At 51.0% G+C, this 55,073-nt stretch overlaps 3 protein-coding genes across 3 annotated transcripts; all 3 read left to right on the plus strand.

The window, feature by feature from the left end:
* Nucleotides 1–2,308: 2,308 nt before the first annotated feature.
* Nucleotides 2,309–11,465, plus strand: LOC147416002 (uncharacterized). The gene is made up of 4 exons (XM_086460420.1): nt 2,309–2,384; nt 3,761–6,951; nt 7,623–9,551; nt 11,352–11,465. The coding sequence occupies exons 1-4, from the start codon at nt 2,309–2,311 to the stop codon at nt 11,463–11,465; spliced, it is 5,310 nt and encodes a 1,769-aa protein (XP_086316546.1).
* Nucleotides 11,466–20,657: 9,192 nt separating this feature from the next.
* LOC147416003 (uncharacterized) lies at nt 20,658–29,814 on the plus strand. Its single transcript, XM_086460421.1, has 4 exons — nt 20,658–20,733; nt 22,110–25,300; nt 25,972–27,900; nt 29,701–29,814. The coding sequence occupies exons 1-4, from the start codon at nt 20,658–20,660 to the stop codon at nt 29,812–29,814; spliced, it is 5,310 nt and encodes a 1,769-aa protein (XP_086316547.1).
* Nucleotides 29,815–39,006: 9,192 nt separating this feature from the next.
* LOC147416004 (uncharacterized) lies at nt 39,007–48,163 on the plus strand. The gene is made up of 4 exons (XM_086460422.1): nt 39,007–39,082; nt 40,459–43,649; nt 44,321–46,249; nt 48,050–48,163. Exons 1-4 carry the CDS (start codon nt 39,007–39,009, stop codon nt 48,161–48,163), a joined length of 5,310 nt encoding a protein of 1,769 aa, XP_086316548.1.
* The last annotated feature ends 6,910 nt before the right edge of the window (nt 48,164–55,073 follow it).

Below are 55,073 nucleotides of genomic sequence, written 5' to 3' on the forward strand. Positions count from 1 at the left end.
CACTGCATCGCTCTGGGCTTTGCGTCATTTTGTGTGAGAATGCAGCCACATATACCAATATGACTACCGGTAAAGAATTAGGGAAAGAAACCCTCGTTTCGAATAGGAAACCAGGGATGATGTCCTTACAGGAGGAGCGTGAAGCCGTAGGAACCCTAATCCTAAACCTACAGCCTGGTTGTGAGCTGAGCCGTGTCCCACACCCCCAGCCCTGGCACAAGGTGCAAAACTGTTTGGGAGGGCAGAGGGGGGCTCCTCAGTCACATTTAGATGAGCTGTTCTGGGCTGGGGCTTTTCTGCATCAAAGCTGCAGTCTAGGAGAGCGCTGGGGTCGTGGCCTTCTGGACAGGGCAGCGTGGCTGGCTGCAGCGTAAGCCTTTGGCACAAACGGCCCTGTCAGCTGGAGAGGCAGTGCCATTCCTGGACCTAACCGCCTCTTCAGCGGGTGCTTGCCTCGCTCTAGTTATACCCTGGAGTCTCTCGTGGGTTTCTGAGTAGCTGGGGCAGCTCGCCTGTCTAATCTTAGTACATCGCTTCCTGCAGGAGGATACCAAGAAACGCAGCCTCTTGGTCCCACCAAACGCTGAAGAAGGATCTTGCCACTCAGCCAGTCACTCAGCTGGCACTTCTGGAAAAGCGCCGGCTTCACTTCAGTCAGAGCAATGCAACGCTACCCAGGAGACAGCTTAAGGCCCGCAGTGTTACTGTGCTGCAGACGACCTCTCTCCCTTCTGCTCAGTGGCACAGACACCCGTGCTAAGGGCCACCGGTATCGTACCTCTATTTCTCGGTTCTCAGAGCCATGTTTAATCGCATTCCTTGACAGCCCTAGGAAAGAAGCACGCTCGTGTCCCACGTAAGAGTCAGCACTGTGGTGTGGCACCGCAAGTTACCCTCCCCCTCTACTCTGCTCTGGTGAGGCCACAGCTGGAGTCCTGGGTCCGGTTGTGGGCCCCTCAGTTGAAGAAAAACTGGCAACTGCTGGAGAAAGTCCAGCGGAGGGCTACAGAGATGATGAGGGGACCGGAGCATCTCTCCTGCGAGGCAAGGCTGAGCAACCTGGGGCTGTTTAGCCCGGAGAAGAGAAGGCCGAGAGGGGGCCGCGTCAACGCTTCCAGACATCTCAAGGGCAGGTGTCAAGAGGATGGGGCCAGGCTCTTTTCAGCGGTGCCCAGCGACAGGACAAGGGGCAAGGGGCACAACTTCGGCAGGGGGTTGGACTCGGTGACCTCCGCAGGTCCCTTCCAGCCCCTGCCATGCTGCCAAGCCGTGTCCCCGTCTCGGCTCCCCACGCCAGCCGCGGCTTTCGGCGGGACAAGCCCACGCCGCTCCGCAGGCCCCGGCGCCGGGGGACACGTCCCTGCCCTCCCACGGGCTGGCGCACGGGCAGCGGCGGGAAAGCCGCCCGAGGGGGGACGGCGCCAACGGCCGCCCGCCGCCGGCGGCAACGTCACAACAACACAACAACAGCTCGCGCGTTGTCCCGGAGACGCCGGGCTGCCGCGGGCCAGACCCGCCCGACCCCCGCAGGCGGCGGCAGCCCCCGTCGGTCCCGGCGAGCCGTGAGTGCCGCTGCCCGCCGCCCTCGCCCCTGCCGGAGCCCAAAGGCTGCCAAGCGCCCGCTGGGAGCGACCCTTTCCCCTCCCGTCCCGCAAGCGCTGCTGCTGGGCGGCAGGCCCTGCCCCGCCGGGCGGGCGGCCCTCCCCGCTTTGCAGGCTTCGCCCCGTCGCAGGGCGCTCGGGAAGGGCCGGCTCCTGCCGGGACGGGAGGCTCCCGCCGGCGGTCGAACGCCAGCACAGAGGCTGTGGCCGGCGTCGCTGTTCGGGGCTGCCCGACAGCCTGCGCTCGTCCTCCTCCGGGGCTGCACCTCGGGGGCTGACCAGCCGCGCCGCCGCGGAATCCACCCCGTTCGGCGTCGGCTCCTTCTGAGGGGAAGCGCTCCTGGTCAGCCCCGAGCGGCAGCTATTGAAAGGTACCTCTTTTCTTCTCCAGCTCCGCCGCCGGCTGCTCTTTAGTCGTGTTTCAGCCTCCCCCAGACCGCCTGGTCTGGGCGCTTCTGGAGGCGGAGTTCTTCCCAAAGGGGGCGCGGGCAAGCAGCATCGAGGGAGCGTCTGGGCAGGAGGGGGCCTCTGGCGCAGCCCCCGGGCCAAGCAGGGCCCGCTGCAGAGTTAGAGCCAACGGAAAGCTGGATCTTTAAACAAAAAGTAAATCGCTCTGGGGAATTCAGTGATGCCTGTACGATGGAAAGCTGTCCCCTGCATGCCTTTGGGCATTGAAGCAGCACCTGTAAACTTCCAAGAAAGGGGCCATGCCTTCTCCCGGGAGGTTGCTGTTTGACACTGGTTATTATTTCTTGTGTTTTGTCATCTTAGCGTTCCAACAAGGTTGGTCAGAGAGAAGAGTGCCTTGCACCTCAGGGCCTTGCACTTTCACCTGTTGCACTAAATCAAGGCTCAAGGATAATGTTACATTGAAATCCGGGCAGTATCCAAGCCCAGGAGTCTTTTGGGGTCTCGAATGCGCCATGGATTTTTGTCTTCACGTGTTGTCCTGTTCATCATCACGCATGTTCACCGCACAGTTATGCCTACAATTCTCGTTATAGGCAAGGGCAGTTTTACCTGCTCGCTTTTTGTGTTTCAATGGCAGAACTTAAAGGCTCGGTGTCCTTGTTCCTCTGTGCTTTTTCCCTCCCAAGCCACTTACTTGGGGCACGGGGAGCTGGCAATTTTGTGCTCTAAGCTGGACATGTGCTGGCTTCTTAAGTGCTGCATTTCAGGGGCTTTAATGTATAGGTCAGTCTGTGAACTTAGGCAGCTCACGGCCAGAGGGAGCAATCCTACTGAAATTGTCCCAGCAAGACGGAGAGGGTGGTTGCTGGTGTCCTGAAGGGAAAACTCAAGCGGTGCTCAAGAAAGAGATAACGCAGACACAGACCTGTGAGCGATGGAGGGCAGCATTTCACCTGCTTGCCTAGTAACAAGGTGTTTCGTTTTAAGCCATGTGGAATTGCTGCAGATGAGGATTCTGTCTGGCCATAGTGGTGATGTGATGGATGGGAGAATCCCGAGATTCATGATCTTTAAAACAAGTACGCTGTAATGTCAGTGCTTTGGGGGTTACCGGTTTTCAGAAACGCGGGAAATTTCCCGTGGGCATTTTCACATCTTCCTGTTCTCTTGGGACAGAGCTGTAACGTCAGCTTTTCTTTCTCAGTCATCCTTTTGGGTCAGCACAGGATTTTGGGGTTTGGGTTTATTTGGTGGTTTGTTCCCCCCCGCTCCACCCCCTCAGAGGCCCCTCTCTGCATGGAAAGGATACTGAGCTTTGCTTCAGGAAGAATTGGAGATATTGTTCTGTATATTCTTTGAGTAAAAATGGGATAGAAATAATATTTGTTTTCTCATATAAGTTTCCCTTAAAGGAAGAGAAAACAAAAGACCAAAAAACCCCTGCAAAAGAAGGAAGGAGAATGAGAGAGTATAAGCTTGAAAGGTGCCTTTGCAAATAAACTTTAGAAAGACCCGTACAACGATATGAGGAAGGAAAGGAATTATAGTAATCTTAGACCAAGAACTAGTCCTTCCAAAAAATTCATATTAGCACCTACAAGAGGCACACAGATAACAGAAAAAGTTATGTTCAGGAAAGTTTGATAAAAACGAAAAAAAAAACCACTTGCATCTATTTATATAAAGGTATAACACAACATTACATTGAGACAGAAAGTAACTGGGGGTTTTTGTCGTTATTTACACAGCTGGACAAAGAGACCATTCCAGTGTACCTTTGAAGGAAGACACCGGAACTATGGAGACAAGTTCCTCTGACTCGAGCACCAAGGACACTGCAGGTGCTGAGAAAGAGGATGCTCGTGCAGCTACAGAGTCGCCGTCTTTGGAAGAAGACGCAGAAGACCACGTGTCTGAGCCACCGTCTCATGATCTGGGGTTTAAAAAGTTTTTTAAATTTGTTGGGTTCAGATTCACAGTGAAGAAGGAAAAGACGGGGAAGTCGGAACCCGTTCAGCTGCTTACTGTAAAAAAGGAAACACAAGTCCCTGAAGGAGCTGCCGATCAAAAGGAAGGCAGCTCAGAAGAAACGGCGATGCCTGAGGATGGACTCTCTGCAGCAGACCCCACCAAAGACCCAGTGAACAATGAAAAAACAGAAGACGAACCTCCTAAAAGACCCGAAGCACATGAGATTTGTTCTCAGTCAGCTGCCTTAGCCACTGACACTGCATCGCCGTTAAGGAAATTTTTCACTCAGGGATGGACAGGATTTAGAAAAAAGAAGAGCTTTAGGAAGCCTAAAGAAGAGGAACTGCAGTCTCCTACGAAAGAAGAGGAGCAAGAAAAGGAGGGGGCAACATTTGCCACTGAAACTGGTGAAAGGGAGGAACAATCCGAGTTGGAGAAGCAAGAGGGGGAGAGGAACGTGACAACAGTAACTATTGAAGCGTATGAGAAGGAGCAAAGTGAAGGTGAAAAGCAGGAGTCAAAAAAGGCTGTGGCAGCCATGGGCGTTGAAGCAAGTGAGAAGGAAGAGCTAATCAAGCATGATGAGCAGGGAGAAGAAGAGGATGTGGCAGCAGCAGTTGTTAAAGGAAGTGCGAAGGAGAAAAAAGCTGAAGAAGGCGATCGAGAAAGGGAACTGGTGGACGTCTCAGAAGATCTTGGCAAAAAGGAAGAAAAATCTGAAGGAGAGAAAGCAAGTGAGGTGACAGAGAAACCTCTATCCCCAAGGTCAGTGGCGCTTGTTGTTGGAGTCAAAACACTCTCTGGAAAGAAGCATAAAGGCAAAAGAGAAGAATCTAAGTTAGGGGGACCGGGTGACCCAATTCAGCACTTACCAGGTTCCCCAGACAGCCCAGAGGAACAAAAGGGGGAGAGTTCTGCTTCTTCTCCTGAGGAGACGATTGAAATTCCTTCTTTGGAACAGCCTGTGGATGGCGTGCAGGTCAGTGAAAATGAAGATGCTGCATTTTCAGATGTGGAGCGAAAAAGAGACAGTGTTAAGCCCTGGGCATTGTTTAAAAAGATGGTGACTCCCAAGAAACGTGCCAGAAGAGCTTCTGAAAGTGCTAAGACAAAGAGCGTTGCAGTGTCTGCAACGGAAAACGCTGTGGTTGATGAAAATCGGGGAGAAATGAAAGAAAATGGGATGGAGCAGAAACCAGAGAAAGCCACAGCCGTGCCCAAAGGAAAGGTTGACAGCTCTGTGCCCTGGCGAGCTTTTCTCTGCGTAGGTTCTTCAAAGAAAAGAGCCAGGAAAGCAGCAGCAGCAGCAGCATCTGATGAAGACATTGGCCGTGAGCTTGGTCAGGAAAGCCCCAATGCAGAAGAGCCTGGACAGAGCAAAGAAACGGCCACAGATGCAATTCTTAGCAGTTCTCCAGAGAGCAATGAAGGACAAGGGAATTCTTCCCCAGAACAAGCTGGAAGCCCATCCAAAGGTGAAAGTCTTTCAATGTGGAAATCATTTAAAAGGTTAGTTACTCCAAGAAGGAGGTCCCAAACCAGAATGGAAGAGAGAAATGGCGACTCTGGTGTGGGCTCTAGCCTGGAGCATTCCTCCTCAGATGATGAGCCTGGAGAAGGTGACTTGTGCATTCCATTTTGGAAACGTCTGCCTGGGCGTAGGAAGAAGAAGTCAGATGGAAAGCCAGAACCAACTGCTCCTAAAGAAGCAAGAGAAGGCCTGGCAGAAACGACTGAAGAAGATTCAGATATTCCAGCTGTTGTTCCTTTCTCTGAATACGAAGCAGCAGAGCAGGAGAAGATGGAAGCCCCACAAGCAGAAGCTGCTGAGGCGATGAGAGAACGAGCCTCAGAGCAACAGGGAGCAGAAAAATTAGAGGAGATCCAAGGAACGGAACAAGGCCAGGAAGGGCTGGTCCATGCAGTTCCTGTGACTGTTGTGGAAGGGGAAAGGGCAGTTACCAGTATTGAAGAAATGTCACCATCTTGGATATCTGCTGCTCTGACAGAGTGCATTGAGCAGGCAGAAGAAGAGGCAGAGAAGGAAACTGAGAAAACACTGGAATCCGATGATACTGTGGAAGAAGCAGAGTCAGCTGCAAAGGCAATGCCAGAGGCGAGAAAGGAGGTCAGCGATGACAGCACAGCCAGTGAGCTAGAGCTGACCTCAGAGGCAGTGACAGCTCTGGAGGAGACAGCAGAAGCTTCCTGCGCTGAAGAACCAGTGGAGGTGTCCCTTGCTGAGGAGACGACTGAGATGGTTTCTGCTGTTTCCCAGCTGTTAGAAACCCCAGATACTACAGAGGAAGTGACACCTGTCCAAGAAGTAGAGGCCACTGAACAAAATTTGAAAGAATTAGACAAACAGACGCAAAAGGTTCTTCACGAAGTTGCTGAGAGAGTAAAGTCAGCAGAGGTAGAAGAGCTGGTTAGTGAAAGGACCATGAGTGCAACTCTATTTGCAAGAGTACAAGGAATTGAGTCAGAAGTGAAAGATGATGCTAAAGATGGGAGTGTTGTAGGCCAGGAAAGTGTTTTGCTGGAACAGTGCTTGGAAAAAGGAGCACACCAAGAGGATGGCCTCCAGCCCCAGGGAGGTGCAGGGAGCATTCAGAGCGAAATCGGAGCTGAAGAGAGTGTTCTCCAGGAAGGTTCAGGGAGAAGTGACCTGCCTGCTGCAATGAAAGGAAGCACAGAAGGATGTGAAAACGTAGAGGTATTGAGAGATGAAAGGCAGTGGCCGGCACGTGAAGAAGCAGCTGTAGAAGACCATGAAGAAAGCTGTGAAGGGCAGAGGACAGCAGAGGAACCTTCCTCACAGGCCAGAGACTTTCACAGCACCCAAGCAGTTACACCCAAGGAAGAGCCGTCTGCAAAACAGGAGCCTGCGGAAGAAGAGAAGCTGCCCGCAACAGAGCTGACAGCAGATGAGACGAGGGAGGAGTGTGTTCCAGAAGCAGAGACTGCAGTAAGTATTACACATAAGACAAAGGCTGATTTGCTAAAGGAAGAATCAGCAAGCGTTAGCTATTATGCCAAATTTAGAAGCAGCTTGTGGCAGTATTGCTGTCAAGGGTGTTCCTTGTGCAGCCTGACGTGACCAAAGTTTGTGTCCAGTGAGACACACACACACACATGGATGTCCAGAAGCAGCAGCCACCGAGGCTTGCATGCAGAGCGAGGTGGATGGGATCCCTAGAGTGATGGAGTGGGAGATGGTGTGCGTGGATCCAAAGATGCCGGAACAGCTGCCAGTAGGGCTCCCGCACAGCGCAAGGTGACTGTAGGTGCTCTGTGAACACCTGAGGTGCCGATGGGATCCATATGGTAGCAGACATAGCGGATGGTCCCTTCAGTTGTCGGCAGAGCTACGGTTGTAGCTGAGGTACCTCTGCAAAGGGAGGAAATGAAGTGGCCCCGCTGTCTCCAGCTTTAAATGCGCAGGCGGGTTGGATGGGGCTTTGAGCAACCTGTTCTAATGGAAGATGTCCCTGCCCACAGCAGGGGTTTGGAACTAGGTGATCTTTAAGGTCCCTTCCAACCCAAATCATTCCGTCTTTCTAAGATTTTTCACCCAGGACATTCCTGGTCACTCCGTGCTCGTACCCTTTTTGACAGGTCTGTTGCAATTCTCTGCAGGTGCAGGACAAGAGAGGGGATGAAACCACTTCCTTGGGGCTTACAGCTGAAGAGCCTGTGCAGCTTGAAGGAGAAGGCAAAACCCTCCCTGTGGGACCAGAGGGCACAGAAGCAGTTGTCACTGGGGTCCCCGTTCAATCTGAAAGACAAGGTGAAATTCCTGACTTTGACGAACAAGCTTGCACTAAAGGAGTTCCTAGCAGCACACCTGCCCAGAGAGAGGAAGAGGAAGACGATGCTGTGCTCGTTGGAGTGAAGAGCACAGAAGCCCCTGTTACTGAGGTTCCACTGCAGAATGAGGAAGAAGCTTCTGCCCTTCCATCAGAAAGAGTTGGCTCAGAAGCAGCTGCAGATGCCGAGCAGAGTGTGAGGGATGGGGCTGGCAGGCACATTCCAGCAAAAGATTCTGTGTCCATCCTAGAGGCACAATGCAGAGCAAAACCAACGGAAACTGCTTCCCAGAGGGATGAAAGCGAAGGTGGCAAAACGGAAGGTGGTCTGCTCGAAGCTGGAACACACTTGGAGAGTGATCCCGCCGTCACTGAGCCTCCCGCAGAGACTGGAGTGGAGACTGTATCTAGTTTAGCATCAGCATGCTCGGATATCACTGGAAATGGAAGCACTGTCCTCACTGACATTAGTGGTACGACATGTGATGCAGGAAACAACTTCTTTGAACAAGAGACTGTGGAAAAAGAACAAGAACTTGTAGAATCTTCAAATTGTCAAGGCTTTCAGAAAGACGAGAACAAAAATGAGCAATCGACGGACAGAGCCAAAGAAGCGTTTGAATCTGGAAAACGGGAAGCTATGAGAGGTGAAGAACGTTCAACTGCTGTCCAGCAAGAGGTTTTAGCTGTGCAAGAGGAAGGCTCTGACTCAGCCTTCCAACAAGCGGAAAGCTTGGAGGCTCTGCAAGTGCCTGTGCCTGTAGCGGCTGCAGGCATTGAAGAGCATGTCATGGCAGAAACTGTAATGCCTGCAGACACGCCAGTCAAAACTGTAGAGCCCTTGGCAACCCCACCAGGGCAAATGGCTTCTGGTGAGGTCCTGGTTACTACTGTTGCCTGTTCAGGCTGTGGGACTGCAGAGCTTGGCAGTGCAGAAGCACCTGAGCCTCAAGTAACTCCTGCTTCTGTGAATGGAATATCGGAGGGGCAAGAGAGGCCCCAGAGCACAGGGCAACCCGAAGAAAATGGTATTCCTCCAAGTGACAGTCTGTCTCTCACCTACACAGAATTTGAGAAGGATGTTGTTCAGTCTTTGACAATAGAGTCCCAGAGTACAAAAATTGTATTGAGCGCCATCCAGACGGCTGTTCACAAACTTGCAGAAACAGAAGAGTCAGCTGCCTTGGAGTCAGAGCAGCGCCTTGAGTCCATAGAGAAAAGCCCGTCAGATACAAATATAGCTGAACTTCTGGGAAGTGCGCAGGTGGATCTTCAGCTTCCAGTGAAAGAGGAAGAGGTACGGAGTAAAGAACAAGAGCTCCAGCAATCAGGAACAGTGAAAACTTCTACCTTAGCAGAGTCTGCAGAAATTCATGCCGCTGTAGAAAAAACCAAAGACGTGCTGTTGACCTCAGAGATACTGAAAGATGGACCAAGTCAGAATTCTTTAACAATTGTGACTAGCCCTGAAGATGTTTCGAGGGCGAGTGCGAGGCTTCAGAAATCAACACTAGAACTGAGTACTTCAGAAGATTCAACCAAAGACCCCCTAGACATCTACCCACCAAAATTAAGGGGAAAAGAGGTTGGGCCGATGATGGAAATCCCAGACCAACATACAGGTCAGCAAACACGCAGGGAAAGTGAGGAAGAACGTGACCCACCCATGGAAGATGGGAAAACACAGACATGGGAGGATGATAGTTGCCAAGAAGGGAGTCCACAAAGTCGGAACTCAGTGGCTCCTGAGGCCTTGAATGTGAGTAGCATTTTCACTCAGCAATGTCTTTCTTTTTCCAAAACAGTTTTGGAGTCTCTCAAACTGTTGTGTCTGTAATTTTTTCTTATTCTGAGGAAAGGCAGCTGCTCCCCAGGTTAACCAACAGGCCACAGATATTTTTTGATGTTGTGGGATTGGGTTTTTTTTTGTCTTCTTGTTTTACTGCCTCTCTCTCTGGCTACTGAACACCTTGTTTCTTTTCTGTACAGCTACCCTCACTTTAATGGCTTTGACTTGGCTTGTAGTTTAGTGTGATACTTCTGGGAGGCAGAAAACGTAGTTTCTAGTTTTCCTAGATACGCGCTCATCCGATACCTGTTTAATGTATTTGATTTAATCCACAAAAAACGCTTCCTCTCTAAGGAAGCTCTTTTTAATATCCTAAAGGATGTGAGTGTTGCCTTCCATGGTAAAAGTGGAGTGCCTCATGTACCAAAGCTCTTTGCATTTCATGGAAATCTGACTCAGGAAGGTACAGTCTCTCCTTAAGATATTTACTGTATTGCTTGACTAAGGCACGAGGCCTTTCTGTCTGTCCTTGAGAACTGCTTGGGAAAAGAAGATATTCTTGAGAGAGTAAGTTGTCATTAATAAAGCTTTTTTATTTACTGTGGTCTTTTCTTTCAGATGTGCTAAGCATCCATGGGGCATTTGAGAGATGCCAGTCCTAGAGAACAGCTGACAATCCTGCAAGAGAACCAGGAGCTTTATTCACTACCCTTTGTTCTTGGATGTTAACATCTGCTCTTCTGAAGACCTCACCTTTTTTGTCATTTTTATTAAAAAAACAATGCCTTTAATGTTGGCTATATCCACCCATGTGTTCCATTCAAAGGTCATTTGCCTCTGCCCAAAATAGACCATTTAGACTGGAGATGCCCGACGGAGTGAATGGACAGACCACTGAAATTTTGTGCCACGGTTATTACCGTCCCGTCACTGAATGCGTGTCCTGTCTGTCCCATCTCCTTGAATGCCTTCACTCATCGCTGAATCTCCCTCCCTTCTTTCTGCAGTCTCCCTTACCCCCCTCCCATCTTCCGTAGCTGCCTTGATTTGACCTACGAGTGGCTGTAGATGCCGCTCGTCTTGTGTGTCAGGGGGAAGAGGAGGGCTGACTGACGAGAACGCACGAGACTTCTGGCCAAGTAGCAGACGTGCCGTTAGCAAACTGCAGGAACTGGATCACGCACAAATCCTTGAGCAAGATGCTCAAGATTGCTGCATTTCGGTCCCATTCAGGTATCTCTATCCATCCTTCCGTTGGTTTTGTGTGGGCCTGATTTAGTCAGAAATTCCTTCCAGAGTGTAGCTTGAAAGGAGATTGAGAATACCCTTCTTTTGTTGTTCCAGACTTCAGGTCTCAGGACTGGACTGTTATGTGTTGAATATTTATATGTATGTCTTAAACCCAGTTCTGATTTTAATATAAAGCTATGATACTTCTGTACTATTTAGGCGTACCCTGAAATGAGTTTGTAGAGTAGCCTGGAGAGGAAATGGATAGCATTGGAGCGGAAGTTGATAATGTGTAGTTTCCTATTTATTGTTCCAGGATTTTCCCCTTGTAAAAGCTCTCAAAAACTTGGCTGTCTTGCTTTGAATATTTATGTGTATATCCTAACCCCCACTCTGATTTTAATGTGGAACTATGATAATGCTAAGGACAAAAGGAGAGCCCTGACCTGTGTCAGGTCTGCCAGTCACTTCCACTCGCAGGCCTGCCCGGTTCCTGAGAACCCTCCACACTGACGCTTCCCCGTTGTCTTGCTCCTGTAGGAACGCCAGTGGTACCGCAACCCTCAGCTCGCCCCGCTCTCATTCCAGAGTCTGCTCCTTTCTGGTCCCTGCCCCACCCGACCCCCAGCCTTTCCCCACACCTACGCCATCTAACACCCTTCCCGCGCACAAGCTTCCTCCTTTCCCAGCCCCTGCCTGAGCCTCTTTCCACCCCAGCATTTCTTTCCTGGCATCCTCCCCGCTCCTATCAATTGCCTCTCTTCACTGAAGGGGGAGTAGGAAGGAGGGTGAGGGCTTGGTGGTGAATTCTACCTTGGATTGCAATAAGCTGATGAGACCTTAGGGGTGCTGAGCTCCTCAAAACCTTCACGTAAGGTGGGTTGGACTGACAACAGCTGTAGACCAGAATGAGCAGGGGGATGGAGAGATGGAAAGAAGTCCCAAGAGCGAGAGCCCTGGGATGTCTGTCCCCAACAGGAGTTGGTCCTCTCTCTTCTCGTTTACATTAAAATCAAACACGGGGTACCAGTCCGTACTTTCAGCTCTGATTTCTGAAGTGAAGGTTCCAGATGGCACTTTGTGAAACCGATGCCCATCGAGTTGAAGAACAGCTTGCTATCCTACCTGTATAGTAATTTATTTTGAAACCAACTCCTAGCGTACAAATGCTCTTGTTATGGCAGGTGCTTGCCTCTCCTGGAGGCTGCACCTCCAGCAAGCAGTGTGACTGATTGCACTGGTGTGATCGCACCACCTGGTGCTGCCTTGCGTGGAAGCATCCAAAGATTTTTCCTTACCTCAGAGCGAATTCTACAAATATTTAAAGCCGAGCAGCGTGGTGTCAAACAATCCAGTCTATCTCTGTCCACCGTCAGCCGCAGCCTTCCCCCCGAGCTTTGGGCAATTCCAACAACCTCGGTTGGTTTCCACAGGTTTAAGTTGGCTTGCAAGTTAATAGTGCTCTTAGTAACACCTCACAAGTGCAAACTTGGCCGAATTTGTACAAATGTACATTAAGCCATATTGCAGTAACTGCAGCAGGTAAAACGAAATAACAACAGCATGACCTGTGTAATCCTGATTCTTATGTTAGTAGCTCCGAAGCTGTTAATAATACGTAAAGTTAATTCTTGTCTGAACCTCATTTAAATAAAGCTAGCTTGACCACAATGTAAATTGTCTGTTGGTAGTAAGTGGACAGGCGAGTGCTTTAGCTTGCCTGTTTTCTCCATTAATCCAGGGCCTAGGTAAGCGATGCAACAAACTCAACTATAAAACAAATACAAAAGCTTCTTGTCACTGACAGCTAAGAAACCCGAAACCACGCTAGTAACTGACAGTGCACCCGAAACCACGCTAGTGGTGCAAGGAGCATGCCTCCGCCTGAAGATACCACTTTGTTCCAGCATATTGCTTTGGCCTCTGAAACTCTCACTTGAGACTGTGACTTCTGGCTTGCGCTTCAAAGCTTGAAGCTTTCTCTAATCCAATGTACTGGGTTACCAAATCTGATCTTGTGTTTTTAAGGTAGATTTTAATTGATTAAATAAAATGCGACTACACATTTGTTCTAACGTGTACGGGGTGTTATTTTCTGACGGTTGTTTTATCTTCAGAAGTTAGATTTGCTCCTGACAATTCCTTGGTGGTTGACTGACATTCAGCTTTTGATGTGAATTAAAGGAACAAATTACAGAATTAAACTGCAATTAGGATGGACATTTCTAGGAAATATGCATATTTCAGAAGAAGTAATAAAAATAAGGTGCTTCAGAAGACTGGGAAGAAAAAAACTCTCCATTAAATTCAAGCTAGATAACAGTATGGAGTGAGCCAGAATGAAAAATGAGTGAATCGTATGCCTTGCCAGTGTAACTGAAGTATAAAAACCCCCAAGAAGGCAACAACATCCATGTCCACAAAAAATCTGGCAGAGAGTAGTAGATTGAGGACCTTAGGTGCATCCCTGGTTATCTTCTAGGATCCCCCACTTCTGCTTAGCTGGGGTTTATTCCTCATGGCTCCAAAAATCCGGAGCTGCTTGTGGTTTATGTTCACAGAGCGAGGACTTCAGACATTACTTTTTTCCAGCCATCTTGTGTTCTCTGGCTAAGCGTGTTTAGCAGCATTTGTATCTCAAAAGACTTGCGTAGGCGCACACGTGAACTCATTTTGTAGAGCTACACGTTTGCCTTCCTATCCCAGGTAAGTTGCTACATCCGGTATCTGCAAATACTTCCCTGCACTGGTCACAGCAAATGCAGGGATGTCGAAGCACTGCACGATGCCTTTCCCTCTTCTTGCTTTCAGAGCGTGTCAGAGTGAAATGAGTTGAAAAAAAGGGAGTGCTTTTATGGAACATTAACTTGTGACCAGTTTGTGGCAACATGAGAAAGTCAAACGGCTCGCCCAGAGCAGCCAGGGGAAGCAGGACGGCAAGCAAAGAGTGAGAGCTTCCTGGGGGCTGCAGATCCCGCTCTGCACAGACGAGTGGGAAACAGAAGAGGAAAGGTGGGAACTTGTTTCTTCTCTCCCTTGTGTCCTGTCGCCAGAAATACACTGCACTGGCGATGGAGCTTACCTTGTAGGTACTGGGCTTTCATTCTCTCTGTCCTCAAGCCAGCTGCATTTTAACCCAATATGCTGTTCCGTGCTGTGACCACGGGCTGCTCCTCCAGGCCGAAAAGTTCTGAACCACTCACTGCAAACCCCCATCGTTAAAAAAACACACCCAGCTCCCCAAAACCCCACACAAAACCAAACCAAACCAAACCAAACCCAACAACAACCCCAAATGAAGTGAGTTCCCTCTGTACATCGTGGAGAGAAAACTAGCTGCATAACAAAGAGAGGCCACTGATAAATACTTGCCTGCAGCAGGTAAAGGCTTTATAGGCTCAATGCATCTCTATGATGTAGTCCTTTTTAATGAAAATGTTCATAGATCCATAGGAACACTTGAAGCCAGAGTATCTTCACTTCAGACATAAGTTCGTCTCTTCAAAGGAAGACTTAGCAATGAACCAAAGATGCTGTGAAGCCAGTGCTTTCCCTTTCTGCAAGAGGAAAGGGGGGTAAGAGTTTATAAATCTGGCTAAAAGCAAGAAATAGGAAAGTCTCTGGACAACTGATTATCATCTGGGAAGTGTGAAGTTGACTGTAGCTTTGTTTTCCCCCTCATTACCTGCTTTCTTGAGTAACAGAGAGGGAGACACCAAAACCATCTAACCGGCTCCTGTTCTAGACACAGGACACAGGCCAAAGTTTAGAAGGCTGTGTTTGCAGTTTAAATGAGCTGGACCAAAATATTAGTGATTCTTCAGGGCAGAAGAGCTTAAAACAGACTGGTGACTGAGCAGTGCTGTGGTCATCCTGTCGAAATATTCGAACGAAAAATCTACACCTCTTTTTGATTCTGTCGTGAACTCAAAATGTAACCAAACCATGGGAACAGAGTTTCCCTACAGGGAGAAGATGCTCTGGTTTTTAGGCAGAGAAGATTAAATAGGGGGAGTAGTAGTGCTGATGCTTGGAGAACTGACGTCGCTCAGCTCTTCCTTGGAAGGCGGCGCTCCAGGCTGGAGGAGCAGCTGGACAGCTGTGTGCTCTCTCTGTGTGTGCGCGCATATGTTCATGTCCCATTGGCAGGACATGCTCAGGCTCCCTCTGCTCCCTGGGCCTGGGGAAAAGGGCCTGGGGACAGGGACCTGCAGGTGCCGCACTGAAGCCCAAGCACTCAGCTGCCCTTGGCCATGCCCTTGCCTGGCGTACCCGCGACACAGGGAAGTGCCGGGGTTTCTGCCCCGCTGAAGTTTCTCTGCCACCTGCGCGCCAGCTCACGGCTCTCTCCTGGCAGCAGCGCATGGAGGACACAAAAGACCCCCTCGAGGCTCGTTTCCCCTTCCCGTCCTGTTCTCCTCACTCAGGGCCAGGCGGACCTGTCATGCCTGGGCATCCGAGGGGCTGCCCACTGAGGACCCTCTTCTTCTTTGTTGCTCTCCAACACCACCTTCTGCCTCCAACGTCTCTTCCTGCACGAACTGGATGCTCAGAGCCAGAGCAAGGCTGCCCTTTCTCCACAGTGGCAGAAGCTTCAAGAGCAGTGATGCATTCTGGAGTTTAGGAAGCTGTCTGGCTCTCTCTCACCCTTCGGAACACCTATTCCCTTCTACATTCCTATCCCTCTCTCTCTCTGTCTACCTGTCTATCTATAACTACCCGACAGTGCCCACAGTGGGAAAGACAGCTACTCATCCAAGGCCCTCCCACAGCACAGAGTGTCCTCGCTCAGATGCTGAGGACAAGGGCAGGCCAGTGGCAGTGAAAGTGTCATCTCCTGCCTTCTGAACGGTCGAGTGACACCAAGGCCCCAACCTGGTCCTGGCCAGCCCTGCGTGGCAGGTGCGACAGCGTAAGGAGATTTTTTTCTCATCAGGGAAGACGCAGAAAGGTCCCCCCTTGTGTCCCTGCCGCTGCAAGCGTCGCGACTTTGTGCTTTGGAGTGCTCTGCAGCCCAGCGTGCCCAGGGCTCTGCTCCCTGGGGCAAGCCTGCTGCAAGGCAGGGGCTGCGCGAGTCCTTTCTGCCCCCTTTGGCCGTCCTGGGCAGCCCCTGGGGAGAGGAATGCTGTGACAGAAACGCTCTTTGCGGGGTGCAGCGCCTGCCCCTGTGAAGGGCTGCCGCCCGGCCAGCCAGGACACCTGGGTGGCTGCACTGGTGGAACTGCACCATCTAGTGCTGTCTTCTGCAAGCTCACTGCTTGCCCTGCAGCCAAAAGGAGGCTCAACTGCTTTCTCACCAGTCCGCAGGGAGAGGTGGAAAGGTGTAGACCAGACTTCCGAGCTGGAGGGCAGCAATATGCCAGCTTATCCCAAAAAGCCTTGGGCAGCAAGTCTGGCAGCAGCCGGGCAGCTGAGGCTCTCCTGCTTCCTGGGGGGATAGAGGGGACACCCGCAGTGTGACGGAAAGGAAGCAGAGGGAGCACCGGAACCGTTAGCCTTAGCCGGGCTGAAGTGGTAATACCTTCCAAGAGGTCCTCCAGCGTATGTTAGCAGATACACCAGTCTCTCCCAGAAATGATCCAAACCAGAGGAGAACCGTGGCTAAAGTAAACGTAATGGAAAAGAGCTAGTCTGTCTCTATGCAAAAAGAAGAAAGCAAAACGGGGAAACAGAGGAGCACCCGCAGCCACCGCTGAGCACAAGTGGTTATGGAAAAGGTGTTTAGATAAAGAGCAATCCCGTTGTCAGTTAAATGCGCCGACAACACCTGCTGACTCTTTGGGATAGTCCCCTGGGATCCGTACCCAGGGATGGTGGTGACACAGTCCGACTTAAGCAAGTAATGACTAAGGCAGAGGATTTTAGTGGTTTCAGCTCTGGGATATCCACATCTATCAGCACTGACCCCAGACCATGAATACCACAGAATCACAGAATCATTAGGTTGGAAGGGACCTCTCAGATCACCTAGTCCAACCGTTGACTTAACACCACCATGCCCACTGAACCATGTCGCCAAGAGCCGTATCGACACCTTTTTTGAACACCTCCACCTCCACACACGGTGACTCCAGCACCTCCCTGGGCAGCCTCTTGCAATGTTTGGTATGCTGAAAACCGAGGTGGGGGCTTGATCCTGTGGCAGCCCAAGCGGATTCAAGTCCCGAGCTGATGGTGGCAGTTAATGACCCCATCGACAGAGGAGCCCAAATGCAGATGGTGGATAAGGGCACTTACCAAGGGCAGCCTCCACTTAGCAAACAAGTACTTTCAACTGTAGGCATCCACGGGCAAGTCTCTGCCCACCCCCTGGCCCGGGCTACATTAATTCTGTCTAACGGCCCAGCAGTCCCCCCGACCTTACCTTAGGTCCTCCCGACCTAAGGTGCCTTTTAGGTACGGATTTACTGACGCGTCAGTTGTGGCTGCACCCAGGGGGAAAACAGGAAACGAGGACGCCCCCCCCCCCCCCCCCCCCCCGTCTTTACCACACACTTTGCCTCATATTGATGCACCCCTGTTAGCCTGTTACAAAGAGATCCCGCCTTGGCGCACAGCAAGCTCCTCAGCTCTCCACATTGCAAGTTCCTGCCTGACGCCACCCATCCTCTTACCGAATGGACGAAACAGGCAAAAGGACAAGGAAACATCGGCAAGTCTCATCCCCTACAAGTCTCCTGTATGGCCCCAAAAGAAGCCTAATGGCAAGTGGCAACTAACAGCAGATTGCGGCGGCCTGACCGCTGCTGCCAAACCGCTCACTGCGGCTGGGCCCGCTATAGCTGATACAGTCAAGCCTCTTAGTGCTGCATGGCAGCTGTCGCGGTGAAAGAGGTGGTTTTGCTGACCCCAGCCCCGGAGGCAGATCGGATGAGGTTTGCATTCATCTGGCAGGGCCTCCAGCAGACAGCTACTGCCCTATCGCAAGGCCTACACCATGGTCCCACCGTCCGTGGAGCTCATGCTACGCCAGCTAAAGACCTGCAAATGGTAAAATTTCCACAAGAGGTCACTGTGAGGCAGCGCATCCCTCATGTCTGAAGAGGTGGCCCCTTCGCAGAACCTGGAGACCGGCTACAGACACTGGCTACAACGCACCACCCGTCAGCAGGGCCAGAGACACCAGAGGCACACAAACAAGGGCCCAGTCACGAATTCATCTTTTGGGGAGTCAGGTGGGTAGGCAGGAGGAAAACAGCCCCAGACGAGGGGCTACCAGAAATCCAATGGTTCCCCCTGTCCCGGAATAAGAAAGGAGTTGTGTGCCGGGCTAGGCTCTTTAGGATCTTGGAGGGCACATATGCCAGGATTTAGTAGAATAGCCTGACCACTCCATGACTTACTGAAGAAAAACGCAATCTGGGAATGGGCCCCACAACATAACAAGGCCCCCAGAGCCCTTAAAGAAAACCGTCAATGTGTCTCAGTCACCGGGACTCATCCACTGTGCGTGGCCCCTCTCACTGCACATCCGAGGTGGGAGACAAGGGATATGGGTGGAGACTAGAGCAAAAGGGGCTGCCTGGAGATCCATGCGACACTGCATCGCTCTGGGCTTTGCGTCATTTTGTGTGAGAATGCAGCCACATATACCAATATGACTACCGGTAAAGAATTAGGGAAAGAAACCCTCGTTTCGAATAGGAAACCAGGGATGATGTCCTTACAGGAGGAGCGTGAAGCCGTAGGAACCCTAATCCTAAACCTACAGCCTGGTTGTGAGCTGAGCCGTGTCCCACACCCCCAGCCCTGGCACAAGGTGCAAAACTGTTTGGGAGGGCAGAGGGGGGCTCCTCAGTCACATTTAGATGAGCTGTTCTGGGCTGGGGCTTTTCTGCATCAAAGCTGCAGTCTAGGAGAGCGCTGGGGTCGTGGCCTTCTGGACAGGGCAGCGTGGCTGGCTGCAGCGTAAGCCTTTGGCACAAACGGCCCTGTCAGCTGGAGAGGCAGTGCCATTCCTGGACCTAACCGCCTCTTCAGCGGGTGCTTGCCTCGCTCTAGTTATACCCTGGAGTCTCTCGTGGGTTTCTGAGTAGCTGGGGCAGCTCGCCTGTCTAATCTTAGTACATCGCTTCCTGCAGGAGGATACCAAGAAACGCAGCCTCTTGGTCCCACCAAACGCTGAAGAAGGATCTTGCCACTCAGCCAGTCACTCAGCTGGCACTTCTGGAAAAGCGCCGGCTTCACTTCAGTCAGAGCAATGCAACGCTACCCAGGAGACAGCTTAAGGCCCGCAGTGTTACTGTGCTGCAGACGACCTCTCTCCCTTCTGCTCAGTGGCACAGACACCCGTGCTAAGGGCCACCGGTATCGTACCTCTATTTCTCGGTTCTCAGAGCCATGTTTAATCGCATTCCTTGACAGCCCTAGGAAAGAAGCACGCTCGTGTCCCACGTAAGAGTCAGCACTGTGGTGTGGCACCGCAAGTTACCCTCCCCCTCTACTCTGCTCTGGTGAGGCCACAGCTGGAGTCCTGGGTGCGGTTGTGGGCCCCTCAGTTGAAGAAAAACTGGCAACTGCTGGAGAAAGTCCAGCGGAGGGCTACAGAGATGATGAGGGGACCGGAGCATCTCTCCTGCGAGGCAAGGCTGAGCAACCTGGGGCTGTTTAGCCCGGAGAAGAGAAGGCCGAGAGGGGGCCGCGTCAACGCTTCCAGACATCTCAAGGGCAGGTGTCAAGAGGATGGGGCCAGGCTCTTTTCAGCGGTGCCCAGCGACAGGACAAGGGGCAAGGGGCACAACTTCGGCAGGGGGTTGGACTCGGTGACCTCCGCAGGTCCCTTCCAGTCCCTGCCATGCTGCCAAGCCGTGTCCCCGTCTCGGCTCCCCACGCCAGCCGCGGCTTTCGGCGGGACAAGCCCACGCCGCTCCGCAGGCCCCGGCGCCGGGGGACACGTCCCTGCCCTCCCACGGGCTGGCGCACGGGCAGCGGCGGGAAAGCCGCCCGAGGGGGGACGGCGCCAACGGCCGCCCGCCGCCGGCGGCAACGTCACAACAACACAACAACAGCTCGCGCGTTGTCCCGGAGACGCCGGGCTGCCGCGGGCCAGACCCGCCCGACCCCCGCAGGCGGCGGCAGCCCCCGTCGGTCCCGGCGAGCCGTGAGTGCCGCTGCCCGCCGCCCTCGCCCCTGCCGGAGCCCAAAGGCTGCCAAGCGCCCGCTGGGAGCGACCCTTTCCCCTCCCGTCCCGCAAGCGCTGCTGCTGGGCGGCAGGCCCTGCCCCGCCGGGCGGGCGGCCCTCCCCGCTTTGCAGGCTTCGCCCCGTCGCAGGGCGCTCGGGAAGGGCCGGCTCCTGCCGGGACGGGAGGCTCCCGCCGGCGGTCGAACGCCAGCACAGAGGCTGTGGCCGGCGTCGCTGTTCGGGGCTGCCCGACAGCCTGCGCTCGTCCTCCTCCGGGGCTGCACCTCGGGGGCTGACCAGCCGCGCCGCCGCGGAATCCACCCCGTTCGGCGTCGGCTCCTTCTGAGGGGAAGCGCTCCTGGTCAGCCCCGAGCGGCAGCTATTGAAAGGTACCTCTTTTCTTCTCCAGCTCCGCCGCCGGCTGCTCTTTAGTCGTGTTTCAGCCTCCCCCAGACCGCCTGGTCTGGGCGCTTCTGGAGGCGGAGTTCTTCCCAAAGGGGGCGCGGGCAAGCAGCATCGAGGGAGCGTCTGGGCAGGAGGGGGCCTCTGGCGCAGCCCCCGGGCCAAGCAGGGCCCGCTGCAGAGTTAGAGCCAACGGAAAGCTGGATCTTTAAACAAAAAGTAAATCGCTCTGGGGAATTCAGTGATGCCTGTACGATGGAAAGCTGTCCCCTGCATGCCTTTGGGCATTGAAGCAGCACCTGTAAACTTCCAAGAAAGGGGCCATGCCTTCTCCCGGGAGGTTGCTGTTTGACACTGGTTATTATTTCTTGTGTTTTGTCATCTTAGCGTTCCAACAAGGTTGGTCAGAGAGAAGAGTGCCTTGCACCTCAGGGCCTTGCACTTTCACCTGTTGCACTAAATCAAGGCTCAAGGATAATGTTACATTGAAATCCGGGCAGTATCCAAGCCCAGGAGTCTTTTGGGGTCTCGAATGCGCCATGGATTTTTGTCTTCACGTGTTGTCCTGTTCATCATCACGCATGTTCACCGCACAGTTATGCCTACAATTCTCGTTATAGGCAAGGGCAGTTTTACCTGCTCGCTTTTTGTGTTTCAATGGCAGAACTTAAAGGCTCGGTGTCCTTGTTCCTCTGTGCTTTTTCCCTCCCAAGCCACTTACTTGGGGCACGGGGAGCTGGCAATTTTGTGCTCTAAGCTGGACATGTGCTGGCTTCTTAAGTGCTGCATTTCAGGGGCTTTAATGTATAGGTCAGTCTGTGAACTTAGGCAGCTCACGGCCAGAGGGAGCAATCCTACTGAAATTGTCCCAGCAAGACGGAGAGGGTGGTTGCTGGTGTCCTGAAGGGAAAACTCAAGCGGTGCTCAAGAAAGAGATAACGCAGACACAGACCTGTGAGCGATGGAGGGCAGCATTTCACCTGCTTGCCTAGTAACAAGGTGTTTCGTTTTAAGCCATGTGGAATTGCTGCAGATGAGGATTCTGTCTGGCCATAGTGGTGATGTGATGGATGGGAGAATCCCGAGATTCATGATCTTTAAAACAAGTACGCTGTAATGTCAGTGCTTTGGGAGTTACCGGTTTTCAGAAACGCGGGAAATTTCCCGTGGGCATTTTCACATCTTCCTGTTCTCTTGGGACAGAGCTGTAACGTCAGCTTTTCTTTCTCAGTCATCCTTTTGGGTCAGCACAGGATTTTGGGGTTTGGGTTTATTTGGTGGTTTGTTCCCCCCCGCTCCACCCCCTCAGAGGCCCCTCTCTGCATGGAAAGGATACTGAGCTTTGCTTCAGGAAGAATTGGAGATATTGTTCTGTATATTCTTTGAGTAAAAATGGGATAGAAATAATATTTGTTTTCTCATATAAGTTTCCCTTAAAGGAAGAGAAAACAAAAGACCAAAAAACCCCTGCAAAAGAAGGAAGGAGAATGAGAGAGTATAAGCTTGAAAGGTGCCTTTGCAAATAAACTTTAGAAAGACCCGTACAACGATATGAGGAAGGAAAGGAATTATAGTAATCTTAGACCAAGAACTAGTCCTTCCAAAAAATTCATATTAGCACCTACAAGAGGCACACAGATAACAGAAAAAGTTATGTTCAGGAAAGTTTGATAAAAACGAAAAAAAAAACCACTTGCATCTATTTATATAAAGGTATAACACAACATTACATTGAGACAGAAAGTAACTGGGGGTTTTTGTCGTTATTTACACAGCTGGACAAAGAGACCATTCCAGTGTACCTTTGAAGGAAGACACCGGAACTATGGAGACAAGTTCCTCTGACTCGAGCACCAAGGACACTGCAGGTGCTGAGAAAGAGGATGCTCGTGCAGCTACAGAGTCGCCGTCTTTGGAAGAAGACGCAGAAGACCACGTGTCTGAGCCACCGTCTCATGATCTGGGGTTTAAAAAGTTTTTTAAATTTGTTGGGTTCAGATTCACAGTGAAGAAGGAAAAGACGGGGAAGTCGGAACCCGTTCAGCTGCTTACTGTAAAAAAGGAAACACAAGTCCCTGAAGGAGCTGCCGATCAAAAGGAAGGCAGCTCAGAAGAAACGGCGATGCCTGAGGATGGACTCTCTGCAGCAGACCCCACCAAAGACCCAGTGAACAATGAAAAAACAGAAGACGAACCTCCTAAAAGACCCGAAGCACATGAGATTTGTTCTCAGTCAGCTGCCTTAGCCACTGACACTGCATCGCCGTTAAGGAAATTTTTCACTCAGGGATGGACAGGATTTAGAAAAAAGAAGAGCTTTAGGAAGCCTAAAGAAGAGGAACTGCAGTCTCCTACGAAAGAAGAGGAGCAAGAAAAGGAGGGGGCAACATTTGCCACTGAAACTGGTGAAAGGGAGGAACAATCCGAGTTGGAGAAGCAAGAGGGGGAGAGGAACGTGACAACAGTAACTATTGAAGCGTATGAGAAGGAGCAAAGTGAAGGTGAAAAGCAGGAGTCAAAAAAGGCTGTGGCAGCCATGGGCGTTGAAGCAAGTGAGAAGGAAGAGCTAATCAAGCATGATGAGCAGGGAGAAGAAGAGGATGTGGCAGCAGCAGTTGTTAAAGGAAGTGCGAAGGAGAAAAAAGCTGAAGAAGGCGATCGAGAAAGGGAACTGGTGGACGTCTCAGAAGATCTTGGCAAAAAGGAAGAAAAATCTGAAGGAGAGAAAGCAAGTGAGGTGACAGAGAAACCTCTATCCCCAAGGTCAGTGGCGCTTGTTGTTGGAGTCAAAACACTCTCTGGAAAGAAGCATAAAGGCAAAAGAGAAGAATCTAAGTTAGGGGGACCGGGTGACCCAATTCAGCACTTACCAGGTTCCCCAGACAGCCCAGAGGAACAAAAGGGGGAGAGTTCTGCTTCTTCTCCTGAGGAGACGATTGAAATTCCTTCTTTGGAACAGCCTGTGGATGGCGTGCAGGTCAGTGAAAATGAAGATGCTGCATTTTCAGATGTGGAGCGAAAAAGAGACAGTGTTAAGCCCTGGGCATTGTTTAAAAAGATGGTGACTCCCAAGAAACGTGCCAGAAGAGCTTCTGAAAGTGCTAAGACAAAGAGCGTTGCAGTGTCTGCAACGGAAAACGCTGTGGTTGATGAAAATCGGGGAGAAATGAAAGAAAATGGGATGGAGCAGAAACCAGAGAAAGCCACAGCCGTGCCCAAAGGAAAGGTTGACAGCTCTGTGCCCTGGCGAGCTTTTCTCTGCGTAGGTTCTTCAAAGAAAAGAGCCAGGAAAGCAGCAGCAGCAGCAGCATCTGATGAAGACATTGGCCGTGAGCTTGGTCAGGAAAGCCCCAATGCAGAAGAGCCTGGACAGAGCAAAGAAACGGCCACAGATGCAATTCTTAGCAGTTCTCCAGAGAGCAATGAAGGACAAGGGAATTCTTCCCCAGAACAAGCTGGAAGCCCATCCAAAGGTGAAAGTCTTTCAATGTGGAAATCATTTAAAAGGTTAGTTACTCCAAGAAGGAGGTCCCAAACCAGAATGGAAGAGAGAAATGGCGACTCTGGTGTGGGCTCTAGCCTGGAGCATTCCTCCTCAGATGATGAGCCTGGAGAAGGTGACTTGTGCATTCCATTTTGGAAACGTCTGCCTGGGCGTAGGAAGAAGAAGTCAGATGGAAAGCCAGAACCAACTGCTCCTAAAGAAGCAAGAGAAGGCCTGGCAGAAACGACTGAAGAAGATTCAGATATTCCAGCTGTTGTTCCTTTCTCTGAATACGAAGCAGCAGAGCAGGAGAAGATGGAAGCCCCACAAGCAGAAGCTGCTGAGGCGATGAGAGAACGAGCCTCAGAGCAACAGGGAGCAGAAAAATTAGAGGAGATCCAAGGAACGGAACAAGGCCAGGAAGGGCTGGTCCATGCAGTTCCTGTGACTGTTGTGGAAGGGGAAAGGGCAGTTACCAGTATTGAAGAAATGTCACCATCTTGGATATCTGCTGCTCTGACAGAGTGCATTGAGCAGGCAGAAGAAGAGGCAGAGAAGGAAACTGAGAAAACACTGGAATCCGATGATACTGTGGAAGAAGCAGAGTCAGCTGCAAAGGCAATGCCAGAGGCGAGAAAGGAGGTCAGCGATGACAGCACAGCCAGTGAGCTAGAGCTGACCTCAGAGGCAGTGACAGCTCTGGAGGAGACAGCAGAAGCTTCCTGCGCTGAAGAACCAGTGGAGGTGTCCCTTGCTGAGGAGACGACTGAGATGGTTTCTGCTGTTTCCCAGCTGTTAGAAACCCCAGATACTACAGAGGAAGTGACACCTGTCCAAGAAGTAGAGGCCACTGAACAAAATTTGAAAGAATTAGACAAACAGACGCAAAAGGTTCTTCACGAAGTTGCTGAGAGAGTAAAGTCAGCAGAGGTAGAAGAGCTGGTTAGTGAAAGGACCATGAGTGCAACTCTATTTGCAAGAGTACAAGGAATTGAGTCAGAAGTGAAAGATGATGCTAAAGATGGGAGTGTTGTAGGCCAGGAAAGTGTTTTGCTGGAACAGTGCTTGGAAAAAGGAGCACACCAAGAGGATGGCCTCCAGCCCCAGGGAGGTGCAGGGAGCATTCAGAGCGAAATCGGAGCTGAAGAGAGTGTTCTCCAGGAAGGTTCAGGGAGAAGTGACCTGCCTGCTGCAATGAAAGGAAGCACAGAAGGATGTGAAAACGTAGAGGTATTGAGAGATGAAAGGCAGTGGCCGGCACGTGAAGAAGCAGCTGTAGAAGACCATGAAGAAAGCTGTGAAGGGCAGAGGACAGCAGAGGAACCTTCCTCACAGGCCAGAGACTTTCACAGCACCCAAGCAGTTACACCCAAGGAAGAGCCGTCTGCAAAACAGGAGCCTGCGGAAGAAGAGAAGCTGCCCGCAACAGAGCTGACAGCAGATGAGACGAGGGAGGAGTGTGTTCCAGAAGCAGAGACTGCAGTAAGTATTACACATAAGACAAAGGCTGATTTGCTAAAGGAAGAATCAGCAAGCGTTAGCTATTATGCCAAATTTAGAAGCAGCTTGTGGCAGTATTGCTGTCAAGGGTGTTCCTTGTGCAGCCTGACGTGACCAAAGTTTGTGTCCAGTGAGACACACACACACACATGGATGTCCAGAAGCAGCAGCCACCGAGGCTTGCATGCAGAGCGAGGTGGATGGGATCCCTAGAGTGATGGAGTGGGAGATGGTGTGCGTGGATCCAAAGATGCCGGAACAGCTGCCAGTAGGGCTCCCGCACAGCGCAAGGTGACTGTAGGTGCTCTGTGAACACCTGAGGTGCCGATGGGATCCATATGGTAGCAGACATAGCGGATGGTCCCTTCAGTTGTCGGCAGAGCTACGGTTGTAGCTGAGGTACCTCTGCAAAGGGAGGAAATGAAGTGGCCCCGCTGTCTCCAGCTTTAAATGCGCAGGCAGGTTGGATGGGGCTTTGAGCAACCTGTTCTAATGGAAGATGTCCCTGCCCACAGCAGGGGTTTGGAACTAGGTGATCTTTAAGGTCCCTTCCAACCCAAATCATTCCGTCTTTCTAAGATTTTTCACCCAGGACATTCCTGGTCACTCCGTGCTCGTACCCTTTTTGACAGGTCTGTTGCAATTCTCTGCAGGTGCAGGACAAGAGAGGGGATGAAACCACTTCCTTGGGGCTTACAGCTGAAGAGCCTGTGCAGCTTGAAGGAGAAGGCAAAACCCTCCCTGTGGGACCAGAGGGCACAGAAGCAGTTGTCACTGGGGTCCCCGTTCAATCTGAAAGACAAGGTGAAATTCCTGACTTTGACGAACAAGCTTGCACTAAAGGAGTTCCTAGCAGCACACCTGCCCAGAGAGAGGAAGAGGAAGACGATGCTGTGCTCGTTGGAGTGAAGAGCACAGAAGCCCCTGTTACTGAGGTTCCACTGCAGAATGAGGAAGAAGCTTCTGCCCTTCCATCAGAAAGAGTTGGCTCAGAAGCAGCTGCAGATGCCGAGCAGAGTGTGAGGGATGGGGCTGGCAGGCACATTCCAGCAAAAGATTCTGTGTCCATCCTAGAGGCACAATGCAGAGCAAAACCAACGGAAACTGCTTCCCAGAGGGATGAAAGCGAAGGTGGCAAAACGGAAGGTGGTCTGCTCGAAGCTGGAACACACTTGGAGAGTGATCCCGCCGTCACTGAGCCTCCCGCAGAGACTGGAGTGGAGACTGTATCTAGTTTAGCATCAGCATGCTCGGATATCACTGGAAATGGAAGCACTGTCCTCACTGACATTAGTGGTACGACATGTGATGCAGGAAACAACTTCTTTGAACAAGAGACTGTGGAAAAAGAACAAGAACTTGTAGAATCTTCAAATTGTCAAGGCTTTCAGAAAGACGAGAACAAAAATGAGCAATCGACGGACAGAGCCAAAGAAGCGTTTGAATCTGGAAAACGGGAAGCTATGAGAGGTGAAGAACGTTCAACTGCTGTCCAGCAAGAGGTTTTAGCTGTGCAAGAGGAAGGCTCTGACTCAGCCTTCCAACAAGCGGAAAGCTTGGAGGCTCTGCAAGTGCCTGTGCCTGTAGCGGCTGCAGGCATTGAAGAGCATGTCATGGCAGAAACTGTAATGCCTGCAGACACGCCAGTCGAAACTGTAGAGCCCTTGGCAACCCCACCAGGGCAAATGGCTTCTGGTGAGGTCCTGGTTACTACTGTTGCCTGTTCAGGCTGTGGGACTGCAGAGCTTGGCAGTGCAGAAGCACCTGAGCCTCAAGTAACTCCTGCTTCTGTGAATGGAATATCGGAGGGGCAAGAGAGGCCCCAGAGCACAGGGCAACCCGAAGAAAATGGTATTCCTCCAAGTGACAGTCTGTCTCTCACCTACACAGAATTTGAGAAGGATGTTGTTCAGTCTTTGACAATAGAGTCCCAGAGTACAAAAATTGTATTGAGCGCCATCCAGACGGCTGTTCACAAACTTGCAGAAACAGAAGAGTCAGCTGCCTTGGAGTCAGAGCAGCGCCTTGAGTCCATAGAGAAAAGCCCGTCAGATACAAATATAGCTGAACTTCTGGGAAGTGCGCAGGTGGATCTTCAGCTTCCAGTGAAAGAGGAAGAGGTACGGAGTAAAGAACAAGAGCTCCAGCAATCAGGAACAGTGAAAACTTCTACCTTAGCAGAGTCTGCAGAAATTCATGCCGCTGTAGAAAAAACCAAAGACGTGCTGTTGACCTCAGAGATACTGAAAGATGGACCAAGTCAGAATTCTTTAACAATTGTGACTAGCCCTGAAGATGTTTCGAGGGCGAGTGCGAGGCTTCAGAAATCAACACTAGAACTGAGTACTTCAGAAGATTCAACCAAAGACCCCCTAGACATCTACCCACCAAAATTAAGGGGAAAAGAGGTTGGGCCGATGATGGAAATCCCAGACCAACATACAGGTCAGCAAACACGCAGGGAAAGTGAGGAAGAACGTGACCCACCCATGGAAGATGGGAAAACACAGACATGGGAGGATGATAGTTGCCAAGAAGGGAGTCCACAAAGTCGGAACTCAGTGGCTCCTGAGGCCTTGAATGTGAGTAGCATTTTCACTCAGCAATGTCTTTCTTTTTCCAAAACAGTTTTGGAGTCTCTCAAACTGTTGTGTCTGTAATTTTTTCTTATTCTGAGGAAAGGCAGCTGCTCCCCAGGTTAACCAACAGGCCACAGATATTTTTTGATGTTGTGGGATTGGTTTTTTTTTTGTCTTCTTGTTTTACTGCCTCTCTCTCTGGCTACTGAACACCTTGTTTCTTTTCTGTACAGCTACCCTCACTTTAATGGCTTTGACTTGGCTTGTAGTTTAGTGTGATACTTCTGGGAGGCAGAAAACGTAGTTTCTAGTTTTCCTAGATACGCGCTCATCCGATACCTGTTTAATGTATTTGATTTAATCCACAAAAAACGCTTCCTCTCTAAGGAAGCTCTTTTTAATATCCTAAAGGATGTGAGTGTTGCCTTCCATGGTAAAAGTGGAGTGCCTCATGTACCAAAGCTCTTTGCATTTCATGGAAATCTGACTCAGGAAGGTACAGTCTCTCCTTAAGATATTTACTGTATTGCTTGACTAAGGCACGAGGCCTTTCTGTCTGTCCTTGAGAACTGCTTGGGAAAAGAAGATATTCTTGAGAGAGTAAGTTGTCATTAATAAAGCTTTTTTATTTACTGTGGTCTTTTCTTTCAGATGTGCTAAGCATCCATGGGGCATTTGAGAGATGCCAGTCCTAGAGAACAGCTGACAATCCTGCAAGAGAACCAGGAGCTTTATTCACTACCCTTTGTTCTTGGATGTTAACATCTGCTCTTCTGAAGACCTCACCTTTTTTGTCATTTTTATTAAAAAAACAATGCCTTTAATGTTGGCTATATCCACCCATGTGTTCCATTCAAAGGTCATTTGCCTCCGCCCAAAATAGACCATTTAGACTGGAGATGCCCGACGGAGTGAATGGACAGACCACTGAAATTTTGTGCCACGGTTATTACCGTCCCGTCACTGAATGCGTGTCCTGTCTGTCCCATCTCCTTGAATGCCTTCACTCATCGCTGAATCTCCCTCCCTTCTTTCTGCAGTCTCCCTTACCCCCCTCCCATCTTCCGTAGCTGCCTTGATTTGACCTACGAGTGGCTGTAGATGCCGCTCGTCTTGTGTGTCAGGGGGAAGAGGAGGGCTGACTGACGAGAACGCACGAGACTTCTGGCCAAGTAGCAGACGTGCCGTTAGCAAACTGCAGGAACTGGATCACGCACAAATCCTTGAGCAAGATGCTCAAGATTGCTGCATTTCGGTCCCATTCAGGTATCTCTATCCATCCTTCCGTTGGTTTTGTGCGGGCCTGATTTAGTCAGAAATTCCTTCCAGAGTGTAGCTTGAAAGGAGATTGAGAATACCCTTCTTTTGTTGTTCCAGACTTCAGGTCTCAGGACTGGACTGTTATGTGTTGAATATTTATATGTATGTCTTAAACCCAGTTCTGATTTTAATATAAAGCTATGATACTTCTGTACTATTTAGGCGTACCCTGAAAGGAGTTTGTAGAGTAGCCTGGAGAGGAAATGGATAGCATTGGAGCGGAAGTTGATAATGTGTAGTTTCCTATTTATTGTTCCAGGATTTTCCCCTTGTAAAAGCTCTCAAAAACTTGGCTGTCTTGCTTTGAATATTTATGTGTATATCCTAACCCCCACTCTGATTTTAATGTGGAACTATGATAATGCTAAGGACAAAAGGAGAGCCCTGACCTGTGTCAGGTCTGCCAGTCACTTCCACTCGCAGGCCTGCCCGGTTCCTGAGAACCCTCCACACTGACGCTTCCCCGTTGTCTTGCTCCTGTAGGAACGCCAGTGGTACCGCAACCCTCAGCTCGCCCCGCTCTCATTCCAGAGTCTGCTCCTTTCTGGTCCCTGCCCCACCCGACCCCCAGCCTTTCCCCACACCTACGCCATCTAACACCCTTCCCGCGCACAAGCTTCCTCCTTTCCCAGCCCCTGCCTGAGCCTCTTTCCACCCCAGCATTTCTTTCCTGGCATCCTCCCCGCTCCTATCAATTGCCTCTCTTCACTGAAGGGGGAGTAGGAAGGAGGGTGAGGGCTTGGTGGTGAATTCTACCTTGGATTGCAATAAGCTGATGAGACCTTAGGGGTGCTGAGCTCCTCAAAACCTTCACGTAAGGTGGGTTGGACTGACAACAGCTGTAGACCAGAATGAGCAGGGGGATGGAGAGATGGAAAGAAGTCCCAAGAGCGAGAGCCCTGGGATGTCTGTCCCCAACAGGAGTTGGTCCTCTCTCTTCTCGTTTACATTAAAATCAAACACGGGGTACCAGTCCGTACTTTCAGCTCTGATTTCTGAAGTGAAGGTTCCAGATGGCACTTTGTGAAACCGATGCCCATCGAGTTGAAGAACAGCTTGCTATCCTACCTGTATAGTAATTTATTTTGAAACCAACTCCTAGCGTACAAATGCTCTTGTTATGGCAGGTGCTTGCCTCTCCTGGAGGCTGCACCTCCAGCAAGCAGTGTGACTGATTGCACTGGTGTGATCGCACCACCTGGTGCTGCCTTGCGTGGAAGCATCCAAAGATTTTTCCTTACCTCAGAGCGAATTCTACAAATATTTAAAGCCGAGCAGCGTGGTGTCAAACAATCCAGTCTATCTCTGTCCACCGTCAGCCGCAGCCTTCCCCCCGAGCTTTGGGCAATTCCAACAACCTCGGTTGGTTTCCACAGGTTTAAGTTGGCTTGCAAGTTAATAGTGCTCTTAGTAACACCTCACAAGTGCAAACTTGGCCGAATTTGTACAAATGTACATTAAGCCATATTGCAGTAACTGCAGCAGGTAAAACGAAATAACAACAGCATGACCTGTGTAATCCTGATTCTTATGTTAGTAGCTCCGAAGCTGTTAATAATACGTAAAGTTAATTCTTGTCTGAACCTCATTTAAATAAAGCTAGCTTGACCACAATGTAAATTGTCTGTTGGTAGTAAGTGGACAGGCGAGTGCTTTAGCTTGCCTGTTTTCTCCATTAATCCAGGGCCTAGGTAAGCGATGCAACAAACTCAACTATAAAACAAATACAAAAGCTTCTTGTCACTGACAGCTAAGAAACCCGAAACCACGCTAGTAACTGACAGTGCACCCGAAACCACGCTAGTGGTGCAAGGAGCATGCCTCCGCCTGAAGATACCACTTTGTTCCAGCATATTGCTTTGGCCTCTGAAACTCTCACTTGAGACTGTGACTTCTGGCTTGCGCTTCAGAGCTTGAAGCTTTCTCTAATCCAATGTACTGGGTTACCAAATCTGATCTTGTGTTTTTAAGGTAGATTTTAATTGATTAAATAAAATGCGACTACACATTTGTTCTAACGTGTACGGGGTGTTATTTTCTGACGGTTGTTTTATCTTCAGAAGTTAGATTTGCTCCTGACAATTCCTTGGTGGTTGACTGACATTCAGCTTTTGATGTGAATTAAAGGAACAAATTACAGAATTAAACTGCAATTAGGATGGACATTTCTAGGAAATATGCATATTTCAGAAGAAGTAATAAAAATAAGGTGCTTCAGAAGACTGGGAAGAAAAAAACTCTCCATTAAATTCAAGCTAGATAACAGTATGGAGTGAGCCAGAATGAAAAATGAGTGAATCGTATGCCTTGCCAGTGTAACTGAAGTATAAAAACCCCCAAGAAGGCAACAACATCCATGTCCACAAAAAATCTGGCAGAGAGTAGTAGATTGAGGACCTTAGGTGCATCCCTGGTTATCTTCTAGGATCCCCCACTTCTGCTTAGCTGGGGTTTATTCCTCATGGCTCCAAAAATCCGGAGCTGCTTGTGGTTTATGTTCACAGAGCGAGGACTTCAGACATTACTTTTTTCCAGCCATCTTGTGTTCTCTGGCTAAGCGTGTTTAGCAGCATTTGTATCTCAAAAGACTTGCGTAGGCGCACACGTGAACTCATTTTGTAGAGCTACACGTTTGCCTTCCTATCCCAGGTAAGTTGCTACATCCGGTATCTGCAAATACTTCCCTGCACTGGTCACAGCAAATGCAGGGATGTCGAAGCACTGCACGATGCCTTTCCCTCTTCTTGCTTTCAGAGCGTGTCAGAGTGAAATGAGTTGAAAAAAAGGGAGTGCTTTTATGGAACATTAACTTGTGACCAGTTTGTGGCAACATGAGAAAGTCAAACGGCTCGCCCAGAGCAGCCAGGGGAAGCAGGACGGCAAGCAAAGAGTGAGAGCTTCCTGGGGGCTGCAGATCCCGCTCTGCACAGACGAGTGGGAAACAGAAGAGGAAAGGTGGGAACTTGTTTCTTCTCTCCCTTGTGTCCTGTCGCCAGAAATACACTGCACTGGCGATGGAGCTTACCTTGTAGGTACTGGGCTTTCATTCTCTCTGTCCTCAAGCCAGCTGCATTTTAACCCAATATGCTGTTCCGTGCTGTGACCACGGGCTGCTCCTCCAGGCCGAAAAGTTCTGAACCACTCACTGCAAACCCCCATCGTTAAAAAAACACACCCAGCTCCCCAAAACCCCACACAAAACCAAACCAAACCAAACCAAACCCAACAACAACCCCAAATGAAGTGAGTTCCCTCTGTACATCGTGGAGAGAAAACTAGCTGCATAACAAAGAGAGGCCACTGATAAATACTTGCCTGCAGCAGGTAAAGGCTTTATAGGCTCAATGCATCTCTATGATGTAGTCCTTTTTAATGAAAATGTTCATAGATCCATAGGAACACTTGAAGCCAGAGTATCTTCACTTCAGACATAAGTTCGTCTCTTCAAAGGAAGACTTAGCAATGAACCAAAGATGCTGTGAAGCCAGTGCTTTCCCTTTCTGCAAGAGGAAAGGGGGGTAAGAGTTTATAAATCTGGCTAAAAGCAAGAAATAGGAAAGTCTCTGGACAACTGATTATCATCTGGGAAGTGTGAAGTTGACTGTAGCTTTGTTTTCCCCCTCATTACCTGCTTTCTTGAGTAACAGAGAGGGAGACACCAAAACCATCTAACCGGCTCCTGTTCTAGACACAGGACACAGGCCAAAGTTTAGAAGGCTGTGTTTGCAGTTTAAATGAGCTGGACCAAAATATTAGTGATTCTTCAGGGCAGAAGAGCTTAAAACAGACTGGTGACTGAGCAGTGCTGTGGTCATCCTGTCGAAATATTCGAACGAAAAATCTACACCTCTTTTTGATTCTGTCGTGAACTCAAAATGTAACCAAACCATGGGAACAGAGTTTCCCTACAGGGAGAAGATGCTCTGGTTTTTAGGCAGAGAAGATTAAATAGGGGGAGTAGTAGTGCTGATGCTTGGAGAACTGACGTCGCTCAGCTCTTCCTTGGAAGGCGGCGCTCCAGGCTGGAGGAGCAGCTGGACAGCTGTGTGCTCTCTCTGTGTGTGCGCGCATATGTTCATGTCCCATTGGCAGGACATGCTCAGGCTCCCTCTGCTCCCTGGGCCTGGGGAAAAGGGCCTGGGGACAGGGACCTGCAGGTGCCGCACTGAAGCCCAAGCACTCAGCTGCCCTTGGCCATGCCCTTGCCTGGCGTACCCGCGACACAGGGAAGTGCCGGGGTTTCTGCCCCGCTGAAGTTTCTCTGCCACCTGCGCGCCAGCTCACGGCTCTCTCCTGGCAGCAGCGCATGGAGGACACAAAAGACCCCCTCGAGGCTCGTTTCCCCTTCCCGTCCTGTTCTCCTCACTCAGGGCCAGGCGGACCTGTCATGCCTGGGCATCCGAGGGGCTGCCCACTGAGGACCCTCTTCTTCTTTGTTGCTCTCCAACACCACCTTCTGCCTCCAACGTCTCTTCCTGCACGAACTGGATGCTCAGAGCCAGAGCAAGGCTGCCCTTTCTCCACAGTGGCAGAAGCTTCAAGAGCAGTGATGCATTCTGGAGTTTAGGAAGCTGTCTGGCTCTCTCTCACCCTTCGGAACACCTATTCCCATCTACATTCCTATCCCTCTCTCTCTCTGTCTACCTGTCTATCTATAACTACCCGACAGTGCCCACAGTGGGAAAGACAGCTACTCATCCAAGGCCCTCCCACAGCACAGAGTGTCCTCGCTCAGATGCTGAGGACAAGGGCAGGCCAGTGGCAGTGAAAGTGTCATCTCCTGCCTTCTGAACGGTCGAGTGACACCAAGGCCCCAACCTGGTCCTGGCCAGCCCTGCGTGGCAGGTGCGACAGCGTAAGGAGATTTTTTTCTCATCAGGGAAGACGCAGAAAGGTCCCCCCTTGTGTCCCTGCCGCTGCAAGCGTCGCGACTTTGTGCTTTGGAGTGCTCTGCAGCCCAGCGTGCCCAGGGCTCTGCTCCCTGGGGCAAGCCTGCTGCAAGGCAGGGGCTGCGCGAGTCCTTTCTGCCCCCTTTGGCCGTCCTGGGCAGCCCCTGGGGAGAGGAATGCTGTGACAGAAACGCTCTTTGCGGGGTGCAGCGCCTGCCCCTGTGAAGGGCTGCCGCCCGGCCAGCCAGGACACCTGGGTGGCTGCACTGGTGGAACTGCACCATCTAGTGCTGTCTTCTGCAAGCTCACTGCTTGCCCTGCAGCCAAAAGGAGGCTCAACTGCTTTCTCACCAGTCCGCAGGGAGAGGTGGAAAGGTGTAGACCAGACTTCCGAGCTGGAGGGCAGCAATATGCCAGCTTATCCCAAAAAGCCTTGGGCAGCAAGTCTGGCAGCAGCCGGGCAGCTGAGGCTCTCCTGCTTCCTGGGGGGATAGAGGGGACACCCGCAGTGTGACGGAAAGGAAGCAGAGGGAGCACCGGAACCGTTAGCCTTAGCCGGGCTGAAGTGGTAATACCTTCCAAGAGGTCCTCCAGCGTATGTTAGCAGATACACCAGTCTCTCCCAGAAATGATCCAAACCAGAGGAGAACCGTGGCTAAAGTAAACGTAATGGAAAAGAGCTAGTCTGTCTCTATGCAAAAAGAAGAAAGCAAAACGGGGAAACAGAGGAGCACCCGCAGCCACCGCTGAGCACAAGTGGTTATGGAAAAGGTGTTTAGATAAAGAGCAATCCCGTTGTCAGTTAAATGCGCCGACAACACCTGCTGACTCTTTGGGATAGTCCCCTGGGATCCGTACCCAGGGATGGTGGTGACACAGTCCGACTTAAGCAAGTAATGACTAAGGCAGAGGATTTTAGTGGTTTCAGCTCTGGGATATCCACATCTATCAGCACTGACCCCAGACCATGAATACCACAGAATCACAGAATCATTAGGTTGGAAGGGACCTCTCAGATCACCTAGTCCAACCGTTGACTTAACACCACCATGCCCACTGAACCATGTCGCCAAGAGCCGTATCGACACCTTTTTTGAACACCTCCACCTCCACACACGGTGACTCCAGCACCTCCCTGGGCAGCCTCTTGCAATGTTTGGTATGCTGAAAACCGAGGTGGGGGCTTGATCCTGTGGCAGCCCAAGCGGATTCAAGTCCCGAGCTGATGGTGGCAGTTAATGACCCCATCGACAGAGGAGCCCAAATGCAGATGGTGGATAAGGGCACTTACCAAGGGCAGCCTCCACTTAGCAAACAAGTACTTTCAACTGTAGGCATCCACGGGCAAGTCTCTGCCCACCCCCTGGCCCGGGCTACATTAATTCTGTCTAACGGCCCAGCAGTCCCCCCGACCTTACCTTAGGTCCTCCCGACCTAAGGTGCCTTTTAGGTACGGATTTACTGACGCGTCAGTTGTGGCTGCACCCAGGGGGAAAACAGGAAACGAGGACGCCCCCCCCCCCCCCCCCCCCCCGTCTTTACCACACACTTTGCCTCATATTGATGCACCCCTGTTAGCCTGTTACAAAGAGATCCCGCCTTGGCGCACAGCAAGCTCCTCAGCTCTCCACATTGCAAGTTCCTGCCTGACGCCACCCATCCTCTTACCGAATGGACGAAACAGGCAAAAGGACAAGGAAACATCGGCAAGTCTCATCCCCTACAAGTCTCCTGTATGGCCCCAAAAGAAGCCTAATGGCAAGTGGCAACTAACAGCAGATTGCGGCGGCCTGACCGCTGCTGCCAAACCGCTCACTGCGGCTGGGCCCGCTATAGCTGATACAGTCAAGCCTCTTAGTGCTGCATGGCAGCTGTCGCGGTGAAAGAGGTGGTTTTGCTGACCCCAGCCCCGGAGGCAGATCGGATGAGGTTTGCATTCATCTGGCAGGGCCTCCAGCAGACAGCTACTGCCCTATCGCAAGGCCTACACCATGGTCCCACCGTCCGTGGAGCTCATGCTACGCCAGCTAAAGACCTGCAAATGGTAAAATTTCCACAAGAGGTCACTGTGAGGCAGCGCATCCCTCATGTCTGAAGAGGTGGCCCCTTCGCAGAACCTGGAGACCGGCTACAGACACTGGCTACAACGCACCACCCGTCAGCAGGGCCAGAGACACCAGAGGCACACAAACAAGGGCCCAGTCACGAATTCATCTTTTGGGGAGTCAGGTGGGTAGGCAGGAGAAAAACAGCCCCAGACGAGGGGCTACCAGAAATCCAATGGTTCCCCCTGTCCCGGAATAAGAAAGGAGTTGTGTGCCGGGCTAGGCTCTTTAGGATCTTGGAGGGCACATATGCCAGGATTTAGTAGAATAGCCTGACCACTCCATGACTTACTGAAGAAAAACGCAATCTGGGAATGGGCCCCACAACATAACAAGGCCCCCAGAGCCCTTAAAGAAAACCGTCAATGTGTCTCAGTCACCGGGACTCATCCACTGTGCGTGGCCCCTCTCACTGCACATCCGAGGTGGGAGACAAGGGATATGGGTGGAGACTAGAGCAAAAGGGGCTGCCTGGAGATCCATGCGACACTGCATCGCTCTGGGCTTTGCGTCATTTTGTGTGAGAATGCAGCCACATATACCAATATGACTACCGGTAAAGAATTAGGGAAAGAAACCCTCGTTTCGAATAGGAAACCAGGGATGATGTCCTTACAGGAGGAGCGTGAAGCCGTAGGAACCCTAATCCTAAACCTACAGCCTGGTTGTGAGCTGAGCCGTGTCCCACACCCCCAGCCCTGGCACAAGGTGCAAAACTGTTTGGGAGGGCAGAGGGGGGCTCCTCAGTCACATTTAGATGAGCTGTTCTGGGCTGGGGCTTTTCTGCATCAAAGCTGCAGTCTAGGAGAGCGCTGGGGTCGTGGCCTTCTGGACAGGGCAGCGTGGCTGGCTGCAGCGTAAGCCTTTGGCACAAACGGCCCTGTCAGCTGGAGAGGCAGTGCCATTCCTGGACCTAACCGCCTCTTCAGCGGGTGCTTGCCTCGCTCTAGTTATACCCTGGAGTCTCTCGTGGGTTTCTGAGTAGCTGGGGCAGCTCGCCTGTCTAATCTTAGTACATCGCTTGCTGCAGGAGGATACCAAGAAACGCAGCCTCTTGGTCCCACCAAACGCTGAAGAAGGATCTTGCCACTCAGCCAGTCACTCAGCTGGCACTTCTGGAAAAGCGCCGGCTTCACTTCAGTCAGAGCAATGCAACGCTACCCAGGAGACAGCTTAAGGCCCGCAGTGTTACTGTGCTGCAGACGACCTCTCTCCCTTCTGCTCAGTGGCACAGACACCCGTGCTAAGGGCCACCGGTATCGTACCTCTATTTCTCGGTTCTCAGAGCCATGTTTAATCGCATTCCTTGACAGCCCTAGGAAAGAAGCACGCTCGTGTCCCACGTAAGAGTCAGCACTGTGGTGTGGCACCGCAAGTTACCCTCCCCCTCTACTCTGCTCTGGTGAGGCCACAGCTGGAGTCCTGGGTCCGGTTGTGGGCCCCTCAGTTGAAGAAAAACTGGCAACTGCTGGAGAAAGTCCAGCGGAGGGCTACAGAGATGATGAGGGGACCGGAGCATCTCTCCTGCGAGGCAAGGCTGAGCAACCTGGGGCTGTTTAGCCCGGAGAAGAGAAGGCCGAGAGGGGGCCGCGTCAACGCTTCCAGACATCTCAAGGGCAGGTGTCAAGAGGATGGGGCCAGGCTCTTTTCAGCGGTGCCCAGCGACAGGACAAGGGGCAAGGGGCACAACTTCGGCAGGGGGTTGGACTCGGTGACCTCCGCAGGTCCCTTCCAGTCCCTGCCATGCTGCCAAGCCGTGTCCCCGTCTCGGCTCCCCACGCCAGCCGCGGCTTTCGGCGGGACAAGCCCACGCCGCTCCGCAGGCCCCGGCGCCGGGGGACACGTCCCTGCCCTCCCACGGGCTGGCGCACGGGCAGCGGCGGGAAAGCCGCCCGAGGGGGGACGGCGCCAACGGCCGCCCGCCGCCGGCGGCAACGTCACAACAACACAACAACAGCTCGCGCGTTGTCCCGGAGACGCCGGGCTGCCGCGGGCCAGACCCGCCCGACCCCCGCAGGCGGCGGCAGCCCCCGTCGGTCCCGGCGAGCCGTGAGTGCCGCTGCCCGCCGCCCTCGCCCCTGCCGGAGCCCAAAGGCTGCCAAGCGCTCGCTGGGAGCGACCCTTTCCCCTCCCGTCCCGCAAGCGCTGCTGCTGGGCGGCAGGCCCTGCCCCGCCGGGCGGGCGGCCCTCCCCGCTTTGCAGGCTTCGCCCCGTCGCAGGGCGCTCGGGAAGGGCCGGCTCCTGCCGGGACGGGAGGCTCCCGCCGGCGGTCGAACGCCAGCACAGAGGCTGTGGCCGGCGTCGCTGTTCGGGGCTGCCCGACAGCCTGCGCTCGTCCTCCTCCGGGGCTGCACCTCGGGGGCTGACCAGCCTCGCCGCCGCGGAATCCACCCCGTTCGGCGTCGGCTCCTTCTGAGGGGAAGCGCTCCTGGTCAGCCCCGAGCGGCAGCTATTGAAAGGTACCTCTTTTCTTCTCCAGCTCCGCCGCCGGCTGCTCTTTAGTCGTGTTTCAGCCTCCCCCAGACCGCCTGGTCTGGGCGCTTCTGGAGGCGGAGTTCTTCCCAAAGGGGGCGCAGGCAAGCAGCATCGAGGGAGCGTCTGGGCAGGAGGGGGCCTCTGGCGCAGCCCCCGGGCCAAGCAGGGCCCGCTGCAGAGTTAGAGCCAACGGAAAGCTGGATCTTTAAACAAAAAGTAAATCGCTCTGGGGAATTCAGTGATGCCTGTACGATGGAAAGCTGTCCCCTACATGCCTTTGGGCATTGAAGCAGCACCTGTAAACTTCCAAGAAAGGGGCCATGCCTTCTCCCGGGAGGTTGCTGTTTGACACTGGTTATTATTTCTTGTGTTTTGTCATCTTAGCGTTCCAACAAGGTTGGTCGGAGAGAAGAGTGCCTTGCACCTCAGGGCCTTGCACTTTCACCTGTTGCACTAAATCAAGGCTCAAGGATAATGTTACATTGAAATCCGGGCAGTATCCAAGCCCAGGAGTCTTTTGGGGTCTCGAATGCGCCATGGATTTTTGTCTTCACGTGTTGTCCTGTTCATCATCACGCATGTTCACCGCACAGTTATGCCTACAATTCTCGTTATAGGCAAGGGCAGTTTTACCTGCTCGCTTTTTGTGTTTCAATGGCAGAACTTAAAGGCTCGGTGTCCTTGTTCCTCTGTGCTTTTTCCCTCCCAAGCCACTTACTTGGGGCACGGGGAGCTGGCAATTTTGTGCTCTAAGCTGGACATGTGCTGGCTTCTTAAGTGCTGCATTTCAGGGGCTTTAATGTATAGGTCAGTCTGTGAACTTAGGCAGCTCACGGCCAGAGGGAGCAATCCTACTGAAATTGTCCCAGCAAGACGGAGAGGGTGGTTGCTGGTGTCCTGAAGGGAAAACTCAAGCGGTGCTCAAGAAAGAGATAACGCAGACACAGACCTGTGAGCGATGGAGGGCAGCATTTCACCTGCTTGCCTAGTAACAAGGTGTTTCGTTTTAAGCCATGTGGAATTGCTGCAGATGAGGATTCTGTCTGGCCATAGTGGTGATGTGATGGATGGGAGAATCCCGAGATTCATGATCTTTAAAACAAGTACGCTGTAATGTCAGTGCTTTGGGAGTTACCGGTTTTCAGAAGCGCGGGAAATTTCCCGTGGGCATTTTCACATCTTCCTGTTCTCTTGGGACAGAGCTGTAACGTCAGCTTTTCTTTCTCAGTCATCCTTTTGGGTCAGCACAGGATTTTGGGGTTTGGGTTTATTTGGTGGTTTGTTCCCCCCCGCTCCACCCCCTCAGAGGCCCCTCTCTGCATGGAAAGGATACTGAGCTTTGCTTCAGGAAGAATTGGAGATATTGTTCTGTATATTCTTTGAGTAAAAATGGGATAGAAATAATATTTGTTTTCTCATATAAGTTTCCCTTAAAGGAAGAGAAAACAAAAGACCAAAAAACCCCTGCAAAAGAAGGAAGGAGAATGAGAGAGTATAAGCTTGAAAGGTGCCTTTGCAAATAAACTTTAGAAAGACCCGTACAACGATATGAGGAAGGAAAGGAATTATAGTAATCTTAGACCAAGAACTAGTCCTTCCAAAAAATTCATATTAGCACCTACAAGAGGCACACAGATAACAGAAAAAGTTATGTTCAGGAAAGTTTGATAAAAACGAAAAAAAAAACCACTTGCATCTATTTATATAAAGGTATAACACAACATTACATTGAGACAGAAAGTAACTGGGGGTTTTTGTCGTTATTTACACAGCTGGACAAAGAGACCATTCCAGTGTACCTTTGAAGGAAGACACCGGAACTATGGAGACAAGTTCCTCTGACTCGAGCACCAAGGACACTGCAGGTGCTGAGAAAGAGGATGCTCGTGCAGCTACAGAGTCGCCGTCTTTGGAAGAAGACGCAGAAGACCACGTGTCTGAGCCACCGTCTCATGATCTGGGGTTTAAAAAGTTTTTTAAATTTGTTGGGTTCAGATTCACAGTGAAGAAGGAAAAGACGGGGAAGTCGGAACCCGTTCAGCTGCTTACTGTAAAAAAGGAAACACAAGTCCCTGAAGGAGCTGCCGATCAAAAGGAAGGCAGCTCAGAAGAAACGGCGATGCCTGAGGATGGACTCTCTGCAGCAGACCCCACCAAAGACCCAGTGAACAATGAAAAAACAGAAGACGAACCTCCTAAAAGACCCGAAGCACATGAGATTTGTTCTCAGTCAGCTGCCTTAGCCACTGACACTGCATCGCCGTTAAGGAAATTTTTCACTCAGGGATGGACAGGATTTAGAAAAAAGAAGAGCTTTAGGAAGCCTAAAGAAGAGGAACTGCAGTCTCCTACGAAAGAAGAGGAGCAAGAAAAGGAGGGGGCAACATTTGCCACTGAAACTGGTGAAAGGGAGGAACAATCCGAGTTGGAGAAGCAAGAGGGGGAGAGGAACGTGACAACAGTAACTATTGAAGCGTATGAGAAGGAGCAAAGTGAAGGTGAAAAGCAGGAGTCAAAAAAGGCTGTGGCAGCCATGGGCGTTGAAGCAAGTGAGAAGGAAGAGCTAATCAAGCATGATGAGCAGGGAGAAGAAGAGGATGTGGCAGCAGCAGTTGTTAAAGGAAGTGCGAAGGAGAAAAAAGCTGAAGAAGGCGATCGAGAAAGGGAACTGGTGGACGTCTCAGAAGATCTTGGCAAAAAGGAAGAAAAATCTGAAGGAGAGAAAGCAAGTGAGGTGACAGAGAAACCTCTATCCCCAAGGTCAGTGGCGCTTGTTGTTGGAGTCAAAACACTCTCTGGAAAGAAGCATAAAGGCAAAAGAGAAGAATCTAAGTTAGGGGGACCGGGTGACCCAATTCAGCACTTACCAGGTTCCCCAGACAGCCCAGAGGAACAAAAGGGGGAGAGTTCTGCTTCTTCTCCTGAGGAGACGATTGAAATTCCTTCTTTGGAACAGCCTGTGGATGGCGTGCAGGTCAGTGAAAATGAAGATGCTGCATTTTCAGATGTGGAGCGAAAAAGAGACAGTGTTAAGCCCTGGGCATTGTTTAAAAAGATGGTGACTCCCAAGAAACGTGCCAGAAGAGCTTCTGAAAGTGCTAAGACAAAGAGCGTTGCAGTGTCTGCAACGGAAAACGCTGTGGTTGATGAAAATCGGGGAGAAATGAAAGAAAATGGGATGGAGCAGAAACCAGAGAAAGCCACAGCCGTGCCCAAAGGAAAGGTTGACAGCTCTGTGCCCTGGCGAGCTTTTCTCTGCGTAGGTTCTTCAAAGAAAAGAGCCAGGAAAGCAGCAGCAGCAGCAGCATCTGATGAAGACATTGGCCGTGAGCTTGGTCAGGAAAGCCCCAATGCAGAAGAGCCTGGACAGAGCAAAGAAACGGCCACAGATGCAATTCTTAGCAGTTCTCCAGAGAGCAATGAAGGACAAGGGAATTCTTCCCCAGAACAAGCTGGAAGCCCATCCAAAGGTGAAAGTCTTTCAATGTGGAAATCATTTAAAAGGTTAGTTACTCCAAGAAGGAGGTCCCAAACCAGAATGGAAGAGAGAAATGGCGACTCTGGTGTGGGCTCTAGCCTGGAGCATTCCTCCTCAGATGATGAGCCTGGAGAAGGTGACTTGTGCATTCCATTTTGGAAACGTCTGCCTGGGCGTAGGAAGAAGAAGTCAGATGGAAAGCCAGAACCAACTGCTCCTAAAGAAGCAAGAGAAGGCCTGGCAGAAACGACTGAAGAAGATTCAGATATTCCAGCTGTTGTTCCTTTCTCTGAATACGAAGCAGCAGAGCAGGAGAAGATGGAAGCCCCACAAGCAGAAGCTGCTGAGGCGATGAGAGAACGAGCCTCAGAGCAACAGGGAGCAGAAAAATTAGAGGAGATCCAAGGAACGGAACAAGGCCAGGAAGGGCTGGTCCATGCAGTTCCTGTGACTGTTGTGGAAGGGGAAAGGGCAGTTACCAGTATTGAAGAAATGTCACCATCTTGGATATCTGCTGCTCTGACAGAGTGCATTGAGCAGGCAGAAGAAGAGGCAGAGAAGGAAACTGAGAAAACACTGGAATCCGATGATACTGTGGAAGAAGCAGAGTCAGCTGCAAAGGCAATGCCAGAGGCGAGAAAGGAGGTCAGCGATGACAGCACAGCCAGTGAGCTAGAGCTGACCTCAGAGGCAGTGACAGCTCTGGAGGAGACAGCAGAAGCTTCCTGCGCTGAAGAACCAGTGGAGGTGTCCCTTGCTGAGGAGACGACTGAGATGGTTTCTGCTGTTTCCCAGCTGTTAGAAACCCCAGATACTACAGAGGAAGTGACACCTGTCCAAGAAGTAGAGGCCACTGAACAAAATTTGAAAGAATTAGACAAACAGACGCAAAAGGTTCTTCACGAAGTTGCTGAGAGAGTAAAGTCAGCAGAGGTAGAAGAGCTGGTTAGTGAAAGGACCATGAGTGCAACTCTATTTGCAAGAGTACAAGGAATTGAGTCAGAAGTGAAAGATGATGCTAAAGATGGGAGTGTTGTAGGCCAGGAAAGTGTTTTGCTGGAACAGTGCTTGGAAAAAGGAGCACACCAAGAGGATGGCCTCCAGCCCCAGGGAGGTGCAGGGAGCATTCAGAGCGAAATCGGAGCTGAAGAGAGTGTTCTCCAGGAAGGTTCAGGGAGAAGTGACCTGCCTGCTGCAATGAAAGGAAGCACAGAAGGATGTGAAAACGTAGAGGTATTGAGAGATGAAAGGCAGTGGCCGGCACGTGAAGAAGCAGCTGTAGAAGACCATGAAGAAAGCTGTGAAGGGCAGAGGACAGCAGAGGAACCTTCCTCACAGGCCAGAGACTTTCACAGCACCCAAGCAGTTACACCCAAGGAAGAGCCGTCTGCAAAACAGGAGCCTGCGGAAGAAGAGAAGCTGCCCGCAACAGAGCTGACAGCAGATGAGACGAGGGAGGAGTGTGTTCCAGAAGCAGAGACTGCAGTAAGTATTACACATAAGACAAAGGCTGATTTGCTAAAGGAAGAATCAGCAAGCGTTAGCTATTATGCCAAATTTAGAAGCAGCTTGTGGCAGTATTGCTGTCAAGGGTGTTCCTTGTGCAGCCTGACGTGACCAAAGTTTGTGTCCAGTGAGACACACACACACACATGGATGTCCAGAAGCAGCAGCCACCGAGGCTTGCATGCAGAGCGAGGTGGATGGGATCCCTAGAGTGATGGAGTGGGAGATGGTGTGCGTGGATCCAAAGATGCCGGAACAGCTGCCAGTAGGGCTCCCGCACAGCGCAAGGTGACTGTAGGTGCTCTGTGAACACCTGAGGTGCCGATGGGATCCATATGGTAGCAGACATAGCGGATGGTCCCTTCAGTTGTCGGCAGAGCTACGGTTGTAGCTGAGGTACCTCTGCAAAGGGAGGAAATGAAGTGGCCCCGCTGTCTCCAGCTTTAAATGCGCAGGCGGGTTGGATGGGGCTTTGAGCAACCTGTTCTAATGGAAGATGTCCCTGCCCACAGCAGGGGTTTGGAACTAGGTGATCTTTAAGGTCCCTTCCAACCCAAATCATTCCGTCTTTCTAAGATTTTTCACCCAGGACATTCCTGGTCACTCCGTGCTCGTACCCTTTTTGACAGGTCTGTTGCAATTCTCTGCAGGTGCAGGACAAGAGAGGGGATGAAACCACTTCCTTGGGGCTTACAGCTGAAGAGCCTGTGCAGCTTGAAGGAGAAGGCAAAACCCTCCCTGTGGGACCAGAGGGCACAGAAGCAGTTGTCACTGGGGTCCCCGTTCAATCTGAAAGACAAGGTGAAATTCCTGACTTTGACGAACAAGCTTGCACTAAAGGAGTTCCTAGCAGCACACCTGCCCAGAGAGAGGAAGAGGAAGACGATGCTGTGCTCGTTGGAGTGAAGAGCACAGAAGCCCCTGTTACTGAGGTTCCACTGCAGAATGAGGAAGAAGCTTCTGCCCTTCCATCAGAAAGAGTTGGCTCAGAAGCAGCTGCAGATGCCGAGCAGAGTGTGAGGGATGGGGCTGGCAGGCACATTCCAGCAAAAGATTCTGTGTCCATCCTAGAGGCACAATGCAGAGCAAAACCAACGGAAACTGCTTCCCAGAGGGATGAAAGCGAAGGTGGCAAAACGGAAGGTGGTCTGCTCGAAGCTGGAACACACTTGGAGAGTGATCCCGCCGTCACTGAGCCTCCCGCAGAGACTGGAGTGGAGACTGTATCTAGTTTAGCATCAGCATGCTCGGATATCACTGGAAATGGAAGCACTGTCCTCACTGACATTAGTGGTACGACATGTGATGCAGGAAACAACTTCTTTGAACAAGAGACTGTGGAAAAAGAACAAGAACTTGTAGAATCTTCAAATTGTCAAGGCTTTCAGAAAGACGAGAACAAAAATGAGCAATCGACGGACAGAGCCAAAGAAGCGTTTGAATCTGGAAAACGGGAAGCTATGAGAGGTGAAGAACGTTCAACTGCTGTCCAGCAAGAGGTTTTAGCTGTGCAAGAGGAAGGCTCTGACTCAGCCTTCCAACAAGCGGAAAGCTTGGAGGCTCTGCAAGTGCCTGTGCCTGTAGCGGCTGCAGGCATTGAAGAGCATGTCATGGCAGAAACTGTAATGCCTGCAGACACGCCAGTCGAAACTGTAGAGCCCTTGGCAACCCCACCAGGGCAAATGGCTTCTGGTGAGGTCCTGGTTACTACTGTTGCCTGTTCAGGCTGTGGGACTGCAGAGCTTGGCAGTGCAGAAGCACCTGAGCCTCAAGTAACTCCTGCTTCTGTGAATGGAATATCGGAGGGGCAAGAGAGGCCCCAGAGCACAGGGCAACCCGAAGAAAATGGTATTCCTCCAAGTGACAGTCTGTCTCTCACCTACACAGAATTTGAGAAGGATGTTGTTCAGTCTTTGACAATAGAGTCCCAGAGTACAAAAATTGTATTGAGCGCCATCCAGACGGCTGTTCACAAACTTGCAGAAACAGAAGAGTCAGCTGCCTTGGAGTCAGAGCAGCGCCTTGAGTCCATAGAGAAAAGCCCGTCAGATACAAATATAGCTGAACTTCTGGGAAGTGCGCAGGTGGATCTTCAGCTTCCAGTGAAAGAGGAAGAGGTACGGAGTAAAGAACAAGAGCTCCAGCAATCAGGAACAGTGAAAACTTCTACCTTAGCAGAGTCTGCAGAAATTCATGCCGCTGTAGAAAAAACCAAAGACGTGCTGTTGACCTCAGAGATACTGAAAGATGGACCAAGTCAGAATTCTTTAACAATTGTGACTAGCCCTGAAGATGTTTCGAGGGCGAGTGCGAGGCTTCAGAAATCAACACTAGAACTGAGTACTTCAGAAGATTCAACCAAAGACCCCCTAGACATCTACCCACCAAAATTAAGGGGAAAAGAGGTTGGGCCGATGATGGAAATCCCAGACCAACATACAGGTCAGCAAACACGCAGGGAAAGTGAGGAAGAACGCGACCCACCCATGGAAGATGGGAAAACACAGACATGGGAGGATGATAGTTGCCAAGAAGGGAGTCCACAAAGTCGGAACTCAGTGGCTCCTGAGGCCTTGAATGTGAGTAGCATTTTCACTCAGCAATGTCTTTCTTTTTCCAAAACAGTTTTGGAGTCTCTCAAACTGTTGTGTCTGTAATTTTTTCTTATTCTGAGGAAAGGCAGCTGCTCCCCAGGTTAACCAACAGGCCACAGATATTTTTTGATGTTGTGGGATTGGGTTTTTTTTTGTCTTCTTGTTTTACTGCCTCTCTCTCTGGCTACTGAACACCTTGTTTCTTTTCTGTACAGCTACCCTCACTTTAATGGCTTTGACTTGGCTTGTAGTTTAGTGTGATACTTCTGGGAGGCAGAAAACGTAGTTTCTAGTTTTCCTAGATACGCGCTCATCCGATACCTGTTTAATGTATTTGATTTAATCCACAAAAAACGCTTCCTCTCTAAGGAAGCTCTTTTTAATATCCTAAAGGATGTGAGTGTTGCCTTCCATGGTAAAAGTGGAGTGCCTCATGTACCAAAGCTCTTTGCATTTCATGGAAATCTGACTCAGGAAGGTACAGTCTCTCCTTAAGATATTTACTGTATTGCTTGACTAAGGCACGAGGCCTTTCTGTCTGTCCTTGAGAACTGCTTGGGAAAAGAAGATATTCTTGAGAGAGTAAGTTGTCATTAATAAAGCTTTTTTATTTACTGTGGTCTTTTCTTTCAGATGTGCTAAGCATCCATGGGGCATTTGAGAGATGCCAGTCCTAGAGAACAGCTGACAATCCTGCAAGAGAACCAGGAGCTTTATTCACTACCCTTTGTTCTTGGATGTTAACATCTGCTCTTCTGAAGACCTCACCTTTTTTGTCATTTTTATTAAAAAAACAATGCCTTTAATGTTGGCTATATCCACCCATGTGTTCCATTCAAAGGTCATTTGCCTCCGCCCAAAATAGACCATTTAGACTGGAGATGCCCGACGGAGTGAATGGACAGACCACTGAAATTTTGTGCCACGGTTATTACCGTCCCGTCACTGAATGCGTGTCCTGTCTGTCCCATCTCCTTGAATGCCTTCACTCATCGCTGAATCTCCCTCCCTTCTTTCTGCAGTCTCCCTTACCCCCCTCCCATCTTCCGTAGCTGCCTTGATTTGACCTACGAGTGGCTGTAGATGCCGCTCGTCTTGTGTGTCAGGGGGAAGAGGAGGGCTGACTGACGAGAACGCACGAGACTTCTGGCCAAGTAGCAGACGTGCCGTTAGCAAACTGCAGGAACTGGATCACGCACAAATCCTTGAGCAAGATGCTCAAGATTGCTGCATTTCGGTCCCATTCAGGTATCTCTATCCATCCTTCCGTTGGTTTTGTGCGGGCCTGATTTAGTCAGAAATTCCTTCCAGAGTGTAGCTTGAAAGGAGATTGAGAATACCCTTCTTTTGTTGTTCCAGACTTCAGGTCTCAGGACTGGACTGTTATGTGTTGAATATTTATATGTATGTCTTAAACCCAGTTCTGATTTTAATATAAAGCTATGATACTTCTGTACTATTTAGGCGTACCCTGAAATGAGTTTGTAGAGTAGCCTGGAGAGGAAATGGATAGCATTGGAGCGGAAGTTGATAATGTGTAGTTTCCTATTTATTGTTCCAGGATTTTCCCCTTGTAAAAGCTCTCAAAAACTTGGCTGTCTTGCTTTGAATATTTATGTGTATATCCTAACCCCCACTCTGATTTTAATGTGGAACTATGATAATGCTAAGGACAAAAGGAGAGCCCTGACCTGTGTCAGGTCTGCCAGTCACTTCCACTCGCAGGCCTGCCCGGTTCCTGAGAACCCTCCACACTGACGCTTCCCCGTTGTCTTGCTCCTGTAGGAACGCCAGTGGTACCGCAACCCTCAGCTCGCCCCGCTCTCATTCCAGAGTCTGCTCCTTTCTGGTCCCTGCCCCACCCGACCCCCAGCCTTTCCCCACACCTACGCCATCTAACACCCTTCCCGCGCACAAGCTTCCTCCTTTCCCAGCCCCTGCCTGAGCCTCTTTCCACCCCAGCATTTCTTTCCTGGCATCCTCCCCGCTCCTATCAATTGCCTCTCTTCACTGAAGGGGGAGTAGGAAGGAGGGTGAGGGCTTGGTGGTGAATTCTACCTTGGATTGCAATAAGCTGATGAGACCTTAGGGGTGCTGAGCTCCTCAAAACCTTCACGTAAGGTGGGTTGGACTGACAACAGCTGTAGACCAGAATGAGCAGGGGGATGGAGAGATGGAAAGAAGTCCCAAGAGCGAGAGCCCTGGGATGTCTGTCCCCAACAGGAGTTGGTCCTCTCTCTTCTCGTTTACATTAAAATCAAACACGGGGTACCAGTCCGTACTTTCAGCTCTGATTTCTGAAGTGAAGGTTCCAGATGGCACTTTGTGAAACCGATGCCCATCGAGTTGAAGAACAGCTTGCTATCCTACCTGTATAGTAATTTATTTTGAAACCAACTCCTAGCGTACAAATGCTCTTGTTATGGCAGGTGCTTGCCTCTCCTGGAGGCTGCACCTCCAGCAAGCAGTGTGACTGATTGCACTGGTGTGATCGCACCACCTGGTGCTGCCTTGCGTGGAAGCATCCAAAGATTTTTCCTTACCTCAGAGCGAATTCTACAAATATTTAAAGCCGAGCAGCGTGGTGTCAAACAATCCAGTCTATCTCTGTCCACCGTCAGCCGCAGCCTTCCCCCCGAGCTTTGGGCAATTCCAACAACCTCGGTTGGTTTCCACAGGTTTAAGTTGGCTTGCAAGTTAATAGTGCTCTTAGTAACACCTCACAAGTGCAAACTTGGCCGAATTTGTACAAATGTACATTAAGCCATATTGCAGTAACTGCAGCAGGTAAAACGAAATAACAACAGCATGACCTGTGTAATCCTGATTCTTATGTTAGTAGCTCCGAAGCTGTTAATAATACGTAAAGTTAATTCTTGTCTGAACCTCATTTAAATAAAGCTAGCTTGACCACAATGTAAATTGTCTGTTGGTAGTAAGTGGACAGGCGAGTGCTTTAGCTTGCCTGTTTTCTCCATTAATCCAGGGCCTAGGTAAGCGATGCAACGAACTCAACTATAAAACAAATACAAAAGCTTCTTGTCACTGACAGCTAAGAAACCCGAAACCACGCTAGTAACTGACAGTGCACCCGAAACCACGCTAGTGGTGCAAGGAGCATGCCTCCGCCTGAAGATACCACTTTGTTCCAGCATATTGCTTTGGCCTCTGAAACTCTCACTTGAGACTGTGACTCTGGCTTGCGCTTCAAAGCTTGAAGCTTTCTCTAATCCAATGTACTGGGTTACCAAATCTGATCTTGTGTTTTTAAGGTAGATTTTAATTGATTAAATAAAATGCGACTACACATTTGTTCTAACGTGTACGGGGTGTTATTTTCTGACGGTTGTTTTATCTTCAGAAGTTAGATTTGCTCCTGACAATTCCTTGGTGGTTGACTGACATTCAGCTTTTGATGTGAATTAAAGGAACAAATTACAGAATTAAACTGCAATTAGGATGGACATTTCTAGGAAATATGCATATTTCAGAAGAAGTAATAAAAATAAGGTGCTTCAGAAGACTGGGAAGAAAAAAACTCTCCATTAAATTCAAGCTAGATAACAGTATGGAGTGAGCCAGAATGAAAAATGAGTGAATCGTATGCCTTGCCAGTGTAACTGAAGTATAAAAACCCCCAAGAAGGCAACAACATCCATGTCCACAAAAAATCTGGCAGAGAGTAGTAGATTGAGGACCTTAGGTGCATCCCTGGTTATCTTCTAGGATCCCCCACTTCTGCTTAGCTGGGGTTTATTCCTCATGGCTCCAAAAATCCGGAGCTGCTTGTGGTTTATGTTCACAGAGCGAGGACTTCAGACATTACTTTTTTCCAGCCATCTTGTGTTCTCTGGCTAAGCGTGTTTAGCAGCATTTGTATCTCAAAAGACTTGCGTAGGCGCACACGTGAACTCATTTTGTAGAGCTACACGTTTGCCTTCCTATCCCAGGTAAGTTGCTACATCCGGTATCTGCAAATACTTCCCTGCACTGGTCACAGCAAATGCAGGGATGTCGAAGCACTGCACGATGCCTTTCCCTCTTCTTGCTTTCAGAGCGTGTCAGAGTGAAATGAGTTGAAAAAAAGGGAGTGCTTTTATGGAACATTAACTTGTGACCAGTTTGTGGCAACATGAGAAAGTCAAACGGCTCGCCCAGAGCAGCCAGGGGAAGCAGGACGGCAAGCAAAGAGTGAGAGCTTCCTGGGGGCTGCAGATCCCGCTCTGCACAGACGAGTGGGAAACAGAAGAGGAAAGGTGGGAACTTGTTTCTTCTCTCCCTTGTGTCCTGTCGCCAGAAATACACTGCACTGGCGATGGAGCTTACCTTGTAGGTACTGGGCTTTCATTCTCTCTGTCCTCAAGCCAGCTGCATTTTAACCCAATATGCTGTTCCGTGCTGTGACCACGGGCTGCTCCTCCAGGCCGAAAAGTTCTGAACCACTCACTGCAAACCCCCATCGTTAAAAAAACACACCCAGCTCCCCAAAACCCCACACAAAACCAAACCAAACCAAACCAAACCAAACCCAACAACAACCCCAAATGAAGTGAGTTCCCTCTGTACATCGTGGAGAGAAAACTAGCTGCATAACAAAGAGAGGCCACTGATAAATACTTGCCTGCAGCAGGTAAAGGCTTTATAGGCTCAATGCATCTCTATGATGTAGTCCTTTTTAATGAAAATGTTCATAGATCCATAGGAACACTTGAAGCCAGAGTATCTTCACTTCAGACATAAGTTCGTCTCTTCAAAGGAAGACTTAGCAATGAACCAAAGATGCTGTGAAGCCAGTGCTTTCCCTTTCTGCAAGAGGAAAGGGGGGTAAGAGTTTATAAATCTGGCTAAAAGCAAGAAATAGGAAAGTCTCTGGACAACTGATTATCATCTGGGAAGTGTGAAGTTGACTGTAGCTTTGTTTTCCCCCTCATTACCTGCTTTCTTGAGTAACAGAGAGGGAGACACCAAAACCATCTAACCGGCTCCTGTTCTAGACACAGGACACAGGCCAAAGTTTAGAAGGCTGTGTTTGCAGTTTAAATGAGCTGGACCAAAATATTAGTGATTCTTCAGGGCAGAAGAGCTTAAAACAGACTGGTGACTGAGCAGTGCTGTGGTCATCCTGTCGAAATATTCGAACGAAAAATCTACACCTCTTTTTGATTCTGTCGTGAACTCAAAATGTAACCAAACCATGGGAACAGAGTTTCCCTACAGGGAGAAGATGCTCTGGTTTTTAGGCAGAGAAGATTAAATAGGGGGAGTAGTAGTGCTGATGCTTGGAGAACTGACGTCGCTCAGCTCTTCCTTGGAAGGCGGCGCTCCAGGCTGGAGGAGCAGCTGGACAGCTGTGTGCTCTCTCTGTGTGTGCGCGCATATGTTCATGTCCCATTGGCAGGACATGCTCAGGCTCCCTCTGCTCCCTGGGCCTGGGGAAAAGGGCCTGGGGACAGGGACCTGCAGGTGCCGCACTGAAGCCCAAGCACTCAGCTGCCCTTGGCCATGCCCTTGCCTGGCGTACCCGCGACACAGGGAAGTGCCGGGGTTTCTGCCCCGCTGAAGTTTCTCTGCCACCTGCGCGCCAGCTCACGGCTCTCTCCTGGCAGCAGCGCATGGAGGACACAAAAGACCCCCTCGAGGCTCGTTTCCCCTTCCCGTCCTGTTCTCCTCACTCAGGGCCAGGCGGACCTGTCATGCCTGGGCATCCGAGGGGCTGCCCACTGAGGACCCTCTTCTTCTTTGTTGCTCTCCAACACCACCTTCTGCCTCCAACGTCTCTTCCTGCACGAACTGGATGCTCAGAGCCAGAGCAAGGCTGCCCTTTCTCCACAGTGGCAGAAGCTTCAAGAGCAGTGATGCATTCTGGAGTTTAGGAAGCTGTCTGGCTCTCTCTCACCCTTCGGAACACCTATTCCCTTCTACATTCCTATCCCTCTCTCTCTCTGTCTACCTGTCTATCTATAACTACCCGACAGTGCCCACAGTGGGAAAGACAGCTACTCATCCAAGGCCCTCCCACAGCACAGAGTGTCCTCGCTCAGATGCTGAGGACAAGGGCAGGCCAGTGGCAGTGAAAGTGTCATCTCCTGCCTTCTGAACGGTCGAGTGACACCAAGGCCCCAACCTGGTCCTGGCCAGCCCTGCGTGGCAGGTGCGACAGCGTAAGGAGATTTTTTTCTCATCAGGGAAGACGCAGAAAGGTCCCCCCTTGTGTCCCTGCCGCTGCAAGCGTCGCGACTTTGTGCTTTGGAGTGCTCTGCAGCCCAGCGTGCCCAGGGCTCTGCTCCCTGGGGCAAGCCTGCTGCAAGGCAGGGGCTGCGCGAGTCCTTTCTGCCCCCTTTGGCCGTCCTGGGCAGCCCCTGGGGAGAGGAATGCTGTGACAGAAACGCTCTTTGCGGGGTGCAGCGCCTGCCCCTGTGAAGGGCTGCCGCCCGGCCAGCCAGGACACCTGGGTGGCTGCACTGGTGGAACTGCACCATCTAGTGCTGTCTTCTGCAAGCTCACTGCTTGCCCTGCAGCCAAAAGGAGGCTCAACTGCTTTCTCACCAGTCCGCAGGGAGAGGTGGAAAGGTGTAGACCAGACTTCCGAGCTGGAGGGCAGCAATATGCCAGCTTATCCCAAAAAGCCTTGGGCAGCAAGTCTGGCAGCAGCCGGGCAGCTGAGGCTCTCCTGCTTCCTGGGGGGATAGAGGGGACACCCGCAGTGTGACGGAAAGGAAGCAGAGGGAGCACCGGAACCGTTAGCCTTAGCCGGGCTGAAGTGGTAATACCTTCCAAGAGGTCCTCCAGCGTATGTTAGCAGATACACCAGTCTCTCCCAGAAATGATCCAAACCAGAGGAGAACCGTGGCTAAAGTAAACGTAATGGAAAAGAGCTAGTCTGTCTCTATGCAAAAAGAAGAAAGCAAAACGGGGAAACAGAGGAGCACCCGCAGCCACCGCTGAGCACAAGTGGTTATGGAAAAGGTGTTTAGATAAAGAGCAATCCCGTTGTCAGTTAAATGCGCCGACAACACCTGCTGACTCTTTGGGATAGTCCCCTGGGATCCGTACCCAGGGATGGTGGTGACACAGTCCGACTTAAGCAAGTAATGACTAAGGCAGAGGATTTTAGTGGTTTCAGCTCTGGGATATCCACATCTATCAGCACTGACCCCAGACCATGAATACCACAGAATCACAGAATCATTAGGTTGGAAGGGACCTCTCAGATCACCTAGTCCAACCGTTGACTTAACACCACCATGCCCACTGAACCATGTCGCCAAGAGCCGTATCGACACCTTTTTTGAACACCTCCACCTCCACACACGGTGACTCCAGCACCTCCCTGGGCAGCCTCTTGCAATGTTTGGTATGCTGAAAACCGAGGTGGGGGCTTGATCCTGTGGCAGCCCAAGCGGATTCAAGTCCCGAGCTGATGGTGGCAGTTAATGACCCCATCGACAGAGGAGCCCAAATGCAGATGGTGGATAAGGGCACTTACCAAGGGCAGCCTCCACTTAGCAAACAAGTACTTTCAACTGTAGGCATCCACGGGCAAGTCTCTGCCCACCCCCTGGCCCGGGCTACATTAATTCTGTCTAACGGCCCAGCAGTCCCCCCGACCTTACCTTAGGTCCTCCCGACCTAAGGTGCCTTTTAGGTACGGATTTACTGACGCGTCAGTTGTGGCTGCACCCAGGGGGAAAACAGGAAACGAGGACGCCCCCCCCCCCCCCCCCCCCGTCTTTACCACACACTTTGCCTCATATTGATGCACCCCTGTTAGCCTGTTACAAAGAGATCCCGCCTTGGCGCACAGCAAGCTCCTCAGCTCTCCACATTGCAAGTTCCTGCCTGACGCCACCCATCCTCTTACCGAATGGACGAAACAGGCAAAAGGACAAGGAAACATCGGCAAGTCTCATCCCCTACAAGTCTCCTGTATGGCCCCAAAAGAAGCCTAATGGCAAGTGGCAACTAACAGCAGATTGCGGCGGCCTGACCGCTGCTGCCAAACCGCTCACTGCGGCTGGGCCCGCTATAGCTGATACAGTCAAGCCTCTTAGTGCTGCATGGCAGCTGTCGCGGTGAAAGAGGTGGTTTTGCTGACCCCAGCCCCGGAGGCAGATCGGATGAGGTTTGCATTCATCTGGCAGGGCCTCCAGCAGACAGCTACTGCCCTATCGCAAGGCCTACACCATGGTCCCACCGTCCGTGGAGCTCATGCTACGCCAGCTAAAGACCTGCAAATGGTAAAATTTCCACAAGAGGTCACTGTGAGGCAGCGCATCCCTCATGTCTGAAGAGGTGGCCCCTTCGCAGAACCTGGAGACCGGCTACAGACACTGGCTACAACGCACCACCCGTCAGCAGGGCCAGAGACACCAGAGGCACACAAACAAGGGCCCAGTCACGAATTCATCTTTTGGGGAGTCAGGTGGGTAGGCAGGAGGAAAACAGCCCCAGACGAGGGGCTACCAGAAATCCAATGGTTCCCCCTGTCCCGGAATAAGAAAGGAGTTGTGTGCCGGGCTAGGCTCTTTAGGATCTTGGAGGGCACATATGCCAGGATTTAGTAGAATAGCCTGACCACTCCATGACTTACTGAAGAAAAACGCAATCTGGGAATGGGCCCCACAACATAACAAGGCCCCCAGAGCCCTTAAAGAAAACCGTCAATGTGTCTCAGTCACCGGGACTCATCCACTGTGCGTGGCCCCTCTCACTGCACATCCGAGGTGGGAGACAAGGGATATGGGTGGAGACTAGAGCAAAAGGGGCTGCCTGGAGATCCATGCGACACTGCATCGCTCTGGGCTTTGCG

The sequence above is a fragment of the Leptosomus discolor genome, chromosome 2 (assembly GCF_034619465.1).
Source record: "Leptosomus discolor isolate bLepDis1 chromosome 2, bLepDis1.hap2, whole genome shotgun sequence".
NCBI lineage: Eukaryota > Metazoa > Chordata > Aves > Leptosomiformes > Leptosomidae > Leptosomus > Leptosomus discolor.

Bases quoted from the DNA above. Each gene is read 5' to 3' on its own strand.
- LOC147416003 (XM_086460421.1), top strand. From the start codon at position 20,658: ATGCCTTCTCCCGGGAGGTTGCTGTTTGACACTGGTTATTATTTCTTG. The intron at 25,301-25,971 runs GTAAGTATTACA...AATTCTCTGCAG, and splicing joins TTCCAGAAGCAGAGACTGCA to GTGCAGGACAAGAGAGGGGA. The intron at 27,901-29,700 runs GTGAGTAGCATT...TTGCTCCTGTAG, and splicing joins TGGCTCCTGAGGCCTTGAAT to GAACGCCAGTGGTACCGCAA.
- LOC147416004 (XM_086460422.1), top strand. From the start codon at position 39,007: ATGCCTTCTCCCGGGAGGTTGCTGTTTGACACTGGTTATTATTTCTTG. The intron at 39,083-40,458 runs GTTGGTCGGAGA...TTATTTACACAG, and splicing joins CATCTTAGCGTTCCAACAAG to CTGGACAAAGAGACCATTCC. The intron at 46,250-48,049 runs GTGAGTAGCATT...TTGCTCCTGTAG, and splicing joins TGGCTCCTGAGGCCTTGAAT to GAACGCCAGTGGTACCGCAA.
- LOC147416002 (XM_086460420.1), top strand. From the start codon at position 2,309: ATGCCTTCTCCCGGGAGGTTGCTGTTTGACACTGGTTATTATTTCTTG. The intron at 6,952-7,622 runs GTAAGTATTACA...AATTCTCTGCAG, and splicing joins TTCCAGAAGCAGAGACTGCA to GTGCAGGACAAGAGAGGGGA. The intron at 9,552-11,351 runs GTGAGTAGCATT...TTGCTCCTGTAG, and splicing joins TGGCTCCTGAGGCCTTGAAT to GAACGCCAGTGGTACCGCAA.